General features: G+C 36.6%; 6 protein-coding genes across 6 annotated transcripts; 5 read left to right on the top strand and 1 right to left on the bottom strand.

Annotated features, from left to right (window-relative positions):
- Nucleotides 1–14,510: 14,510 nt before the first annotated feature.
- LOC135117895 (collagen alpha-1(I) chain-like) lies at nucleotides 14,511–19,075 on the top strand. Its single transcript, XM_064038326.1, has 3 exons — nucleotides 14,511–14,561; nucleotides 14,922–15,849; nucleotides 17,052–19,075. Exons 1-3 carry the CDS (start codon nucleotides 14,553–14,555, stop codon nucleotides 18,896–18,898), a joined length of 2,784 nt encoding a protein of 927 aa, XP_063894396.1. The 5' UTR covers nucleotides 14,511–14,552; the 3' UTR covers nucleotides 18,899–19,075.
- A 10,084-nt stretch (nucleotides 19,076–29,159) lies between these two features.
- Nucleotides 29,160–36,929, top strand: LOC135116673 (pupal cuticle protein 36-like). The gene is made up of 8 exons (XM_064038284.1): nucleotides 29,160–29,252; nucleotides 29,458–29,924; nucleotides 30,013–30,143; nucleotides 30,224–30,519; nucleotides 35,887–35,898; nucleotides 35,984–36,384; nucleotides 36,471–36,601; nucleotides 36,693–36,929. The coding sequence occupies exons 1-8, from the start codon at nucleotides 29,244–29,246 to the stop codon at nucleotides 36,893–36,895; spliced, it is 1,650 nt and encodes a 549-aa protein (XP_063894354.1). The 5' UTR covers nucleotides 29,160–29,243; the 3' UTR covers nucleotides 36,896–36,929.
- Nucleotides 32,593–34,308, top strand: LOC126055520 (pupal cuticle protein 27-like). Its single transcript, XM_049844989.2, has 4 exons — nucleotides 32,593–32,660; nucleotides 32,745–33,145; nucleotides 33,232–33,362; nucleotides 33,455–34,308. Exons 1-4 carry the CDS (start codon nucleotides 32,652–32,654, stop codon nucleotides 33,655–33,657), a joined length of 744 nt encoding a protein of 247 aa, XP_049700946.2. The 5' UTR covers nucleotides 32,593–32,651; the 3' UTR covers nucleotides 33,658–34,308.
- Nucleotides 36,930–38,224: 1,295 nt separating the features above from the next.
- LOC110376228 (uncharacterized) lies at nucleotides 38,225–39,488 on the top strand. The gene is made up of 4 exons (XM_021334637.3): nucleotides 38,225–38,338; nucleotides 38,423–38,835; nucleotides 38,913–39,043; nucleotides 39,158–39,488. Exons 1-4 carry the CDS (start codon nucleotides 38,330–38,332, stop codon nucleotides 39,430–39,432), a joined length of 828 nt encoding a protein of 275 aa, XP_021190312.3. The 5' UTR covers nucleotides 38,225–38,329; the 3' UTR covers nucleotides 39,433–39,488.
- A 2,144-nt stretch (nucleotides 39,489–41,632) lies between these two features.
- On the bottom strand, nucleotides 41,633–43,383 carry LOC110376214 (pupal cuticle protein 27). The gene is made up of 4 exons (XM_021334618.3): nucleotides 43,061–43,383; nucleotides 42,432–42,832; nucleotides 42,219–42,349; nucleotides 41,633–42,100 (listed from the first exon to the last, which is right to left on the bottom strand). Exons 1-4 carry the CDS (start codon nucleotides 43,067–43,069, stop codon nucleotides 41,682–41,684), a joined length of 960 nt encoding a protein of 319 aa, XP_021190293.3. The 5' UTR covers nucleotides 43,070–43,383; the 3' UTR covers nucleotides 41,633–41,681.
- Nucleotides 43,384–48,927: 5,544 nt separating this feature from the next.
- On the top strand, nucleotides 48,928–53,667 carry LOC135117877 (uncharacterized). Its single transcript, XM_064038283.1, has 3 exons — nucleotides 48,928–48,942; nucleotides 49,371–50,844; nucleotides 51,077–53,667. Exons 1-3 carry the CDS (start codon nucleotides 48,928–48,930, stop codon nucleotides 53,665–53,667), a joined length of 4,080 nt encoding a protein of 1,359 aa, XP_063894353.1.
- The last annotated feature ends 6,488 nt before the right edge of the window (nucleotides 53,668–60,155 follow it).

Here is a 60,155-nt window from a genome sequence, read left to right as displayed (position 1 = left end):
AATATGAAATAACTGTCTTTATCTACAAGAAAGTAAATAGCTTTTGTTGACATCAAAGCATTAACTGACCTTCCCGGATCTGAATTTCTGTTCATCCAATATAAAAATTATTAATATAAAAATCAAATTATTTAAATGAGTTCTAGGTAAACATCTAAGACAAGTTTTGCGGATCATCCCAGATACATAAATTGGGTTTATTATCGAAACTAAGATTAATTTTATGACAGGTTAGACAATGGTTAACTAGTTAATATTAGCTAAGCTGCATCGTTTATTATTAATACTGATATCTGAGCATAGACATAATATAGTAATATTACATCTATGCATCTGAGTAAACTATGAATAATACTATGACCTTTTTTTTTAACGACGTCAAAAATCATCAAATGACCCCTCCCGCTGTGGGTTACCAGCGGTGAGGGAGTGTCAGACTCTTACTGACTACAAACTGTCGTGTTCCGTCGTAGACCTTTTATGTACCAGGGCCGCTGTATCTCTTTCGAACAACCCACAGATAATACTATGACCTTACATATATTAACTTTTGATCTGGTCTAATAGATCTTGCATAAGGCTGCCCGTCCACGTCAGACGTTTTGAGTGTCCGAAAAAAATGAAAATAAAAAATTGGGCCGATTTTTTCTATTGTTAATGTGATGAGATTTTACTAAAGTTGACTCTTCATAGGCGAACCTCTATGTAAGCATCATCAGCCTTTTTACTCTCTAATTTCACGGTGCAGGCATGTTCTTATACAAAGAAGGAATGAGCGCTAATCACCACGCTTGCTTAGCGCTAATTGGCGAAATCAAACTTTGGAAGTTCAGGTTTGAAATGTTTCCCTTAACCTTCTCAGTAAATGGTATACAAAATACATTAACAAAATATGCACACTTGTAACTGAGAGGCTAGTGCTTCAACGCTTTCAACAAATAGGCTTCTCCGACAATTAAGCTTGCATATGTTGGATATAAGATATTATAATACAATGGCTGACAGAGAGAAATGGATGCGAAGAGAAATTGACGAACCCAAATAACTTTGAAACAGGGCAGGAAAGAAAAAAGAATAAAGCTTACATATAACTAGCCATTATACATAATAGGCTTGCACCTTACACATTACTGTTAGACTTGTTAACCCCTCCAAGAATATTAATATGATTGTATCTGGAGCAGATTCCCGCCAATAGTGCAGTGGGTAAAATCGAACACACGATCTCTGTGTATTAGACTTGCCAGTTAAGTACATCGTTTAGGGCACGGTACCCCAATGCTTACAGTTTAAAAACCCCTAGTGTCGACAAAAACTAGATAAATAATCACAAACAATTAATAATTCAAACACTCGATAATGAAGATCACGGCTACACACATTATAAACAATATTAATAATGTTTGTGGAGGTTAATAACACCATGTCTTCTACATAGAGATGTAATCAGCGGGTGATCGATCACACCCCGGCTGTTCAGACAAATTATTACATTTCTGATAAAATCTTTAGTAACCATAAATATGTCTTGGAATTAACTTATTTTATTTATCTTTGAATGCAGAAAAAATAAATTAGATAATAAATTAAAATAAGGTTTCTCTAGTCATAGTCAGATGGGCTGAAGAGCCTATATCATGAAAAAAGGTAACTAGTGGGGAAAAAATTCTAGGAGTCATCGACCTTTAGTTATGGCTTTTTTGGTGATCAGAGTTCAGTATTTGATTATAAATAAGAGTTTTCAGGTAGTGTACCTATAGGTAGTATAAAATATTCTAAATATACATTCATTTTCATGTTGTATTAAGAAGTCCACCGCCTTCACAGCCGATTGCTAAACGACGGTTCTGTTCACGTCCTTTGATCGTGCCCTTAATTAACTTCTCTAAATCATACCACTTTGTTTCGTAAATATTCATGGACCTTATTATTTAATGAGCATTATTTATTTTATTGGCAATTTATCCCAAATGATAATAAGTGTACTTAAGTTGTGCAAGTGTGTTCTGGTCAAAGCCAACTGTATTCTTATTGGTAGGCTATGACACTAAAATATTTCATTGTTTGATACTCTTTTCTTGTAAAAGTACTGAACCAATCTAGATTAAATTGAGATTAACCTGTTGTGATGTCATCGAGTTTGTATAGGTATAATCAATACACACCTCGAAAGCGCGTGAACCCGTGGAGACAGCTAAAGTAAAGCCTTTTAAACCTATCTTATCTCCGAGAGTATTTGTCAGCATAATATTACAATTTGTAAAAGTTGTAAACTCTAGTACCCTGTCACCAATTACATAGAAAAACCATAATGATTCTATCGATCTTTCGGCTTGCCAACAAGAAATTAACATTATTATCTAATTTCCAACAAATATAAAAAACTAAACAGAACGGATATAAAAAGTAAAAAATAAAGATTATAAATTGAGAAGAGTTGTTTCTTTGTAAATAACAGTTACTTAATTATTATTATAAAACAAACGTGATCTAGTCAGGGTCAAACTATCATCATTTATATTATGTTGATGATAGTGTTATAAAAATCTTCGTGTCTGTATGTATTGCAGGATACTAAATGTTATTTTTCTTTGGGCTATACTTAAAATCATCAAGAAACTTTTTCAATCCTGGGTGAACATTGAACAACCTTTTTTTTAACGACGTCAAAAATCATCAAATGACCCCTCCCGCAGTGTGTTAGCAGCGGTGAGGGAGTGTCAGACTCTTACTGACTAAAAACCGTCGAATTCCGTCGTAGGCCTTTTATGTACCAGGGCCGCGGTATCTCTTTCGAACAACCCGCAGCCCCGCCAGGCCTTGGCCCTACTGGGCCCCAACATTGAACAACCTTAATTATTAAATCTATTTTTTATTCATAACTAAATCCGCTAGCGATTACACCCGCATCCCGTAAGCCTTCCTTTATAAATGGACTAACATGAAATAAAATAATTGTTCAAATCACTTTAGATATTCGCTTGTTCAAATAGGTAAACAAACTCTTTTTAACTATTGCAGTGCTTGCTGCAGTGTTTTAATACTACCTAATAATCTCTTTTCCTTCATTAATATTTTTCAGCGTCACACATACTGACTATACAGATATTTTTTTATCCACGAGCGCGTAATAGTAAGGGGGAGTATCCGGGTACGGGACGCGGGTGAAGCCACGTAATAAACTAGTCTAAGATGCAACTTTTGTAATAATTCTTTATATATCTTAATATTAGTAAAGCACGTTGCGAAACTGGTTCAATAAAACTGATCTAGTTTTTATAAAAATATTCAGATTTGTTTGGTGAATCCGCATTATGACATTTGGGATGTATGTAAAACTCAAATCAACGCTTTTGGACATCATCATCATCATCTCAGCCATAGGACGTCCACTGCTGAACATAGCCCCCCCCCCCTTAGATCTCCACAGATACCTGTTGGAGGCATCCAGCGTCTTCCGGCGACCTTTATAAGATATACCCTTCTGGACAGTCCGTTAAAAATTGTGGAGAGCTATTTCATCCTATAAAACATACTATGTAATTTTTTACGTACAATAACCTGATTTCGATAAGCGTTTTTGAGTTTGCCTACAAAGATTATAATGGGATCAGGTGTCATTAAAATAAAATAGCAATAGAACAAAACCTGCATCAAAATTATAAAAACTTAATAGAAATATCAGTTACTTTATATTTTATGTGTCCATTTGGGCGGTGCCTGGGTGGGGCACTTCGGCCGTTCACTGTCGAGAACTTAATTGTGGAAACGTGCTCCATAATGAACCTTAGCTGGAAATATATTTATCAAAGTACAATATTATTATTCTCATTTAATTAAATAGAGTATTTTTTGGATTTCGCAATAAGTCACTTTGCCTATATACATACATATTATTAGTGACTGTATATTAACATCACGCTTTTGTTCTTGTCTCATTTTATTTAAGTCTCGCCATAGCATACTCTTTCTTTTCGTCAATCTATACTCCTCTGTCTGAGGTAATCTTACACGTACAAAGTAATTAATACGTTTTCTGTCGTTTATTGAACAACGAGTAACGACTACCAAAGTTCAAATGACAGCCGGGACCCACAAATTCACATATATCTTCCGGCATAGATGGTCACCCATCCACGAACCAACAGCACCTAGCGTTGCTTAACCTCATAATCAATCGACTTGTGCAGCTGATACATAGCCATGAACTTCCCAAAAAAGCTGAAATAAAACCAAACATTTATACAAAAATGACATAATATTATTTATAGCTTACAACTCATTAAGTTCGTCGCTATGTTATTTAAAAGTATTTAACGTCAGTTTACGAATTTGTGAATAGTCGCGAAATGCTATTAGAATATATTATTATTTAAAAAAATACAAGTTTCTTTCACGTTTTTTATGTAGCCTTGGACTTGAACTTCAAAAGTACAAAGGCGCTCACTGATGTCTGTGAACTGCACCGACTCCGAACATACAAAAGTAGGTTCTGTATTTGACTTTCATTTTTTAAATTATTTTGTTGACTGTTTGTACGAATTTCTCAATTTTAAATTCATATGATGTTTAATTAGTTGAAATGCACAAATGGACAACAGTTAGTTATAAAAAAAACATTTATTCAAGTAGGCTTTATGTCAGCACTCTTTGACGCCCTACACCACTTCATATGTGTTTTTGTTGGGAAGAAGAAATGGTGGAACAAACTCTTTAGCAACACATGTCTGTCTGTAGGGTCTGAGGAATCATCTGGGTTTTATACAAAATGTTCAAAACAGTATACAAAATTAATATCTACACGAACCATATTTTCTTTTCTACAGTATACGGTTTCCTACGGTTATAGAAAATCATTGGTTATTCATTTATTAACTCAAAGCACAAAATATGAATCACTTACGTTATTAACACATTATGTATGTAAGGTCTGTGTCTAGCAAGTAAAAAGGGTGAGTCAAATAATTGCGCTTGTCGCGCCGTCCATAAGCCTTAGATAGGTAATTAACTTGTAGTGCAATTAAAGCTGTTTAATTACATAAGACGTCATCCTTAAATAGTTAAGTCGAAAATATGTTGAATAGTAAAGTAATGCCTTAATAAAGAACAATGTTATTTCTAAATTTTGTAATTTTATTAAGGTAGGCGATGAAAAAGCCCATTAAAAAAAGTTTTGTGATGTAAGTATAAAAAAACTTTTAAAACGTAAATAAAATAAAAATATTAAACAATGTAAAATAATAAATGAAAGTCGACATCTGAGTGCGCCTTTACAACGACCCTGAACTTGGTTGAACTTTACAATATTGTTGATATTTTTGTTTCAAAATATTTCGCAAGCATTATTAAAAGCTATTTTCTATACAGACTAGACTAAAATTGACTGCTACAATTCCTAGATTTTAGACTAAAGTCAAGGTCAACGCAATTAAGGGTCATAGTCATATTATACTATTTCATCCATGTAAGGTGCTTATATTAGCTGCGGGATTATTCGAAAGAGTTACCGCGGTCCTGGTACATAAAGGACTTAAGAAGGAACTTGATGGGATTTAGTCAGCAAGAGTCAGACACTCCCTCACGCTGTCAACCCACAGCGGAAGGGGTCATTTGATGATTTACCATCAATAAAATTGCATCTGGGTAGACTGGTTGTCTCACCCAAAATAGTTAAGTAAACACTAGACATATATTAGAGATAGATTCATTCAGATAGTCATCTGCCTAGTTTTACAAAAAAATGTAAAGGTAATTACCATTTGACATGCATCATATTCTTTTTGGAAATAAACCCAACTTGCTAGCTCGCTATTTAGCGTCACTCGATTTAAACTTGGGCCCATACGCGGCCCATACACATTTGGAGAGAGGAATCTGAGAATTTTTTAAATGTCAGCTTAATGATTGAATGGTTCTAGAGTAAATTTGCATTAATACCTTTTAAAGTAATGATGAGTTAAGGATTGTTGAATATTCTGTGTCAATGACAGTGCCAATAGTGATTTTGGGAGTGGTTGGTGCTCTGTGTTTTTGATTCAATTCCATGCGTAGCAAGTTGATGAATGCACATATTCGAGTAATTATCTTTTTGAATTAAGTACCTTATTACTAAAACCTTTATATTTTTTTTTGCTTTAAACCTTATACCTAAGTTGTCCGTATCCGGAACTTTGAACTAGATAGACTGCAGACTGCGATCATAGTCCGATACCCATATAAAAACGCCAATACAATGTTAATGCCTTGTCTCTATGCCATTATTTTATATGGAACAAGAATTGTATCCATACAGCGATAGTTACAATAGTAAGAAACCTAGCTAATAACCCAAATAATAATTAAGTTCTGTTTCGAAATTCATTTACAATTATGTAAATTGCTAGCTAGTAATTTTTTATAGTGCTTTAAACTAGGTTATACTACTATTTTTAGTAACATTAGTGTGAAATAGATGATTAGACTAATGATTATTGTCTTGTGATTTGTTATACTGAATCTTGTTAAAATTAACTATCCTTTTCTTGCAGTTATTTGTTTATTGTGAAATTAAGTTTAATTAATAATGATTGTCTTTTTTCTACATATTTAATTTAGCTGAATTGATTAACTTAAGTAACGTCAATGTTGTTTAAAAAATATAGTTTACGAACAAAATAGTCGCCTGGAAAAAAGGGTTACCAGGTCACTATTTGGTCAGGTAATGGTTAAATATGATTTTAAGTAGTTATGATGCATAACAGTTATGATAACACCAAATCCAGTTTAGTATGAATGAAATAATGTATCTACTTCATGACGCAAAACGCTGCGGGATACAAACAATTTTAATGTTTTTTTACAAATTGATTTACGCGTAATCTACATTACCTCAGGGCAAACACGCGTGTATGAAGACCCATATACCACGGTTATGCTACACTACCACTTAAACCTATGATATATTACTTACTTAATCAAACCACTAGCCGTTTTCCCGCGGTTTCACCTGCATCCCGTGGCAACTACGGTCCGTACTGGGATAAAATGTAGCCTATGTTACTCGGGAAGAGTGTAGCTTTCCAACACTGAAAGAATTTTTAAAATCGGTTCAGTACTTAGCATTAGAGACTACAAACTCTTAGTCGCCTGTAGTTGGTTTGGGCTCGTAAATCAGGATGAAGATCGATGGAAGCACAAACGTAGCAATGATCACGTATTTGTCCGGTATCAGACCGACTAAAAACTTTGATTGATTCCACTATTTAAGAAAAAAAACAACTACGGGGCCAACAGTCGGCCGACTGTTTAGCCTCCAGTGTGCACATAGGCTTAGGTTACAAACAAACAAACAAACAAAAAAAATGTTTCCTATTTATTACATTAGTATATAAAACAGCCGTAATGATGATAGATGGCTTTATAATCATATATTTTTGCACTACAAAAATGAGCTCATTATATTTCACACATAGTTTCAAGGATGACACGACTTGTAGTGTATTGCAATTGACGTGTGATTGAAGGCTGAAGTTAATATTAACGTTAAATATTAACTAAGTTTTAAAGTAATTAAGTTTGCGTAGCTTTTACTACGAGGTCAGATGTTGTTTTTAGGGTTCCGTACCCAAAGGGTAAAATGTCCGTCCGTCCGTCTGTCACTAGGCTGTATCTCATGAACCGTGATAGTGAGAGAATAAAATAAATATTTTGGGGCATGCAACAAACGTAATTTTTTTGTCCGTTTAATAAATAATGGTACGGAACCCTTCGAGCGCGAGTCTGACTCGCACTTGGCCGGTTTCTTTTTTAAATATTTTTGATTGATGTGTTTGAATACTGTTGCGAAAGTTACGTTTTATAAAATCTGTCTTGGAACACGATTTTATTCACGTTTTGAGGAAATTACATACTTCCGTATAAGAATTAACAAGATGCCTTCCCTTATATAACGTGTAAACGACATATATGTTAAAAAAAGGTAGATATTGTATGAAGTTTACTTCTTATGCCAATAAATTAGACTACATCATCATAAACAATAAAGTTATAAAAATTAAGTGTTTAGTTTCTGTGAAAACTTAACTGTCGTAACAATAGCGAGTAATAACATAAGTTAACTGTACCAATAACAATTAAGTTAAATACTATATAATTTTGTTCATCATTAACTTATTTCTATAGTAGACGGTCGCTCCTTGTAAAACACTGGTACTCAGCTCATCCGGTTAGACTGGAAGCCGACCCCAACATAATTGGGAAAAGGCTCGGCAGATGATGGTATCAAGCATTCTCTAATTCAAACTAAAGTTTTAGCAAAAAAACTGAAGCTAATTGTTTTGCAATTTGCGATAGTTATTAAAACATCCAATGTTCTTCTATTTATTGGACACGAATTTAATAATACCTAAGTGATCACGATTCTATCGTATCTAAGCCAGGACATTTTATTGTTACATAAAAACTTCAGACACATATGTACAATTTCCTGACCACGCATAACGATCATAAACGAGAATCGATTCATAGAAAAACATCAATTATGAAATATTTAATCGATAAATGTAAATCGATTTAATTTTATTACTTATCGTCTAAAAATAAGTTTATTATTTCAGTCTGACATTTGAAATATTTAGACAAGAAAGAAGCCTTTCTTTTTATTGGTAAAGCCAATTACGAAGAATAAATCATATTTTATGTTTTTAGCAATATTTCCTACAAATAATATTAATCAATTTAATACTTTTCACTATATTTAAGTATTTGAAAGGCTTAACTGGCACATTCATAAGATTGCATCGGAGAGCAAAATGATTAGCGAAGATGTCATAACGCAAAATCTCCTAAGAAAGTAGTGCAGCAAAAAGTCTGGTCTGGTAGTGCAGCTGTCTGGGATATTATTTTCAAAATTTGATTTGACAGGGAACTCGAATGCTCTAGTAACTTATCACGCCTACTTGACCTACAAGAATGCGCTTGACCTACCTTCCTTATAGCATCTTCCCTATCATTCCTTCCTCCGTGTTTCTGCTTGAAAGCATTCTATAAGAAAACAGGTAAATTGACATTACCTACATTACATTAACAGCAAAATCTGGGCCTGCAATATCTTGAAAAATCTCTATATTATGAGAAAGGTCATAGGCCTATCAAAAAGAGTGACGGTGTCTTTGTCAATAATCTTTTGGTATTGTAATTTTATCTTTTTGTGATCATTTAAGCATTTGTTCGTCCAAACGGTTGCACCATCATTAATCACAATAACCTTTCTTTGAATACCTGAATAACTGAATAGTTAAAAACGTGATCATCTTTCTTTTGATTACCATCAGACCAAATGGTGGAACTAGATACTTTGACTGATAGCTCATTTTAAAATGGACATCAAGGTTGGTTATATCAGCAATTTTTGTTTTCATTGATTGATAGGGATCGACCGAGATTTTTTTTCCTCTCCTGTCCCCAATTTTATAGGGTTGACGCAATATATTATGTTTCCCGCTTCCATTTCTGACTAACTTAGACTAGCTGACTAATGACTGCGTATAAATTGTGGCTGACCTCAAAAAAAAAAAAAATTTTTGAGACATTTGACCAGTTAAAATCGTTCATCTAAATATCAAGGTTTTACCTACACTTTCTTCTACAGAACAATTAGATCAAATGCTATTGCAACTTCATCAATATCAAACTCCAATGCACCTAAAAGACAATAAAGTACAATTAAATGGTAACATTGTTCCGATCAGTGTTGCCACACTTATTGAATCCTCTGGACTAAACAATCAGAGCTTTATAATGGCGTGTCAGTCAGATTTGACTGATGGCTTGCATTCAATTTGTCCACGTCTTTTGATGACTGACTAATGGACTTTGAGCTACCTTTTGACAACCTGATGACGTCATGAAGACTGGTTAGTGAGATAATTGTTAAAGCGCATGCGTGTCCGGTTTAATGCGACGCATAGCGGCTTTTTCAGATACAAAGACTTGAAAGTTATGGAGGCAAAGAAATGGTATGACGTGATTTATGTAGATCATCATTTGAGTCCAGAACCCATATTTGCATCTACTGAGAGAGTCGTAAGTTCAACGAAGTAAGATTTTATTTTAAGCACTTAAAAAATTGAAAAAAAAGCATTTTATTCATTTTAATATTTTTTGGCAATAATCATAAAAGTAGAAATGACAGTTTTATTTTACAGTGAATTTTTAGAGTCTACATTCTCATTTTAGGGCTTAATCAATCATCATTCTCCTACCCTTCCAAGGTCAACTTTGGTAAAAACAAAAAGCTGATCTACTTCCACAATAAACAATGAACATAGGTAACCTTACCAATAATTAAACTCGATCATTATCAGGCGACAGGACGGCACAAAATCACGGTTTTGATAATCAAAATATAATAAAAAGAATAGGTACTTATCCGCCGTCACGAAGATGCGTGGTCGTGGCACAAATGACCTGGACTGTTCAGCTCAATGTATTGGTTTTGATAATACGATGGATGATTGAACTGAGGAGTAAGTGGTTCTGTACGTTATATACCTACCTAAAATATGTAAAATCCTCCGAGTCTGCCGTGAAAAACTGTGCTCAGTTTTTCATTTGGTTTCACTAACAGGTAGTGTTTCATGAGAAAATTGAAAGTAGGAACTGAAAGTAGAAAGTTATAATTATTTTATAGGTAATTAGGCATATCAAATCTTCATCGCTCTCTGATATCTACATAAAGAGTGATATAGTCAACTATACATATCACTAGCCTTTGCCCGCGACTTCGTTCGCGTGGAATAGTGACTTGCGGCAGATTTATGGTTTGACCAATAGATGGCGGTATATGTCCGGAATAAATTTTATTTTTATTTTTGTATTTCTTTGTAATAAAAACTATCCTATGTCCTTTCTCAAGTTCCAGACTATGTCTGTACCAAATTTCACACAAATCAGTCCATTAGTTTAGGCGTGAAGAAAAGACAGACAGACAGAAAGACAGACAGACAGAGTTACTTTCACATTTATAATATTAGTTAGGATTTGATAAAAAAATAAAAAAATAATAGTTAGGTTATCGGTAGCTACTCAAACAAATCAAGAATTGTCATTTGAGATGTCAAAGCGATATAAGGCATTTTTTAAAGATTACTGAACCGACTTACTTTGAAATGTTTGAGAAAAGAACCGGCTATCAATATTTTATCCCGTCGAGAAGAAGTTCCCTCGACACATCTAGTCATACATAACATTACCTAATTTCTTGATAGAAAGTCATTTATTTTGATATCGAAGTAATGTACACCTAATAGCCTAATTTACTTTAATGATCCGCGTTATTTTTCACCTATCTTCATATGGTAAAAGGTTTCCGAACGGCTCGCCCGAAGTTTCGTATTAAATTAACTTGTATGTAAAAGCTTTTTTTAAGATAGAGATAAATGGATAGTTTTTATAGGCATTCGTTTTGTAGTAATATATTTGGTAACCGTAATTATTTAATGAGTAGATTACTAGCAAGTTATATTTTTGTAAATGTCTTGTGTTCCGTATATTTTTATCTATTTTATTTCAAAGTGGAAATATCTACAATTTTTACACGTTTTTTTATGAAATAAAATAACTTTTTAACAACTTCCTTTCAACAGTTCAGTTTATTTTTCAGTTTATGTAAATAGGTAAATTCGGTTTTACCAATATGATTCCTAAGTCAGGATTCGCTAGTTTTGAAAATAAAAAAAAGCTTTTAATAGAACTACTTATTAGTGCATTGATGCAGTTGATGCAGTGTTAAGAAATCGGCTGACACTCAAAATGCACGAATAATTTTCGCGACCACTAGCCGTTCAATGTAATTATGCTCTTATGCTAAATAGTGCTTACCACGGCCAAGACATGGGTGGTTCCTATCACACTTTGGAATGTTATAATGATAAATTGTGATGTATCAATTTACACGTCTTAATTTAGGTTGTTGTATTTTTACCTCTTATTCGCGTAAAATTATTTAGTAAACAAAATTGTCAATTACAAATTCTAAATAACAAACTAAGTATGGGTACTTAGTAGGCTGTAAAAATAAAATGGGGTAAAAAAGTACCCATTATTTCCCAAAAAAAAAATATTTTATGATAGCAAAGTATTTGTAAAACGCATTTTCGGACCTAAACATTAGATTTTACTATGTACTTACTGTCTGTTTTATTGGCTATGTGCGCGACGGTGGCGACGCGTAGCGTTTACAACATTTGCGGAAGCTGTCAAATAATAACCATGTAAACATTATAATTTTCTTTGCGAATATAAATAAAACCAAAGATTAAAATAGTGTTGTTGACATTATTTAAGTGCAATTTATTCAATAGTTTTACTGTAAAATGAATATAATGATAAAAACCGGGTTTGAAACATCCGCATTTGTTTCCAATTTCTGCCGTGTTGTGCGCTGCGGTCGTTATTGTCCGCCGCTACTCGCTTTGCACATAGCCAATAGTCCAACACCTGAACATTCAAAACAGATAACACATATTTAGGCTTTTTTTAAGGCTTTAGTAATATTCTCATTTACAAATAACACATTTGCTGTAAGAAGCCAGTAAGTCTGACAACAGTCTTACCAAGGGGTATTGGGTTGCCCGGGTTACTGGGTTGAGGGGGTCAGATAGGGCAGTCGCTCCTTGTACAGCTCAGTACTCAGCTACATCCGGTTAGACTGGAAGCCGACCCCAACATATTTGGGAAAAAGGCTCGGAGATGATGATGACAAATCACACATTTAATATCCACATAAGTTCAGCTGACTCATGGTATACAAGTACAAATTTCTCATGGATTCATCTATTACAAAAACCAGATAAATAGCGGAAATGTCTCAATATGGCAAATTGTCTACAATTTCAAGTAACTATAATAAGATATACCATAATTTGCCTTTCGATAGGCACATGTGCTTTGTAAGTATTTTATAGGTAACGGCTGTAATTTCATGTGATAAGCCGTAGTTGGTTTTGGATTACTTTATTAGACGCATGTTAGTTTCAGTCCTGTTATTGTTGCTAATGAGCTTAAATATATGTAACTGTGAACTGTACATTTTTTTCCAGACCTATACATATGTAAGGACTAAATAGTCTTCAATTAAAAAAGGATCCAAAATAATCACTTCTTAAAGACACAAAAAGTAAATATTCATAACACAATAATAATTAGCATAGTTTTTTAACAACTCTCTACTACACTTTGGTTAGATACAATTTTCATTCGCACACTTTTTCAATTTAGTCTAATAAAGCTTTTTCAGTTGTTAACGCACATAAATAAAGGTCAATTTATAAACTAAGAAATATGACATTAAAACTACACGTCTAGTTATTTATCAAGAAAGAATTCAAATGGGAATCGTGGTTCTCAGTACATTAAACTATTAAACCCGGATGCCAACAGTTCTATATTAATAATAATCTCGCAATTAAAAACAATAATTAAAAAATAAAGGAACCCAACATGTACCGACAAACACACAGAGTGTGCACAGCAATTATAAAAATCAGTATATATGTATGTATGTTAAATGTTATTAAATTGTTTTTTTATTGTTTGTAATTATACTTAATATATACATGTTGTATATAATTTGTATATGCTTGTAGGTTGATGCGTAATGAATATATTTATGTTACGATTTGTCCGTGAAAACAAAACCTTTAGGTAAAATATCATGGAGTTAGATATGACATCATTATGATCAAGTACCTATATACTATGTAGATACAATTAAAAAAGCGCCACGTTCTTTACTTTAAAAATTGTTATTTCAGTTAGTCGTGTAAATAAGTCTATAGATATTTTAGTGGTACAAAATAAATAGAATTAAGCTTTATACTGAAACTGAAAAAAAATAATAATTTTAATACTTAGTACTTACACTAATGCTAATGTTGGTGGCCTTAAGTTATTACAATCAATAATAATTACTTTCTAAACATACATTTATGGGAAATAATTAATTCTCAAATGATAGCAAATTAAATTGAGATTTCATTATCTTATTTTAATGTACTTAAATCAGAAGCTTAACAAACGTAAATCTTACATTAGCATTGCTTTTAATTCCAACCAAAACACTAGCAAAATACTACTGTTTTTGTTACTAGACACAGTGGAGCCCTTCACGTAGATATTTACTACAAAATTTCTTACATAATTTAGTTTATAGAGAAATAAAAAACTGTTCCTAAAAGGCTGGCTATATGTATAAGTGACTTGAAAAAAATCTCCACGGATCCCTAATAATAAAATAAACAAAGTAAATCCCACCATACATGGGTGATCACACACACACACACGTCACGCTCACAGTAATTAGAGTATCAGTAATACTGATCGAGTTATTGAGTAACCACACACACATACAAACATCGTGGAATCTTCACTATTAGTACTGTCAAAGGTTAGCTCCGTGAGCACAATTTTGAGTAACTTAGCATGGTGAACGAATTAACTTCATATAAATAGGATGCAGTTACTGTGATATGCACATTCGGTGATCATCCCGTGGTAGCACAACAGCTTTAGATATGAAGCTGGTAATATATTCTATATTTTTAGTTAAAAATAAATAATAAACACTTTTTAAAATATAGAAATTCAAATAAAAAGTCTTCAAAATTTTTTCAGTGTTAAAAATTCAGAAGTTTTCAAAAATGGATTGCAGTGAAAGTTTCATTACATAAAAGTGCAATTAAAAGTTTGATAAAAATATAATTTAAAAGTAAACATTGACCTATGACATGGCAGGATTATTCCGTAAACTAGATGATTCGTTCAAATCAAGGGCTTGCCTTTCTAACTGTGACTCAATCTATCATGACAAATCTGTGCCTTCAATTTGCCGTGCAATACAAACGTTTATTTAAGTCTAATTTATTGAAATTTTATCTTTTCAGCTTATTATTTTATCAGTGATAGCATGCAGCTATGCTGACAAGTTGGACAGGACGTACTTGCCTCCCGCAAGTGCGGGCTCTGCTGGTGGAAGCCCAGGGTCTCTGACGGCCCCTGGAAGCGAACCTTCCTTTGGGCTGCCTAAAGGCCCTTCATCGTTTGGCCAGCCTGCTTCTCAGTACAACGCTCCTGGAAGTCCTGCGGCCGGACAAGGTCCTAGTGGTTTTGGACAGCCCTCAGCTGCTGGACAGTCTGGATTTGGACAACCTACCTCGCAGTACGGTGCTCCTTCTGGCGCCGGCCCAGCTGGTCAGGGCTCTGCGGGCAGACAGCCTGCTTCCCAATATGGTGCTCCTTCAGGTGCTGGCCCAGCTGGCCAGGGCTCTGCTGGAATCAGACAGCCTACTTCCCAATACGGCGCCCCTGCTGGTGGTGCAAGCCCCGCGCCCGGACAAGGCCCTGCCGGATTTGGCCAACCTTCTCGATACAACGCTCCTAGTGACGCCAGCTCTGCTCCCAGCCAGGGTTCTGCTACCTTTGGCCAGGCACCTTTCGGAAGCCAAGGATCTCAAGACGCGGCTGCCTACGCTAGCCAGCCTCAGCCCGAACGAGAACGCGCTTCCATCGACAAGAACGCTGAAATCCTCAGATACGAAAACCAGAATGACGGTGAAACCTTCTCGTACAGTTTCGAGACTTCGAACGGTATTTCTGCTGAAGAATCTGGTGTAGCTACTAACGGTGTTCAGGCTCAGGGTGCCTTCTCTTACACTGGTGATGATGGCCAGCAGTACAGCGTGACGTACACTGCTGACGAGAACGGCTACCAACCCCAGGGTGAACACCTTCCTACTCCTCCCCCGATCCCTGAAGAGATCTTGAAGTCTCTGGAAGAGAACGCGAGGGCCGCGGCTGCAGGCACACAAGAAGGTTAGTCTATTGTTTCTCAACATTTACTTTTATGCTATTATATTAGTTATTGTCATATTTGTGGGAAGTTCTCTTGATCGTGCAAGTGATTATATGAAGCGATTGAATAACTTTTTTATTGATACAATGTAAAATCACGGGTTATAATCACGCGTGTTTTATATAAATTCGTTATCAGTTCCTCTAGTTGTTCCGTGTGAAACCGCTTGCAAAACTGTGACACACTGCACGAATCGATGAGTTAAATCAGAAAGGAATCTAGAACTCGAAACTCGACTCATCGTTGATTGATGATTGAATTCCTATTTCTAAGGTTCAGTTTTTAAGTTAATACATATTTGGTGGCTGGAAACCTATGCTTATTTAAATACATATGTACGAGGAAATCGAATACATTGAATAAAAAGCCTGTTTGTCCAAAATAAATTGGATACTGTTGGAACATGCAAAGTGCCCCTATGTGAAGCATTAGATAACTAACTTCATTTAGTAACTATAAGTAGAGCTTAAAATACTGAAAATATGAACTTCTAGACTAAGTTTTGATACACGAATGAACTCTGACACGTTAATTTCATGAGACCTTCGATATGATCTCATCACAAATTCACATTATTATAATTACAATTTATTGAGTTACCAATGTTCAAGAAGACATTGACTGACATTGATCTGACATCATTTTTGAACCTTATGTTGGGTAACTTTAATTATAGCTATTAATATTTTAATAGCAGTTAAATCGCCTCTGTACTAATATGTTTTTTGCTAAATTACTATTACTTTTGGTTGGCACGATTTTTATGAGAAAATGATGCGTGATGGCGTAAATGTATGTCCGCAATTATGTGTAGTAGTTACAAGTTCAAAAGTCAAAGTTAAAGTATTGCAATACATACACTACAAGTATGTAACGTGTGTAACTTACTGATTGTGAGGAACTAATTTAATATTTTTTTGTACCAAGCATAGGTTTTTGGTCCACATTGTTTTTGTTAATTTGCTAACAAATTGGCTTGTATTCAATTGTTTTTGTACCATTAAACAATAATTTGTAATGATGTATCTTCACAAAACATAAAATAAATAAATGTTAACGTGTAAATGAAAAAAATATACACATAAAAATCACTATTATTCCATATAAAGAAATCATAATTCATCATATCTATAAATCTAATCAATTGTAAATAACGTTTCAGGCGCCTACAACCCAGAAGAAGACAACAGCCCTGTATCCCAGCAGTACTACGGTGGAGCCTCTCCATCCTACCAGGGTCAAGGCCAGCCCGGCCAGGGTCCTGCCTCACAATACGCAGCCCCCGCTCAATCCGGACCTGCTACCGGTGGATCAGGATTCCCAGCTCAACGCGGTCAATCACCAGCTTCCCAGTACGGCGCCCCTGGTCAGAATGAACCTGCTTCAGCTTCATCAGGACCCCAAGGTTATGCTACCCAGCCTGGTCAAGGACCCACTTCTCAGTATGGTGCTCCTTCTCAAGCTGCAGCTGTAGGCACAAATGGAATCGCTGGTTTCCCTGCTCAGCGTGGTCAGTCTTCCACTCCTCAGTTTGGTGCCCCTGCTTCGTCGGGATCTCAGGGTCCTTCTTCTCAGTTTGGTGCCCCGTCTGCTTCGGGCCCGTCTAAAACTGGAGCCCAGGGTGGAAGGGACTCAGGTTACCAGTACAACGCACCTGGAAGCGCTCCTTCTGGATCACCTGCCCAATCAGGACCTGCCTCTCAATATGGCGCTCCTTCTCAATCTGCTTCATCTGGTTCCAACAGGCCTTCTGGGTCAAGGTTCCCGGGACAGGGTGATCAGTCTCCTGCCTCTCAGTACAATGCTCCTGTCTTTTCTGCATCTCAAGGTCCATCTTCGCAGTTTGGTGCCCCAGCATCCTCATCTTCTGGCCCAGCTAGGCCTTCTGGAGCCCAAGGTGGTCGTGATTCCGGCTATCAATACAATGCTCCTGGTGCGTCCCCATCTGGATCTCAAGGTTTCCAAGGTAATCAGGCTCCCGGTAACCAGTATGGTGCTCCTAAACCCTCTGGATCGCCCAGGCCCTCAGGTGCTCAAGGTTTCGCCCCTCAAGGCAGCCAATCTCCAGCTTCTCAATATAGTGCTCCCTCTGCCACTTCTGGCCCCGCTAGGCCAAGTGGACCTCAAGGTTTTCCCGCTCAGGGCAGTCAAACTCCCTCTTCCCAATATGGTGCTCCTAGTGCCTCTCCTTCTGGTTCAAACAGACCCACTGGAGCTCAAGGGTTCCCATCTCAGCCTTCAGGCATAAACCAAGGTTCTCCATTCGCCCCCGCTGGACCTTCTGGCAACAATGGCCCTGCTCGTTTCGGATCCCAAGGTCAGTCAGGACAAGGTCAGGATGACGGATACCAATACAACAGACCTCAGACCCAATTTGGTGGACCTCAAGGATCAGGAGCTAGGCCCAATGCCCAAGGTTTTGCCCCATCAGGTCAATCTGGCTTTGGTAATGGACCTGCTCAAGGATCAAGGCCTTCATCTGGTCCCGTTTCCAGACCCAGTGCAGGATTCCCCTCTGGTTCTCCTTCTGGCAACGGACCATCTGGTGCAGCTCCCGGTCCCATCGGCCAAGGCTCGCCTTTCTCCAAGCCTAGCTCAGTAGGACAGTACACACCCTCAGGCCCAAGTGGTTCATCTGCTCCCACTGGCTCAGGATTCCCCAGGCCAAGCGGCCCTGCTGGATCAGCTGCCGGACCCGCTCAGGGACCTTTCGGATCTCAACGTCAGCCTTCAATGCCTGGCTCCGGCTACGACTACAGCCGTCCTGGATCTCAGGGCTCTCAGGCAGGACCCGCTCAGGGAGCTCAACCCGGTTTCGGTCCTTCAGGACAGAACAGGCCCGGACAAACTGGTGCTCAGGCTGGTTTTGGACCTTCTGGCCAAAACAGGCCAAGTCAGACCGGCTCACCATCTGGCTTCGGACCAGCTGGACAGAACAGACCCAGCGAAAACTTCGGTGGACCTCGCCAGCCCCCAAGCTTCAGCCCCGAGGAAGGATACAAATACTAAACCAAGGATAGATTAATTAATTTATAATTAAGAGACAAGCAAATAGATAAAATGTAAAAAAAAACTACGTAGTACGCTTATAAAAATATTTTGTACATATTTATACGAAATGTATAGAATATAATGTGGAGTCACTATGTGATTGAAATGTTAATGTAAATTAAATAAATGATGCAAAGCTAACACTAGCTTTTATTACATTTAAGAAACATAGTGTTTCAATGAAGTAATCCTTATTTTAGTCAAACTGCCTCCCAGTACGATTTTTCGTGACATTTTCTGATTATATTTTTCTGTACAATACACAACACTTAAATAAATATCGTTTCGATAGTCATACGTATCCATCAAAATAGTATTATTATTCATTCACTTTTATTTCACAATAACAATAAAACTTTAAAAAGTTCGTCTCATTACAGTTTCGCATGTAAAACCATCGAACTTAAAAATCTTACATAAGTTTTTCAATCTGCTAGACATAATATCTATCCTTATATATTTTTAAAAATATATATGAACTCTTGGGTACCAGTCTAATAGCACTTTCATACTAGCGATTCCGAGCCGCAAATAATTGTATCGGTGTCATCTTTAGCACTTCATCATCCTCCGAGCCTTTTTCCCAACTATGTTGGGGTCGGCTTCCAGTCTAACCGGATTCAGCTGAGTACCAGTGCTTTACAAGAAGCGACTGCCTATGTGACCCCCTCAACCCAGTTACCCGGGCGGCAAACCAATACCCCTTTAGGTTAGACTGGTGTCAGACTTACTGGCTTCTGAGTACCCGTAACGACTGACAAGGATGTTCAATTACAGCCGGGACCTACAGTTTAACACTAGAAAGACCGAAATTTTGAACTACCTACAAAGACCAAGTGGGGTCAAATGACCCATTCATGGGTTGTAATATTTTATTCGTGTATTATGGTTTTAATTTTTATTGATTAACATCTAATAGAAAATAAAAGACCTTAATAGTAATTAAACATCCATTATGTGTTATAAAAATGAAAAAAATGGGCACATTTTTGATGTTTTAGCTCCTTGTTTACATTACAAGAACCACACAAAGGCTTTTTACAACTAATACAAGATTTGTTGTTTTGTCTGCATTTTTGCACGTAACAATGACGTGACACCGTTTTCTCTTTTCGCTACGTTCTTCTTCAGGGTCTGGGGTATGCTATTATCGGGCTGTGAAGTACCTAGATGACGTCATCAGGGAGTGGGAATCTCGGGCGATAAACTCCCTTGCCAAGTCAAGAATGACATTTTTTTCTCGGATTTTTGTACAAATTCCAAGAATTGATTGGTGCCAAATTCATAATATCATGAAACACTTGTCAGGGCCAACGAGCAGAAGGTGCTTTGACACCATATTTCTTGGTCATTTGATCAATAACATCCAGGTACTCCAAATTTCGTAGCATTGTAAAACTTCACCGTGTTCGGCTTCTTTTTTGCTTCTTCTGGATCAACAAATACATATGTAAGAGTGAAGTGAACTAAGAATCATAACTGATTTTGAAGGTTTTCCTTGATAAACTGTAAGTGCGCAGGTTTCAGAGTTGTGAATATGTGTTTCATATAAACTGAGGGTTGCATTTTTTTATAGAAGCTAGAATATCTAATCGTATTTTGTTTACCGTACCAACTATTGATGTACGTTTTTCAATTAGCTTTTTGATAAGCTTACAGTCATAAAAAATATATCAGTTGTTATATTTCGACCACTATTCAAGTATGAGTCCATTAGTCGCAATACAACGCACTCGCCTAAACTTTGATTTTGTGGATGGCCTTCATATGGGAAATGGGATGGCCTTCTCTCCCTAAATATGGGAAACCATTACATAAGCACTTTGAATCAACATCAATGCAAATATTTTAATTTAACTACCCACAATACGAGTATATTCAACGAATTTACAAAGCACGCACGTACTGGTGTCAAATGACCACAGCGGTCTTTCGAGGTAGATGATAATTTTTAATTCGTATTTATCTTGCTTTCGGTATCGACACATCAGAATAGTGTAAAGAATGACGAAATATTAAAAGTCATAAAACCACAGCGATTTCAATGCTTTGGTTTTGAAAATATGATTGATCAAAAACTTCATTGGGGTCATTTGACCACTCTGGTCTTTCTAGTGTTAACTTGCCATCCGAAACACAGTCATTGGTGTCTAAGATATACTTAGAAAGTACATACATCTTTAGCACTTGATAGTTTTATATTGCGCTGAGCGATTTCGCGCGGAAAAACTTTGTGGGAAATCCTCTAGTGTGTAAGAGCTTTTAAACATACATGTCGTCAGAGCATGTAGGTGGGTATTATATCAACATACTGTAATAGATGTGTGATCGTCGAAATCTATGGATTACAGAATAAATGAATAATACATGTACTACCAAGGAGACTATTACAAACTTGGTGGATGTATGGATCTTAGAGAATGTGGCAAACCGGGAACTGGTAGTCTTCACATGACTTTTCAACGCACTATCTTGAAATGTCATTTTTATTTCGAAATCTTTGTAAAAGATACGAATTCACTGAAACTAGTACACGACTTACAACAAAATATCTTGATGGATAGATATATATTTTATTATTTTAACATTTATGAACATAAGAAAGTGCATAAGGAAGTTTATAGATTAGAGAAGAGAAGGGATTACAATATGGGAGTTCATAAGGGGTGTACATAATGGGAGTATATAAGGGGAGTACATAAGGAAGTACATAAGGGGAATACATAATACAGTAAATAAGTAAGTACATAAGAAAGTCCATAAAGTAAGTACATAAGAGGTGTAGATAAGGAGAGTACATAAGGGGAGAACAACACTGAAATAATTTTTCAAATCGGACAGGTGGGTCCTGAGATTAGCGCGTTCAAACAAACTCTTCAGCTTTTTAATATCAATAATATAATATAAATATGATTAGTATAGCTGACTGCACTCGCACAGACGCACAAGGGTGTAACTGCCAACTAACAGTACGACTGCCAATTGGCAAATCGTGTCAAACGCCACCGAGAGCTTTTGAGAAAACTTTATCACTAGGCCTCATTACGTCAGCAAATCTGCAGAGTGCGTGATAAGAAGAAGTGCATTAATTCTTTAATAACATTGAACCTGCAAGTCATAGCGCCTCAGGCATCAATTCAATCTACTAACGTTAATGAAGGCTACCAAAAACTTTACAACGTAAAAACAGCCTCATAAAAATCACTAAGCAAAAATAAAATATGACTTATGAACACTAAAAATCACTTCAAACAGTAAACTACGTCAATAAAGGCCTATAACCAATTGATGGTCTACTAAAAGTTCAATAAACGTTTAAAAAAAACACGTAAAAGTAATAACAAGCCCAATAATGGTTAGTAAACTAATTTAAACTAAATAATGTGTGAACTGAAGTGTTAGGAAACGGTTCAATTGCATCACGAGCACAGTCGTGTGAAGATGGCTCGGTATAGTGAGGACAGCGAGGCGTGGCATCATGATTAATCTATACTCAGTATAATAAAAAGAAAACATTTTTTTTGTTTGTTTATTTGTAAACCACTAAACCGATTTGAAAAATTCTTTCAATGTTAGAAAGCTACACTCTTCCTGAGTAAAATAGGCTAAATTTTATCCCGGTACGGGTAGAAGTTTCACCAGGACGTGGGTAAACCGGCGGGAAGTCGGCTAGTGATTGATATTTTATTTATTGAGTTGAAATATTCGGTGATTTATGAGTACATGTGGGGTGTAATTACATTGATATTTATGAAGGTTTCGATGTATTGAGTGATGTATGGTCTTGATTGTGGCCTGCGGGTTAATGTTGGTTATTTATCACAATTACTTATGCGTGCTCAAACATAATACGAGTGTATTACATGTTTATTTTTTTTACGTTGTCTAGTTGATATAGGTATCTTTTTTATTCATTTTTCCTATTTTTATTCATTTTTTAAATTGTTTTTTTTTTTTTTTATAATAGGTTGTTTTTTTTTTCAAAATTCGATTTTTCTGTAATAATTAACTCTCCTCACTTATGCCAGTATAAATAGTTTAATAGTAAAAGTTTACTAACATATTTTATTTAAGTGAAGCTGTATCTTTAAAGCTAAAATATAAATCAAAAGTAGGGCAATGTGCTTGATCATGACTATATAGTTAAAACTTAAAAGGTAATTGTGCAAAGGCGCACTAATAACAGTGATCACGCTATCGACTGTGACGTTGATTGCACAGATACAGATAAGTGTACACATACACGGTCCAACATTATTTTAACTGCCTTTATTTTATTCTGATTATGGGCTTTTGTCGGGGTTTATATGTATTTTGGTTTACATGAAGGTAATGTTACTATGAATTTAGAATTTCAAAAATAAATAATGTAATATAAAATATAATATAGATTTAGGAATAATACTGAGTTCTTAGTTCTAGAAACGAATAGAGTTTTGAATGCCTCTTCTGCATCAAGACTTATTATTTATTGACTAGCTTCCAAGCGCAGTTTCCCGCTTTTTACGAGAACTACTACATACCTCGATGAATATCTTATTTAATACTGATGAAAGAATGTGAAACCAGTAGGTACCTAAGATAAGTGCGGTCAAGCAAACACACGTAACAAATACAGAATATTGAATTATTTATTTATTCCTAAAACTACTACATCATACATAACAGCTAAGAAAAGTTTCCTACTAAATATTACAACATCAAATAAATTCCCAACCCCACAATGTGGGTTCGTGTATCGACACTCTAATGTTACGACCCTAACATCACACGTTGTTCTCCAAATGACGATAATAATAATAATACAATGATGCGCATAACCTGTGCTTTATGTACCTAACATAATACTTTACAAGCTGTGGCCCGTGGTTTTACTTGCGTCAGTAAGGTAGACTACATGGCCCACGGAGGTAAAATGCACGATTTTTAGTGGGCCACCATTAGATTAGGTTTGGTTACTAAAGAATAAGAAACCAAACCTTGTTAGTAAGTAGTTCCTAAGATTGAAATGTCCAGCTTTATACGTTATCATCATCATCTGCCTAGTCTTTTCCCAACACGACATGCGTGTTGGCAAGCATAGTTTTAGATATACATATTTAGCTTAAAAGATGTCGAGAAAATAAAGGAAACGGAAAGAATTACTTTGTACGAAAAAAATGAATATACCTCTCCCGATAAAACAGATTTATAAGATCGAAAGCATTTCTAAAATGATACCGGTACTTGAAATAACCAAACAAACAGACTCTTCAACCTTATTCTATCATTATAGAGAGTTAGACGTGTGCGTGTGATACTTTCAATTAGACCGTCTTGTAGGGTTAAATGTACTCGTAAATACTACGGTTTGTTCATCGACAATATTAGAAGGTGTTGCCAGGATTTGAGCACAATGAGAACTGAAACTTTGCAACACACGTTGCATAATGTCATCGGCATCTGTTTCCTATATGGACCAATAGTTCGAAGCTTTAGAGTGCATGTAAGACCTTATAAATAATGTAAAACGCATCCCACGATAAATAATTTATATTTCTAGTATGCAGTAAGTTTGTAACAAAAAGTGGTAGACTTTGAAAATGATTTAGGTGTTTCTAAATGTGCCTGTACTAATATTATTAAGCTGCACAGTTTGTTTGTTCGAATGTGGTAATCTGAATAACGGCGAAAATGAATTAAATAGAATCTTTTAGTACGAAACAAAACAATAATAATTATAATTTATTCCTATAAAAGAAATTTTATCGAGGGTTTTCTTAAGGATATGAGGCAGTTTTCAAGAGATACAGGCGCAGCAGAGAGGGATAACTAGTATGTAATAAGTATTTATAAAATCGGTCATTCCTAATGAGTGTACATATTGGCTTGACATAAACATGTGGTACCTTCTGCATTTGGGCCCCGAGATGAGCAATTATTTATTCCTTTTTTACTTTGAATAGGTTTTAGTTCGTTCTATCGTTTTTTCTTTAGCAGCTTATTAATAGTACCTTATATGCACACAAGTAACATAGGTACCTAGCAATATTTGTGTCACATAACTGAGCCTAGCAAGTACCAATGTGCTTTTCATTCTATCTCGCAATCATCTCCCGAGCCCCAACTATGCTTGTGTCGGTTTCGAGTCTAACCGGGTGCAGCTGAATACCAGTGTTTTACAAGGAACGACTGCCTATCTGACCTCCTCAACACAGTAAACCCGGTCAACCCAATACTGACTTCTGACTATCCGTAACGACTGCCATAGATGATCAATGACAGCCGGGAGACAGTTTAACGTGTCCTCCGAAACACAGTCATTGGTGTCTAAGATATACCTACTTAGAAAGTACATACAAACTTAGAAAACTTGCGTTGATACATGCCTGGAACCCTAGTGAACCTAGTAAGTACCAATTTGCTTGTTAATCCTATCTCACAATAACGTATATGTATAACACGTTTCTCAGTGTGATCTCTATTTATTCACTAAGATGAAGACATAAGGCGTTATTAACTAACGTTGCCCCCTGGGCGGCGCGCGCGCGTCACGCCGCTATATGAACCTATCACGTTTAGCTGTGGGTGCTTTGATTTAGTTAGCTTCTAAATTATCCGGGTGTTGGAAATGTAGTTCGAGTATGAAGATGATTTCATGATTGATGTTTGTATTTAGTAGTAATTAAATATTGCTGTAAACGTTTGCGAAAGATGGGTTGTTGGTGATGTGATAGTTACTACGCTATATTATTATATGTTTTTGTTTGGTTGGAAATTATTAAATGACTCGCGCTCTTTTAATGGGCTGCAACCATTGCGGAAGGGAGTATCAGATTCTCTCTGACTAAACGCATCTAAACAATCACGATTCATGAAGTAGTATTTTATCACGGGATAATAAAACTACTACTATTAGCTTCCGTCGCAAGCTTCATCAGCGTCCCGTGGAATTTTTTTCTGCCTTCCCGGAATAAAGTAGCCTTGTAGTCCTTGATTGGGGGGCTATGTATGTACCTGTAAAGCCAGCTGGTGTAGAAAGTAAGCAGAAACAAACGTTTCAGCTTATTAACTTACTATAGATTTTGATTTGGTAAAGAAAATGAAAAATTACCAAAAATGCATGAGTAAAAATCAAATGTTTGTTGTCCGTTTAAACTGCTTAACAAAGGCAGTAGCTTATAATAAATCGCTTTGTAGCTTTATAGACAGGCATTGCATGACTGACTATTGTAGTTTCAACAAAGTTAAATGAGATCGAAAATCCTTACATTGAGTACAACAAAACATGATTTAAACGGTACCTAATATTCACAATACCCATATTTATCTTCAGATTTATGTCACGCTATTCTCCGACCATGATCTCTGAAAACGGATGCTGGGTAACTGTTTATTTAGGTCAACGCGAGATGTCTGATCTGTATCTAAACGTTTTGAGCTAACGATGGATTAGACAATAGAACTTTAAGTTAAACTTGTAGGTATTGTGTAAATTATTGGTTGGCCGAGTCGCATTGTATAGGGTTTACTAGTGACCCCTGAAAGTTTCACACGGGAAGTTTTCCTTGCTAATGCTTTTTACAGTTCTGAAAGACGGTGTGTTCTCTGCCTTGATTTCACGCTAAAATTACTGAACTAGATACACCGATAGTTTGAAGCCTGAGAAAGTACCTACATTCCTTCTATCCATGTTTTTATAACTAGTTCCCTAACTAGGCCAGTGCAACCCCAGAAAATAGCAAGTAAATATAAACGTTTCCTTTAAATCACTGTATCTCTGGAATGTATATGTTTAATTTAATTGATTTTTTTACTATGCTCTATTAATATTCATCGCTTTTTCATGCATATTTTATTCCAAGTCCAAAATAGATTTGCATACTAACAAGATAATTGGCAAAATATATGGCTATACTTAATTAGCAATAGCAAATCAAAACTAAATATATTTGTTATTAGTTACGAATATATTGACGTTTGTGTAATTAAGAGCTTTTGAACGAGATTTTTCTAGATTATTTTTGCTGAAATATTTGGACCCCACACCAGCATAATTATTTGAATCTGAAATTCATTGACGAAGCACTTCTAATCTACAAAGATACAGCCATTTTTTATGATTTTCTATCAGCAAATCAGGAGGGGCCCACTGTGGGTGCAGCGTGAAAGAATTTTGAGACCCTTACTGGCTAAAACCCACCATGTTCCTTCTTAGGCCCTTTATGTACCAGGGTCACAGCAACTCTTTCAATCAATCACGCAGCCCCGGCAGGCATCAATGGTATAGCCTAAGGTGCTACAATTACAACCATTTCGTCATAATTACAAACAACAGCAATTAAAACCCATACAATACAAAATCTAAAGATTCTCTAATTAACTTGATTGAATTCTTTACAAAAGTCGAACCGTATTAACCTTTTAGAACATGATCTAAAAATCTGAATATTACGCAAAAACCCCAATTACTTTGTACTCGCTTATGTGTATTTAAATATTGCTGTAAATCGATACAAGTTTATTATTTGGTCGATATTATTTGGCAAAAGTTAATTAATCACGATTTGGTCTGCTATCACAACGATCTTCGGAAGCCGATCCATATTGTAAGGTCATATTGGTGTGGGGTGACCATGCGTTGTTTATTATAGAGACTTTCTCTAAAGAAAACTTTACAGTATATATATTTTTTTTAGTACGTTCTCTCTGAGTAATTTATAAATCAAGGTAATAAAATTGATGAATGTTGATTGATGTATGATTTGTTAAAATTGACAGATTATTGCAATGAAAAAATTATAATTAATTTCTATTGTTGAATAATTATTTATTTGTTTTGTGGGTATCAACATTACACAGGTACATTCATGCCCTTGAAAATTCAAAATAATAGTTGTGCCTTTAGAAGCCATATAATCGCTTACAATAATTAAACAATGCATCACTTACAATAAAACTCTTAATAAACCTATTATTAAATCATAATTATGACTTCTATAAATGAAGATTTTAATTGCTGATGGATGCTTAAACAATGACAGAGCTTTCCGTCTCAATAGGAACTTGATGTCACGTATAATAAAAGGTATTAATATCTTGAGATTTCAAGGTCTATTTTGAACCCTTCTCACGTCCAAAATGTCAATATATATGTCATGTGAGCATTGTAGCATTATAACAGTACAATGCATGGTTTTTATTCAAAGGATTTATTGATGTGACATTAAAATACCTACATAAGTTCGAAGAACTTTATTATAAACCTTTTGTATATTTTGTAGCTTTGGATTTAATATAGAATTTTATTGATGATGATGGATGTTAATCTGAGAAAGTATATTGTAACCCGAACAAACAAGACCAAAAATCTATTTTGAAAAAAATATTATTTTTTTACACGTACTTCCTTTCTATTAGGAATATAATTATGTCAATACATAATATTATGTCACAATATTAAGTCACTCTAAAATAGACTTACAAGTTTCTGAAATGTGTTTATAGATTTATTTTTATTTTTTCTAAAAAAGCTTTCCGCCAACTCCCAAACGATGGCCACCCTATAAAAGAAGCTCGCAATGGAATTTGTAAGTGGGCAAGGTCGAAAATTGATGCGCGATCGAGACTAAGTGTCCGTATGCACGGTAATACGACCATTCAAATAGGATTTGTGTGTCAAGCGCACTATGTGGGAAGGAACCAAGCTGTAATGTTAATGTTCGTAGCTAATGTGTAATGTTTTGTGGAGTTCAAGTTGAACCAAAACTATTAAACAAGAAAACGATGATTTATAATATGTACAGGTACCAAGATGCCATCATCGTTATCTTGTATCGACTAAAAACTATGTGCAATAATTTAATGATAAGGTTTTCTGACTCTACAGAGGTAACACTGGAAAACTTTCATTTAATTGCACAACATCGTAAGAAAGCTTGAGGAAAATGTTTGGATTTCAGACATATTTCAGCTAGCAAAAAAAAAATGATAGACACTTTTTAATGGACCCTAGAAATATTATTAAAAGATACCATTGTTAAACCAGCTACAATAATCACCCATCCATCAAGATCTGCAGATACACTCAAAGTGCAAAAGATGACCTAACGAGGTATCTTGCATAAAGCCGTCCCCGACAATTATACAAGTCCATCCTCGAAGTCATAATATCGTGATGATGAAACATCGACCACGACTTGAGAAGAAGTAGATCGACCTACAACAAACTATATATACTGTACTGACGTTGTAAGGTTATCAGTTGCAGCCACAGCTTCTGGGTAGCAAGTTCATCTTACCAACAGCAAAACAAATAATAACAATGAAATTGGTGAGATAAAAGTTGCTTTGGATAGTAAAACAAATATTAATTGTATCAAGAAAGAATAACAAATATTTGGGAGATGTCAATAAATAGTTTTATCTTGATCTAATAATTACCAGGATTAAAATGATCATGATTAAATTAGAAACCCACAAACAATACTTAAATAAATACGTTTAATAATCATACTTATCAATTTTTTTTGTTGTAGTTCATCGTGTTAGCCGCCGTCGCATTGGCCCAGGCCGCCAAATTGGACAAGACCTACCTCCCACCCAACGCTCAATCTTCAGCTGGATCTGCCTTCCTCGAAACTCCTCGTCTGTCTAACGGATTCCAAGACCAAACTGGTGCCTTCTCCAATGGATTCTCCAACACTGATGCTTACTCCCAGAATGGTGCTAACTCCCAGAATGATGCCTACTCCCAGAACGGTGCTTACTCCCAGACTGGTGCTTACTCAGGTTTCGAAGCTCGTCCCGAGCGCGCTCAGGCTGCCTTCGAGAGGAACGCTGCTATCCTCCGTCAGGACAACTCCAATGATGGAGAGACTTACGCGTACGCTTATGAAACTGAGAACGGCATCTCCGCCGAGGAGAACGGAGTGGCGACCAATGGAGTCCAGGCTCAGGGCGGTTACTCCTACACTGGTGACGACGGCCAGGTCTACTCTGTGAGGTAAGGATTTATTTATCCAGACTGATAGGTATATTACGAAAAACAAAATTCGAACTTGGACATGTTTAAAAACTGTTGATATTAACAGGTACACCGCTGACGAGAACGGATTCCAGCCCCAGGGTGACCACCTCCCCACTCCCCCTCCTATCCCTGAAGAGATCCTGAAGGCTCTGGAACAGAACGCCCGCGATGAGGCTGCCGGTATCTACGATGACGGTAAGGATCTTAATTAACAATTCAGTTGGTTCCCGGCCTAGCTTTAGCTAATGATTTAAATATTTTTTTTTTGTGCACAGGTTCCTACAGCGAAGGCAAATACGAGGGCACCAACCAACAACAGTACTATAACGATAACGCTCAAGCTATCAACTACAACAACGCTCCGTCTAACAACTACAATGATGCTCAGTCCAACAACTACAACAATGCTGATGCCGTCGTCACCAACAACGCTCTCCTCGGCAACGACGCTACTGGAAGCGGCAGCTCCGTCGCCGGCGTGCAGAAAGCGTACCTCCCTCCCTTCGCTCAGCGCAACAACCAGAGGAGCGGAGCGAGGCAATCCTCCTTCAACGCGAGAGACGGATACCGTTACTAGAGACTGTAGAATTATGATTGTTAAAACGACTTATTAAAATTAAATAATGTATTTATGACTAAACTGATTTAGTTGTTTGATTTATAAATTAATTAATCCTTACATCAGCATAAAAAAAATAGGTACATAGGAGTATAAGCACCAAGAGGCTTCAATGATGGGAATAATGACACACAACCCATGACTGTAATAAATGAATAAATTATTAGCTTCTGCCAGCGGTTTTAGCTCGTCTCGTACGATTCGCAATGGGATATAGTAGCATTTAGCCATTCTCGATTAATGGGCTATCAAGATTAGACTGAAAGAACATTTAAAATAAATGAACAGGATGTTTGCAACTCTGGAATCTGATTCGAGACGATTCCGCGATTTTTCCGCCATTATACAAGGCATATTCAGCCGCTGAAATATTCATGATAAATTCGTAGTCGGCGATGAGTCGAAACATTTCCACTGCTGGATAAATGCCTCCTCCAAGCTGGGTAGATTTGCCTATATATCAATACCGCACTAAGCTGGCGTGCTGGCATACGCACTGTGGAATATTTTAGCTTCGGAGATGCTGCTACCCATCGCCGAGCGATTAGGACATATCAGTGTTAATTTACCCCGAAATACGACTCTTCCAAAGGATGCGAAAAATGAAAGTGTTTTAATGCATTACAAATACAATCATGCATTGACAAAGGTTGAGTATCATACCAAATTAAGTATCACGTCAAAGTTAGTTGTTATTTTGAAATGAGCTAAATAGGTAGGTCTGTAGAACTAAAAAAACACTTCACGCTTTGTATGCAATTTTTAAGATTCATTTCCAAACATTTTCCAAATTCTCTTAATATTAATGTTGAATGCCTCTTTTTCATAAATGAGGCAAAGAGATTATGGGTATTAACTTTGTAAAGAATCTCATTCCAGAAAATAAAAGAATTGATAAAGATTTCATTCAATATAAGCCCTTTCCTCAATCTCAAGACACGCAGCATTCCGAGTTTAACACCATTCCATCAGTCATGATCCATTTCACCCCTGAAATGTACTAAAAACAATAAAATATTCAAAAACCACACAAAAATAGCGTTTTATGTAACTAAGTTTTAGATATTTGCCTACTATGGAAACATGCAAATTAACTACTAATTCTGAAGGATTTTTTGTATATCAATGTTCTGAAAACTTTGACTTTGTTTTTGAAGGTTAGAAGTGAGACGCTGTCTAGCAATGACTTCTCACAGTTTCAATATTTTTATTGTAGGCAATTGTATGCTTGACATTTATTGTATTTATTTGAATCAGGCATCTAAGGCCCATAGAAAAATACAATACACAAATATTATAACATTAAAACATACACTAATAATATTGATTTCAAAGTTTAATCACATCTATCTCAATAGTTTAAGAGTTAGTTATTTCCTAGATTCGATGAAACTGCAGAGGCTGAGGAAACTCAGCTGTCATCCCAATCATCAGAGAAATATTTTTATATACTTTGATGACATCATTTCCGTTTAACTTAATTAATTAACTTAAGGTAATACTAAGCCTAAGAAAAGACCTACATTATTATTTGTGACGTCATATACGTACTGTACATTAAAACATACTGACAGTTAATTGGTCAAGGTGAACTAATGCTTCCGGTAACTGCGTTCCAGTTATTGACCCATCTGCTTTTTGCGCACATCACGATGTTACAGTTAAAATCGGACAAGGTAATATTATTACATTCCAATCAAAATACATCATAGTTAAGAAGCATAAAATTACCGTTCCAGATCTAGAAAAAGCCTTGCCCATTTATAGATTGCTAATTGAAAAAAGATACAAATATTTGATAAATCATACAACGTATATTTGACCCTAACAATATACTCATACCAGTACATTTTGCTTATAATATGTACCGAAACTTTCTTATCGGTGAGCTTCAGTAAAGGTCAACCGCAATAGAACAAGTTCATCCCCGAGCATCGCATCGTCATTAAGAAACATTGCCGCTACTTGCGATGTTACTAATTGATCTGCACCTGACTATATATACTGTGATAACGCGCAGAGGTTATCAGTTGCAGCCACGGCTTCTGGGCAACAAGTTCAACAATAAATAAAAAATATTAAAAATGAAATTGGTAAGCTTACGTAGTGAAAGTGATGTAGTGAGTGCTACTGTGTATCGAATGTTAAGTGTTGTTAAATATTGAATTATTTTTCAGTTTATCATCTTAGCTTCAGTGGCTTTGGCCCAGGCCGCCAAACTGGACAGGACCTACCTCCCACCCAACGCACAAGCTGCCGCAGGATCTGCTTTCCTCGAGACTCCTCGTCAGTCCAACGGATTCCGCGACCAATCCGGTGCTTACTCCAACCCCAACGCGTATGCCCAGACTGGTGCTTACTCAGGCTTCGAAGCTCGTCCCGAGCGCGCTCAAGCTGCCTTCGAGAGGAACGCTGCTATCTTCCGTCAGGACAACTCCAATGATGGAGAGACTTACGCGTACGCTTATGAAACTGAGAACGGCATCTCCGCCGAGGAGAACGGAGTGGCGACCAATGGAGTCCAGGCTCAGGGCGGTTACTCCTACACTGGTGACGACGGCCAGGTCTACTCTGTGAGGTGAGAATTTATACGATCTAAGTACCTAGCATTGCTTTCAAGTTGGCCTATGAAAACCTTACAATAACTTTATTTTTTTTGTTTAGGTACACAGCTGACGAGAACGGATTCCAGCCCCAGGGTGATCACCTTCCCACTCCTCCTCCTATCCCTGAAGAGATCCTGAAGGCCCTGGAACAGAACGCTCGCGATGAGGCAGCTGGTATCTTCGATGATGGTAAGCCTTCTACTTCTGACATTGTTTGTAGAGCCTTCGAGTTTTTGGTATAAGAAATGAACATCTCAATAAATATTGTCTTTGTGTGCCAGGATCTTACAGCGAAGGTAAATACGCTACTGATAGCCAACAACAGTACTACAACAACGCTGCTCTCGGCAACGACGCTACTGGAAGCGGCAGCTCCGTCGCCGGCGTGCAGAAAGCGTACCTCCCTCCCTTCGCTCAGCGCAACAACCAGAGGAGCGGAGCGAGGCAATCCTCCTTCAACGCGAGAGACGGATATCGTTACTAAAGACTGTGAAATGAATTGTTAAAATAAATCATATTATTTATTTCTAAACATATTTGTTTGTATATTGTCATTATGAACCCCTTTAAGACATTTGGTATTTATTAAAATTATATGACAGATAACAAGATCTGAAAATGAAGAATCAATAAAGCAAACAAGTTACTGGGTTTCTGGGTTTAAAACTAGCATTCATAAAAATGAACGAAAGAAATTAGTTACTTCGCGCCTATTTACTTCATTTCTTAGATTACTAGCTTCTGCCTGCGATTTTAACCACGTCTAATAACAAATACGACACTACCCAATATAGCATTCATGAATACAAATCTATCACCTCGTGCCTTGAAAAATTGAGACTTTTCACGTCACTATTCCAGGAACCCCGTGAGCCAGACAGCTTTATTCTCATGCCGTGGTGTTGTTGGGAATTATTTTTGGCTTATGTTTAACTGATCACCAGATATAGTAACAAACAGCAGACAAAAATAGTAAATGATCACCAAAATGAAACTCGCATTTTAATGTAAAACTATCACCAAAGTTTTAACACTTTGCTATCCTATTTAAGTGAAATTACTCCAAAATAAATCATGCGTAAGCCAAAAATAGTAAATGATCACCAAAATTAAACCACCATTTTAAAGTAAGATTATAATTAGATTATTCCCATTATTTTTAGGAGATTTGGCATACAAAGAGCAATTTTGTTTTAAATTATAATACTTAATGTACTCGTGTAAGACCTTTGATGATATTACGTTAACAAAAAAAAACAAATAAAAAAATATTTTAATTTCAAACATCATCATTTGCATTTTACTATAATCCTCTCGTCTGAATGTAAATAAATAACTGTTATTTGCATTTTCCCACTAAAATTCTTCTTGGTTTACTCTGGACGCAAAGTAGTATTCAACCCTAGTAGTAGTAGTAGTAGTAGTAGTAGTAGTAGTAGTATTCGTAAATCAACCCTTACCCTTAACATTTTTATTATTCACTTCATCGTAGCCTTTTCCCAACTATGTTGGAGTCCACATTCAGTCTAACAGGCTTCAGCTGAGTACCTACACATACAAGTGGTTTTCATGGAGCTACTGCCTTTCTGACTTCCTCAACTCAGTTTCTTGGGCAACCCAAAACCCCATGGTAGACACACTCATTGAGATAAAGAAAAGTAAATTTCATGAAAGAATTATGTTCTGTACCCGGAATAAAAGTACCGTTTTCATGCATTTCATCATCGTCATCAATCGGTTCAAGCGTTATAGCGTAAAAGCGTAACAAACATACAAATAAACCAACTCTATAAGTAAGGATTCACGGCCGTATTATTTTTCGATCATGACATTTGATGGTATGCTCTAATTTGCCTTTCAAGGATACCCATACCTGATGACCGTTTAAGATCATGTTCATACATGTAATTACTTGTTACATCTTATAATCAGTTGATCAAGGTGAACTAATGGTTCCGGTAACTGCGATCCAGTTATTGACCCATCTACTTCTGGTGTATATCACGAAGTTACAAAGAGTCATTTTTTAATTATTGTATAACTTATGAAACTGCATGGAATGGCTTATCTTTTGTTGTCAATAAAGGTCTAGAAAGTTACCTGTGAGAAGTTAAAGTTTGTGAGGGTGGGGGAAATACATAATCCATCTATCAACTCAACAGTTGCGTCATTGCGAAAGAAAAGGCACAGCAAAAAGAAATTGCTCCTAAAACGATCGTTACAGTACGTTCTTATGAAATTCACATGGATTTAGGCTATATTTTTAATTCAAAAGCATCTATTTTTTGTAAAAAAACTTAATTTCTATGTAAAAAAATTAAATCACGGGGTACAAAACGTCGTCCTTATGTACCTATTTTCACTAAAAAGCAGTGGTGCAACAATCTCCCCTGATCCCTGTCTGATAGGTTCGAAAAACGTTTTAACAATCTTAGGTCATCTTAATGACTATGCTAAATAACTTCCATGTGTTGTATTGTATTACATATACCTAGTTAAACTTTCTTATCGGTGAGCTTCAGTAAAGGTCAACCGCAATAGAACAAGTTCATCCCCGAGCATCGCATCGTCATTAAGAAACATTGCCGCTACTTGCGATGTTACTAATTGATCTGCACCTGACTATATATACTGTGATAACGCGCAGAGCTTATCAGTTGCATCCACGGCTTCTGGGCAGCAGGTTCAATACAACAATAAATAAAAAATATTAAAAATGAAATTGGTAAGCTGACGTAGTAAAAGTGATCTAGTGAGTGCTACTGTTTATCGAAAGTTAAGTGTTGTTAAATTTTTAAATAATTTTTCAGTTCATCATCTTAGCATCAGTGGCTCTGGCTCAGGCCGCCAAACTGGACCGGACCTACCTCCCACCCAACGCACAAGCTGCCGCAGGATCTGCCTTCCTCCAGACTCCTCGTCAGTCCAACGGATTCCGCGACCAATCCGGTGCTTACTCCAACCCCAACGCGTATGCCCAGACTGGTGCTTACTCAGGCTTCGAAGCTCGTCCCGAGCGCGCTCAGGCTGCCTTCGAGAGGAACGCTGCTATCCTCCGTCAGGACAACTCCAATGATGGAGAGACTTACGCGTACGCTTATGAAACTGAGAACGGCATTTCCGCTGAGGAGAACGGAGTGGCGACCAATGGAGTCCAGGCTCAGGGCGGCTACTCCTACACTGGCGATGACGGCCAGGTCTACTCTGTGAAGTGAGAATTTATACGATCTAGTGACCTAGGTTTGCTATCATGTTGGCCTATGAAAACCTAACAATAACTCAATTTTTTTTGTTTAGGTATACCGCTGACGAGAACGGATTCCAGCCCCAGGGTGACCATCTCCCCACTCCTCCCCCCATCCCTGAAGAGATTCTGAAGGCTCTGGAACAGAACGCTCGCGACGAGGCTGCTGGTATCTTCGATGATGGTAAGCCTTCGGCTTCTAACATTATATATAGAGCCTAGGAGTTTTGGCAACTTAAATGAACATCTCAATAAATATTGTCTTTGTGTGCCAGGATCTTACAGCGAAGGTAAATACGCTACTGATAGCCAACAACAGTACTACAACAACGCTGCTCTCGGCAACGACGCTACTGGAAGCGGCAGCTCCGTCGCCGGCGTGCAGAAAGCGTACCTCCCTCCCTTCGCTCAGCGCAACAACCAGAGGAGCGGAGCGAGGCAATCCTCCTTCAACGCGAGAGACGGATACCGTTACTAGAGACTGTAGAATGACTTTGTTGAAATAAATTATATTTATTACCTACCTTAAATGTGTTACATTTCCTTATCACTAATGAACCCCTTTGAAAGCAGAATGTTTTGAATTTCAGTAGACTAAAACTCTGATTATTTTTTTTATGTCAACCAGCGGTGATTCCAGTAATAAAATGTCTTCCAGCTTAACGTCGGTTAAAAATCGCTGATACAATCCAAAAATACGAAGAATAACCAATGGTCTACGAGAGTAATCTTTTCAACCCATGAAAAGATTACTCTTAAAAATCAATCATCAAAATCAAAACACTAAAAAACTTCATAACTTTATTAGCTTCTGACCACTTCTTCTTCTTCAATTTAAGAGCCCAGCTCTTGTCGGTCCAGCTCCTTCCATTTACGGCTATCTAGCGCCAACTCCTGATCTTCCTTATACGTCACAACATTCACCTTCTCTTTAATTTAAGCTGTATTATTTATTCTGACCACTGATCTGTATTATTTTTAAATCATGAGTTTTTGATGGTATGCTCTAATTTACCTTTCAAGGATACCCATACCTGATGACCGTTTAAGATGATATTCATATAATATTTATTACATCTTACAATCAATTGATCAAAGTTAAACTAATTTTTCCGGTAACTGCGTCCCAGTTATTGACACATTTGTTTTTTCATTCATAAAGAAAATCTATTTTGAAATTATTTCACAAGTTATGGGAAAACATCACAGGATTGCTTGTGAAAAGTTGAATGCAGTCGTATGATTTAATAATATTTGTGTGAACCAAGGAAATACATGATCTTTATAATTGCGTCATTATAATAATAATCATTACTAGAGAACTATGAAATGTTCCAGACAAACCAGCAATTATTATTGTTACTTAAACAACCCTTAGGTACACCACGATCTTATGAAAATTACATGGGTATGGATAAATATATTCAAATTTAAGTTCAAAGGTTTCAAATTCAAAACAACACTTTGCAATGTCAATGAAATAATAAAAAAAAGAACTGATTCCCTGGCGCCTTTTCACTAGTGGTGATTTCATGTCAAAATTTCACTATAATCCTGAAAGGAAGTGGTGCAACAAACTACCTAGTAACATAAGTCTGTCTGGTAGGTTTCAAGAACGTTGTTCTATATTAGTTCATCTTAATTACTGTGCAAAATTACATCCAGGTATTGCATATACATACATACGTAGTTAAACTTTCTTATCGATGAGCGTAGGTACTATATTTGTAAAGGTCAACCGCAGCATCCCCGAGAGTGGTATTGTCATTAAGAAACATAGGCCGCTACTTGCGATGTTATTAATTGATCTGCACCTGAATATATATACTGTGATAACTCGCAGAGGTTATCAGTTGCATACAGACCTTCTGGTCAGAAGGGCCAATACAAAAATACATTAAAAATAATAAAAATGAAATTGGTAAGCTGACGTAGTGGAAGTGATCTAGTGAGTGATACTGTGTATCGAATGTAAAGTGTTGTAAAATATCAATTTATTTTTCAGTTCGTAATTTTAGCTTCAGTGGCTCTGGCCCAGGCCGCCAAATTGGTCAGGTCTTACCTAACTCCCTACGCACGAGCAGCCGCTGGATCTGACTTCCTCGGCACTCCTCGAGAGTCCACCAGATTCCTGGACGAAAGTGGTTCGTTATCCAATGTTTTTGCCGAAACCGATGTTTACGCCCAGACTGATGCTTTCTCAAGCTTGGAAAGTCGTCCCGACCGCGGTCAGGCTGCCTTCGAGAGGAACGCTGCTATCCTCAATCAGGAGATCCAAAATGCTGAAGAGACTTACGCGTACGCTTATGAAACTGAGAACGGCATCTCCGCCGAGGAGCACGGAGTGGCGTCCAATGGAGTCAAGGCTCAGGGCAGTTACTCTTACATTGGCGTTGACGGCCAGATCTACTCTGTGAGGTAAGAAAAAGTAACTTAACTTTGAATTGACACCTAAATGTGATAATTGCCCTGTATCTCAAAAATTTCTTTATCAGGTACACAGCTGACGAGAACGGCTTCCAGCCCAAGGGTGACCACCTCCCGACTTCCCCTCCCATCCCTGAAGAGATCCTGAAGGCTCTGGAACAGAACGCTCGCGATGAGGCCGCCGGTATTTACGATGATGGTAAGCTTTCAACTATTATATTTCCCATGCCATTAGACATTGAAAGCATTCCTTATTGCCTCTCGTATTTAGATGTTAATTAATGTCCTTATTTACTCCTTTATCTTTTCCCAGGTTCTTACAGAGAAGGCAAATACGCCAATGAATACCAACAACAGTACTACAATGCTGATGCCATCGTCACCAACAACGCTCTCCTCGTGCCGAAAGCGTACCTCCCTCCCTTCGCTCAGCACCACAACCACAGGAGCGGAGCGAGGCAATTCTCCTTCAACAACGCTGTTCCCCGCTATGAAGCTTCCGAAAGTGCTGGCTCCATTTATGGAGTCCAGAAGGCGTATCTTCCACCTGTAGCTCGAAGACATTCTTTCATCGCGAGAGACGGCTAGCGTTATTGAGACCGAGACTGATGTTTGTAACTGTAAAATAAATATTGGACATCAAACGTTTTCTGTTTACAATTCTATCACGGTTAGTTAGTTTTTCATAGTTTAATTTTCATTGCACCTAAAAAAAACAAAACCTATAGATAAATAATATTTATATGGTACATATACAACATGTTACAGCCTTTTTATCATCCCACTGCCGGGCACAGGCCTCCTCTCACACGGAGAAGGATTTAGCACTAATCACCACGCTTGCTGAATGTGGGTTGGTGATTTCCGACTTTATAGTCCAGGATTTGTCAAGATGTTTTTCTTCACCTTTGTTTCAGGCATTGGTGTCCAAGATATACTTAGAAAGTACATATAAAACTTGAAGTTGCATTGGTACTTGCTTAACCTGGAATCGAACCCACACCCTCAAACTGGAGAGGTTGGTTCTGTACCCACTAGGCCACCAGATATAATACAATAAAAGTGGCTTATACTTTAAAGCATAAATTAAAAATAAAGAATCGTATGTCCAACTACAAATAAATGATTTTACAATACTGCATAAACGGCATAGTCTAGTACTTTACTTCATTAAAACAAAAAGCAAAGCACAGAACTACGTGAAGTTATCAATGCCCTTGAAATTAATGTTCCAGTTCAACTATCTTGAGCGAACTGTTTCACAAGGATCTTCATCATTAGACTACCAGTACACTGACAACTGTTAGTCGGCCGATAGTTTGTTTGGGCTCTTAAATCTGTATGAAGATGAATGGTAGTAAGCACATGACAACGATCAGGTATTGGGTATATCACACCGACTAAAAATTTTGATTTTACGATTTTCTTAAAAAAATATATTTTCTTCGTAAGTTGCGTTGTAAGGAGAAAAATATTTTTGAATATATTTCGTGAATTCAAATAAAAAAAATGATCAGTTTAGTACCAAATAAATGCCTGATTGTAGTTACATGTGTACTTCCATTCATCTTCATACTGATTTAAGACCCCAAATCAACTATCGGGCGACTAAAATTTTGTAGTGTGCGCGTACTCTTGCTATATAATACTACAAATTATTTAAAGATAACGTGTCGTGATGTGTAGCAATTGAAGTTACGTGTATTAAGATTAAATTGAATTTTAAGACAGCATTGCACAAATGGATGAGTAGGCTGCTGTCTAGATCTGTTTGTATCGGATTGCCTTGAGCAATGATCTGATTTGATGTATTTGTAGCTCATGAAGTTTGTGCAATTCAAGCTCTTTCTTTGGAACTTCTTGCCCACAAATGAAATCAAATAGAAATTGGATGTTAAATGAGTTGATACATTAGGCATTGTTATTGTACTGTGACCGAATTATTAGCCTTTGTTCATTTAAAGGGACCAAATGTTGATTTAGGTTTTCAGCCCTACAAATTAATCCAGATTCAACAACCTAAAAGACAAATCTTAGTTCTGACTTAAAAACCACAAAGGAAGATGTGGACCACAAAGGGAGGTGTTTTATTTTTAGAATGTTTGTGCGATTACAATAAAAACTGAGAACAGTCCTCCCTCAAATGACTCAATATTGAAAAATCGAACAGCAATTTGTTTTACTAATCCCACGATAAGCGTGGGATGGGAAAGACTATTTACTTTATCTCGACAACTTTCAGATTTTAACTAAGAATTTAATGCCTGATAAGGATTTTATAATGATTCGTTTTATTTTGTTCTTGTTAGCACATTTATCAGTCTTGGTAATCATTTATCTTGACCTGTTGTAATTTTTAAGATTCAGATGTTTTTAGGTGATGTCAGTCACAATAATTATTCTCGTATCGGCTTGTAGTTGTGAGGCAAACGTCATAATGTTGTGATAAAGGGTATGTACTTGTAAGAATAAAGAAAATAATATTAAATCTAAAGAGGCGATACACTTTACAGGTAGGTATCTATTTAAGTTATGCAAGTTGTAATGTACTAAATACAAAACAGTTTCAAAGCTCTTTAAATATGTATACTGAACCTGATCAGTATTTGTTTTTCCAAATAAGTTTTCTAAGGCTGTGAAAATAATGATTATTTTATATGCACGAGAAATGAAAATTGGTGTTGTTTCCTTATACTTATGGAAGCCTAGTGTAACATTAATACTGACGGGTATATTTGGAACTGTTCAACTTCAAGAACAATCAAACCATACAAAATGTCGTAAAAAATATGTATAATTTATTTTCAGATCATTTAACAATCATAATTCAACAGTCTCTAGTAACGGTATCCGTCTCTCGCGTTGAAGGAGGATTGCCTCGCTCCGCTCCTCTGGTTGTTGCGCTGAGCGAAGGGAGGGAGGTACGCTTTCTGGACGCCAGCGACGGAGCTGCCGCTTCCAGTAGCGTCGTTGCGGGCAAAAGCGTTCCTGTTGAAGGCAGGTTGCTGGGCTCTGATTCCCTGGTTGTTGCGTTGAGCGAAAGGCGGGAGGTACGCCTTTTGGACTCCATTGATAGCGCTGCCGCTTCCAGCGTTGTTGCGGGCGAAAGCGTTGTTGTTGAAGGCGGGTTGTTGGTTGTTGCGCTGAGCGAAGGGAGGAAGGTATGCCTTCTGGACTCCAGCGATAGGGGCTTGAGCGTTTTGGCTGTGGTACTGTTGTTGGTTGTTGCTGGCGTATGAAGCATCACGATATGATCCTGGAAAAATAGAGAGGATTAGATATCAATGTTGTAGTTTTGAACCCAGTGTTGATATAACAAATTAGATGCAATAAAAAAATTGTAAACAAATAGTGCATTCAAATGTTTTGCTCACCATCGTCAGATTTGCCGGCAGCAGCAGCACGGGCATTCAATTCCAGAGACTTCAAGATTTCTTCAGGGATGGGGGGAGGAGTGGGGAGGTGGTCACCCTGGGGTTGGAAACCGTTCTCGTCAGCGGTGTACCTGAACAAAATACATAAGGTTAAAGTAAAATTATTGTAGCTCAACTGAATACCAATGATTATTAGATTGTATTTTTTTTTACCTCACGGAGTAGACCTGGCCGTCGTCACCAGTGTAGGAGTAACCGCCCTGAGCCTGGACTCCATTGGTCGCCACTCCGTTCTCCTCGGCGGAGATGCCGTTCTCAGTTTCATAAGCGTACGCGTAAGTCTCTCCATCATTGGAGTTGTCCTGACGAAGGATAGCAGCGTTCCTCTCGAAGGCAGCCTGAGCGCGCTCGGGACGAGCTTCGAAGCCTGAGTAAGCACCATTCTGGGCATAGGCGTTGGGGTTGGAGTAAGCACCGGATTGGTCGCGGAATCCGTTGGACTGACGAGGAGTCTGGAGGAAGGCAGATCCTGCAGCAGCTTGTGCGTTGGGCGGGAGGTAGGTCCTGTCCAATTTGGCGGCCTGAGCCAATGTGACGGCGGCTAATACGATGAACTAGAAAATACAACATAGTGAACTTTAATTGCAGATACCATTTTACTTTTGAAAGTTGATCTTCAAGTGACTAGAGAAATGAGTTGTAATTTTTTATAATTTTACTCTTCTGATTTGAATTTTTTTAATTTTTTTTTCACTCGTTGTACATGAAATTGTTATATTTGTTTTATTATAAATCTGTTTAACTGTAAACTTTTTTTGCTCCAAATATTGTTACTAGCTCACCAATTTCATTTTTGCTGTTTGTAAGATGAACTTGCTACCCAGAAGCTGTGGATGCAACTGATAACTCTTCAATGTCAGCTCACTATATATAGTTGTGTGTAAGTCGATCTACTTCTTATTTACCAGCACATAATATTTCATAATCAAGATTCTTGTTCGAGGATGGTTCAGTCTAATTGTAGATGGCCTTAGCCAACTGATTGAGATAGCTCTGATATTAAAAGGTGTAATCATGCTATTGAACTAGATAATGATCTGGTTTTCTATTAGGTTTGGGAGGTCAAAAGTCAGACGCTATAAATCAAATATATTCAATCCAAATTCTAATGGAGTAATGAGGTAAAAGTAAGGTCTGTATGTTATGTGGATAGCCGTCTTGTATCATATTATGGGTGTTTATTACCATAATAAGCCGAAGATGTGTAACTTTACTAAATGGGTGCGAAAATTTCTTAAAAGAAGAAGGTTTGTTTTTCTTACCACTACAAGTATCATCATCATCTTGCCCTTATTACATTTTATACCGAGACTGGTTCAGGATTTACTCACAAGTCATATTATATTATTTCTTTGTTTTTGCTATAACTACTCAAAATAAAACACTAACGATACAACAATAAATAAGACATCAATGTTAAAGTCATCGTTAAACAAACTCCTGAACAAATCTTTTTCTGCAAATCTAAATTACTTTTGTGGTTTATGCATAAAGTCGTAAAATAAAGTAGTACCAGTGATCAATTATATCATTATCTCGACAGTCTCGTTAGCCTAGTGGTCTAAAAGAACTGACTTATTTTGAAAGGAGCTTTGGGTTCAATTTAAATATAACAATGGTCGGCAATGTTTATAAGCTTACAGGACTCTATAAATTGCTGAAATTGAATCGCTTTTTGCGATATCGATGAAGAAGTTTGAAACTCTAATTGTCTAAACATGTTTCCTAATGTATTGTTATATTCCTCTACGTCAGGGACAAACGTTAGCCTCATTCAAAGATATACTATTTGTATGTCAAAACCTTTAAGATGCACCTATCAAAAACATCCTGAGTCATTCTTGACTGACAGATAAACAAAACATTTAGACGCACATCAATTTAGTATCAATAATTCTACATACAAATATGCATATCTAAACCTAACATCAAACAGCCATCATTCACATTTTACAACAGTAATAACATCTGAGGGCACGGCAGTGCCCCAGCCAAGACTCGAGCAAAGCGGGCACGGCCGTACCATCTTTTCTCGAAGCGTTTCGCGGCTATTTCAGCCCCCTGTATCTTCCATGTGAACAAAGCTAGGAGTTTAGGTTTTCGATGACCATGAGTAAGTATTAGAACAAGCTCAGTCCCAAAATTACAAGAAATTTAAATAAATAGTTTACGAGTTATGAGCGATCAAAGTTACACCATTTTGTCACTGACTCACTCACTGACCGATCATCAAAAGTCTAAGGTACTTCTAGCAAACTTAGAACCTTCAAATTTGGTACCAAGATAGGTTATTGGCTACATATAAAGGGAAAATTATAAAAACCTTAAAACTTTATAAAAAAATAGGAAACAAATTTATATTTGCGGTTTTTCAAGAACATTGTGTATGAATTTTGACTGCATTGATAACTTTGTTATTTATTTATGTACAAAATGTTACCATTTGTTTTATTGTTACGTAGTGTGGTATATTGTTATTATGTATTAAATATACATACATATGAATAAAAAAGCTAGGTTAAAATAAAATGAATAATGATAAAATCTTTCATATTAATGCAGTGCGATAAATACTGCATGCTCGCTCGATAGATGGCGTTGTCCTGGTCTAAATCGCGCTACGGTTTTTAGTTAAAAAAAAAACAAATAATTTCATGTGATGGCGCCAAAAATTCGACAATTTCGAAATTGTTTAATTTATTTTTAAAAAATGTTGTTTACGTGCTACTTTAGGTCTACATATTTAGTTTGTTATATATTTAGTTAGTTGCATGTAAGTTAATTTACTTTGTTATATACTTAGAGAAGAAGGAGACCACAAAAATAAATTAGATCCCACAAAAACATTAAATGTAAAAAAAGCCAATCCTCTACGCAATTCCTCCACCGTAAAAAGTTTTGAGATCGCATAGAAGCCAAGTCCTGTTCAACTTTATTTGTAATAATAAATCAATATTTTGTGACTATATCAATAGTTTTGTTCACATTACAATAATATTGTCTTGGCCATGAGCACAAGTTAATAGTCGCTCCCTGAAATAATGTGTAAATACCATTGAATTGATACATTCTATATGGACATGATTTTACGATTGGACTGATTGGAATTTGAGATCACCATGGACCAAACATGCGCCATAGTAAATGTGCAAGTCATGATTTTGGATGATACTGACTGTCGGTCATTTAGTAACAATTGAAAAAACTAAAAGTATTTAATTCTGTGATATTAAACTTCATGATTGACTTTCACCTCTCCAAGATATGCTGTATTATATTTGTAGTTTATTGTGCTCATGGCCAAGTCAATATTATTGTAAAGTGAACGAAACTATTGATATGGTCACAAAATATTGATTTATTATTACAAATAAAGTTGAACAGGACTTGGCTTCTATGCGATCTCAAAACTTTTTACGGTGGAGGAATTGCGTAGAGGATTGGCTTTTTTTACATTTAATGTTTTTGGTGGGATTACTTTTACTGAAACTATTGAACATTGCTACATAGAGCTTTTGATAGCATTCGGAACATGGAGGAAAAAATTACTAACGGAGATGTCATAACGCCAAATCTCTTCACGTTCGTTCCCAATATTTTATCTTTCTTCTATTATGTGATGTTAGTAATTTCTCATTACTTGTATGGAGCTAGTGTCAAAATTATATATCTACTAAGTGAAAGAACAGAAAGATAGAATATTAGGAACGGCCGGCGTAGCGCGCCAAAATGCTGGTGTTGGGGAGACGAGGAACGTTACTATCTCCGCCTTTATACGCCTTCTTAGGACCCGCCCATTTTTTATAATACCAAAAATTGATGACAAACAGTCGTAACTGATCGTTTTGATCATGCTCGCCGCACGTCTTTGACCTAGAAGAAGGCGCCTGACCTACCAGCATTATAGCATCTCCGCTCATCTTTCCTTTCTCCGTAATTCGAAGCTATTTATTTTAGTGCTGTATCATCGCGAGTATTGAGTTTAGGAGAGTAAGATATCGAGGTGAAGGTCGGACATTATTGTAGCGTTAGTTCTGAATTGGATATGTAGGTGGCGCTTGATATCGATGTGTCTTAAATCTTTTGTAGTTTTTTAGTTGGGGGTAGGACTGTTTTGTAGTGATTCTTTGTATTTCCCCTCTTTTTGTTTTGTGCTTTTGTGATTATGTGTTTCCTAAAGTTAAATATAATTAAACATTTTGCAATTTAATAATTTGTCTTAATAAAATTTCTATGTTCGTTTGTCTCATTAAATGTCCGTATAAAAGTATAATTTTTAATACTACGGACTACCTTTGATTCATATCGTTGATCTGAAACTATAAAAAAAATATCTTTATTTGGGCATCACACACAGTTACCGCTAACCCACGAGTAAAAAAAAAAACTTGGTATTATAGCACCTAAAGCAAGGATCGTGATATCATCCTAAATCGATATAGTTCTCGCAGCATTATGACATGGATCGGTATTATAATCGAATGATTCGTTTCATCACTGACCGCACAATTTTATAATGGCCGCCCATTCATAGCGTTAAGGTGAAGCCGCATTCAAAATAAAAAAATGGAAGAAAATTTGGATCACATATAAAAAAACATTTAACTTGAGAAGCATGACTTACAATGGATGAATAATCATCAAATAATTCCTGACATTATGACAAAAGGTCCCACTAAAACAATATATTGGTAGGTAGACTAATATTATAGAACCTTAGAGTTAGTTTGCTTGATCTTTAGAATTTCTGCTTCGATTCGAAATATTCTTTCAGTTATCGATACTTGGACGACTGGACGTGTGCGAAACCTCGAACGGACGGTTTAATTAAATGCAAAAAAAAACTTTTTTTTTCCTTCCCTTAGTCCGTGGCTGCCCTAGTAACTGTTTCTAAAATCCAAAAAACCTTAATTTCATATGGTAAAAAGAATGTTGTAAATCTTTAGGTATTGGCAAAAAGCTTTTAAAAGCACACAATATACCCCTTAACCAGCAGTGCAGAGTTCACGGTCGACAAAGTAATTATTTAGACAATAATGACCATTATCTTACAGATGAGGTCCGATCGTGTGCGCGACGACCTTTCACTGTATTTGTATTGTACGTTCAATGGGAGAGAAATGACTGAGCAAATTGACTTAGATTTTGAAGAATAAATTGAAATGTAATGTGATATGAATAATAAGGTGATGATTTAAAATTCACATTTACAAACATACCAAGAATCTGAACTGCAATAAGCAAAAAAACCTGCGTTCAGAAAGTACGGGAAATTACAAAAAAATTGCAATAACTATAATGGCATCCAGACCTACTTTATCAATCACGGCAGATATTCCCTCTAAGGAGACATTACCTGTTTGTTAAGCACGTGCATTTACGCAGACACAGGTGCGCTGACTATTTCCTCCCTCTCATAGTTTGATAGGACAGCAATCCAACAGGACCTGAGAGAGCATAGCCGCAGAACCAAGCTTTACCATCCTTCTCTCTGACACACCAACAACAACAACTTTTAAAGTTTTCACAGCCCTTTGTGTTTGATAAGTTTGATAACTGTAAGCTATACCGTCATTTATTTTATTGAGGGAATTATAAGTTAAAGATGAACCCATACCCTAGTTTTAGATATATTTAAATACTTTGAAAAATAAGTATTCCCGTGATGTTTTGTTCTTAATATACTCATACCATATACCACAAAGCCAGTTAAATTAAACAATGATTTATGACTATTTACATTTGTAACCTTTAAACAATGTCTAATTACAATGATACACATAATTAATCTCAGGTGTTATGAGGCCGCTAATGACTCATTGTCTAATAATCATCATCATTATGAATTCCTATCAGATATCCTCTTATTATGTCAGTGTTTCATGAAATGCTACAATGATAAATAGGTTTAGTCATGGCGAGAATGGTCTAGATACTGAAATTAATAAGAAAGGAGACCACAGTAAGATCTGGATAAACGAAAACTTCGTATTAGACTAGCTTCCGCCACAGGTTTTACCCGCATCTCGGGGGAACTACTCCGTGCAACCGAATGAAAAGAATAGCCTTTTAGATAAATGGGCTATCTAAAATTGATTTTTTTATCGGTTTAGTAGTTCCTGAGTTGATCGCAATCTAGCAAACAAAGAAACAAAAGTTTTTCAACTTCTGAACGTGAAATATCTGGAAAGCTTCAGATTGAGTATCCATTTTGTTTTAATGTCGGGGTAGGAAATTACAGCACTATCTCATGAATCTATTAGTATCAGTTAAAATGTTAAAGGACCAATAAGACAGTTGCTCTAATTTCCTAAATGAAAACAAAAGGATCCCCAATCGAAAGCTTTAACAAACTCATTATGTCACTTTCAAAACGTGGGCAAACATTTGTCACCAACAAATTACACTACAAGCCAAAATGCCAAGGCCCTATAATTTTACCACGTGATGAAATAATAATAAAAAAATACGCCTAATAATTTTGTGTTTAGTGACAGCAACAATTAGAGGATTGTCACGCTGTCTGTCTGTCACGTACCCACGAACATCTAAATGGTCATTATGGGTTTGTGGGTGGTATAAATATCATTTGTTTTTTTGGGATTGTCACACATCTCAATTGAGTCCTGGTGAGGATACAACGATAGAGATGAAGTGGCTTTTGGTAGGTGTCTAACAAAAATTTCACTTGAAATCCATTTCAATAAAGAAAACGTTTTTATCAATAAAGTAAAAAATGGAAAGTAATGATACCTTTTAATTAAATCATGAACACTACATTTTGTTTTAAAGTGCAAATAAATTCTGGTGTATGTTTTTGTGTCATGCAGTGTATAGTATAATGAGATCGAAATAAACGAAAGTGCTTAAACCCCGTCAGTGACAATATGGAGCGACAATAATCTGTCATTAAGGATTGATACAGTAATGTATCTTCATTGTGTCTTCAACTCATACAATAGGATACATTTATTAGTATAGAATAGTGTCACAGACTGTTATTGAGGCCGGGTGATTTCTTAGACTAGTTATGTGGTACAACTAGATCATCCATATAATTTTCTTAATGTTCTTTCTTTTTGTATTTTTCAGATAACCCTGGCCATCGGCCTAGCAGTCTCTGATAAACTGGACCGGACCTACCTACCACCACCTGGTGCTCAATTTTCTGGAGGCATCCTGGGAAGTCACGATGCTCCATTGGAACCACCTCATCATTTACAACCAGGATTAGAAACTGCCGTAACTGAAGGGCCGCTAGGACCTCAAACCAATATTGGAATAAACGGAGGACCTGTAAACTTTGGGGATAAGATTCCTAAAGTGCCATTTAACTACAGTCCAGATAAGTTCCCGACAACAACAACTTCTTACGCATTCTCGCAGACAACAACCTACCCTCCTGCAGAAGGTTTTGAAACTACACCTTTGCCGATAAATCCTGTTACTGGATTACCAATTCAATTGGAACAGGGTAATATCCCGTTTGGACCTCAAGGACAGCAGAATATTCAAACCCAACCAGGCTACGTTACCAATCAAGTACCAATCTTTGGGACAACTGTTCAGCCTGCAATCATTCCTGGCACAAACAACCAGTTTGCTAACCAGCCAATAAGTCAATATCCGGGACAAAATATAATCACACCGGGAGGTGTCGCTCAAATACCTGGAAAAGGGTATCAGACGTATGATGTTAACCAGGGTCAGGTACAATATCCCGGACAGGGTATAGCAGAACAGCAAGGAACTCAATACACTGGTGCTCCTGATATCAGTCAAGGCCTTAATCAGTACCCAGGGCAAAACGTTGCTTATGGCCTTGAGAATATTCCTGGAGCCACTCAAGGGTTGGTTCAATATCCTACCCAACAGACTTTTACTGGTCAGCCTGGATTCACATCAACAACTGCCGCTCCTACAAACTTACAGCCTAGTGGCAATCAATACGGCACAGTTATTAATCCTGATGGCTCTCAAGGAACTTATTCGGGGCAGCCGATAAATGTTCAAAACTTAGCGGAAGTACAAACTACCCAATCTCCTTTCCGAAACCAAGAATTCCTCAATATTGGCAGTAACCCAGCGCAGTATCCTGCTAACAATCAAAATTATGACGTATCTGGATCAACACCTTCGACCATCCCATCTAATTACTACAACGGTGTCTCTAGCACAACTGCTCTGCCAGAAGTAACATCATCTGCTTCAGCCTATCCTATTCGAGTGTATCGCCCAGAAAGACCACAAGCTGCTGCTGATAGAAACGCTGTGATCCTTAACTATGAGAATATACGTACTCCAAATGGCTACTCGTACAGTTTTGATACTTCAAATGTAATACATGCTGATGAAAGCGGCATCGTAGATAACGGAACTAAAGCTCAAGGATCGTATTCCTACATTGGTGATGATGGAAAAGAATACAGTGTTATTTACACTGCTGATGAGAACGGTTTCCAGCCTCGCGGTGATCATCTACCTACCCCTCCTCCTATTCCTGAAGCCATTCAGAAGGTCATTGAACAGGCTACCAAAGATAAACTCGCTGGAATATTTGACGATGGTAAGTCAATAAACTTCACTTCAAACCTTTTTTCTCATGAGAAATAATATGTACAACTGCTAGTGAAGTAAAATCAAATCCATATAATTAATCAATCATACATACTAATGCATTGTTACAACTTGTACAACCATACTTTAGATTATGATCGCTGGTAATGCAAAAAGTGCAATATAGGCCATTGTTGAGAAATTCAGTAGTATGTGTTCTAATAAATTTATTTTTGTTTCAGGATCGTATGATGAAGCTAAATACGGTGACAATAAATATCAAGGACCTGCAAACCGTCGCCGACCACAAAATCAAAAACACAAGGGCAGATTTGATAACAAACATCCCAAAGTTGGGCAAAAAGATCTCGCAGTAATAAAACCCATAGTAGGGATAGTGGACGACGAATATGATGAAATTATTCCTCAAGATCAATTGAACAGCAACGGTCTGATCACTGATAGCAGAAAAAGCTCAAACGGAAAGTTACCGGCAGGTATGATAAATGATGGCTCTTCAAACAGAGGTACTAACAAAAATAATATCCAGGTTACTGAGCCCACCAAAACTATTTTGGGGAACGGTGATGTATTATTAGGAAGTGTTGATGAATATGGAAGGCCAGGAAACAAACAACTTGGCAGCTATGTGAAACCAGAATCTACCGGACGTCCTCCTTCATCAAATGGGATTATCTCGCCCGTAGATGCGAATGGAAATACCGTTCAAAGTAATGTTTCTGGAATGAAAAATCGTGAAGATGTAACTAAGTACCCCGGAGCTCACGTAGATATCAGTGGAGAGTCGATACCTAGTGGTTTTGGTGAAAATGAAAGACAGGCCAATAATCCTAACAAACCTGGATTTTCTGATGGGCAGAATAAGCAGTCTAAGTACACCAGTAGTACTGCCACTACACCGATAGTCACCGATACTAACCAAATAGGGACACAAAAGATAAAAGACGATAAAACACCTGGTTCTGAAAGAACTGAATATAGTCAAAATCGCAATAACATACCTCAGACGGATACAACATCTCAAGGAAACAACGAAACTCCTTCGATCTCTGATTATATTAACAATGCTGATAACGGACCAGTAAGAAACCAACAACTAACTCAACAAGATGACAATGGGTATTATTACCAGCAACCAAACACCAAATTCGAACAGAACACGTTCCCGACACGATTTAATCCTCAAGAAATATCTTCAACTAGGAAACCAGATCAGGGTAGAAATGAATACGTTAAAGGAACCACTCGCCGGCCATTTATAACTCCTAATGTTTACGATAAAAATGAGAATATCATTAATGAGTCTCCCCAGTCTACTACACAATCTACGAGCCGAAGACCATTCATGACTATAAGAGTCACCTCACCAGCAGGTATTTCTTACACTGATTACGATGATAGTCAAGATTATGTAACCGATCAAGACATTGGTGATGACAGAATTTATTCTGATAAAACACTTCCTCAAAAGAGTGGAACTACTGCCAGACCTTCGATTTATCAATCAACTCAAACATCCAGGCCTCAATTAACTCCAAGTGATCAAAGCAAACGTATCAATCAAAAAGGTTATGTAACTCCAGGACAAAGGACTGAATATTCAGAAACTGTCACGCCAGGTTATTCCTACGAGTCGACCACACCAATGTTTGCTCAAAATTCTCGGTTTGGAACCACTCAAACTCCCCGAAGAATGAATCCTCAACAAAATGGTTCATTGGCTAAAGTTATTGAATCTACTTTTGGTGTCATGAGGCCTGTTAGTACTCAATCTCCTTCAGAAAGAAAGCCATTGGACTACCAATATAAGACTTCAAATGTGGGATCTGGCTACCCAACATCTCCCTCAACTCCTGGTTATAATTTGGTATCTACAACTCCTGGAGTAACCTCGCCTCAGAACTACTACTCTTCTACATTTAGGCCTTCTCAAGAATACTCTACAACATCAGTTCTACCACCAACGTCTGAATTCACAAGGTACAATAACAACCAAGGTTATGGCCCGTCTTCTCGTACGTCATTGAAACCTACGCAAAATGATGGTAGCTTCAACACTGGCTATCAATATGGACCTCCTAAATCTGACCATTCTACTGATTTATTAAATCGTAATCGATCTCAAATTCCTGGAGCGACGCAGTCAAACGGTAATTACCAAACCTCTTACCAACAAGGTCCCGGAGGTTTTCCGAGTACAACTACATCATTTCCAACAACTGGAAGTCAAGGCACTTTTATTCCATCTCAACCTGGAACTACTGCAACTACATCTTTACCATATGGTCCTTACCAAGGACAGTACCAAAATGGTCCTTCAACGCCAGGTTATTCTACTAATATAATATCTTCCACACCAAGCAAAACTCCTGTTTTCCAATATCCTGGATCTGGAGTATCTAACCCTCAAGGAACTGGTCCTAAATATGGACCTTCAACACAGTCTTACCCTTCTTCTGAATCACCCTCAACTACAGGCACTACTCCAGGTGCCTTCGTGCCATCAAGAACGTCTGCCCCAGTTCAAGATTACTCAACTACCTATCGCCCTGGTTTCCAGACTACTAAAGACTCATTTGTAGGCGGTCCTACAGTTGATGGCTTCGGCAGACCAATTACAACTGACCAAGGTGGTTCTTACCCTGGATTCTCACAGACTACACAAGGACCAAGTACAATAAGACCTAACTATGGAGGCACTGGGTCGACCTCATATCCAGAAACTTATGTTAAGACTAAGGTTATTGGAGAAGACTTCAGCGGACCGAAACAACAGCAAAGGTTCGATCCAAAGACAGGTTATCATTATTAATGATTGATGTTAATTGAAGATATTTATTTTTGTTATATTTGAGCAATGTTGAAAGGAATAAAGAGTTTTGAACTAAAATTAATGAGGTTTTATTTTCAAAAAAATAATAATAAGAGGGCTATTGAAACTTTGGTACTGCTAACCAAGCGCTAGTAACAATACCCGTTTAAGAGTTTTTAAATCAAAAAGTTTGTTCTTAATTATAATATAATCGGTGATTGACCGTCTTCCTTCAACTTTACTGCCTATACTTGACACACCTGTTTTGGTCTAAATTATGATAAATGTGTGTTACAAAATTACACATAAACACCATCATTAGCGATGATACACAAAAATCAAATCAAGGAAAGATTCATTCAATTTCCTATATCATTACCGCTTCACACACATGCAGGTAATTACTTCACAGTAAATGTCAAGATCAATATGAAATCTAGATCATTTAATACCCACGTAGACTGATTAAACTGCATGCATTTAAAATCAATTTAATTTGCATAAAAATACAGTTACAATTGCACAATTTTTGTTTTTTTAATCAAACAAGTCACGTTTAAAGGATGCCGCGGTGTAGCTCTATAAACACACAAATGTACTAAATAAGTGGATTCATGAATAAGAAAATATTTCAGAACTATGAGAAAATTTTTACCTTGAAAAAGCTCTGTCTAAGAAAATACAAATGTATGATTACACAAACAGGCAAAGCTCCATCTACACATTAGCTTTGAAAGTCAATGATTCATAATGCGAGGCTGCGTACGAGTCGCACTCACACATGCAAATCAGCTATGTGTTGTGCCTCGTCACGAATAGATGGCGCGTTCGTAAGTGGTGCTCAAAAAAAAGTCGTCGAAACAAGAACAGACTAGCTTTTGGCTGATCTGAAAGAAAAATTACGAAGTATTACAAATTAATATTACGAATTAAGTGTAGCAAAAGTTGAGAATCTTATAACTAGGTACGTTCTTAGAACTTGGTTAGAATGTTTTTCAGTTTATCCGACCTGATATTTTAAAGATAGTTCTAATTACTTCTGCTCTTGCTGTGGTGGACTTCTAGTTAAACTGAATTTTCAGTGGAGTTCTAGAGTTTTGAATCTTACAACCTACGACCCGACCCGAGGAAAGGTTACTGTAACTCTGTGCAAGAAACGTTCTCAAAAATTCTAGCTTCTCGATATTTGTCACGACTGCCATTCTAACTGAAATGGTGTAACACATATCATTAAAGCATAATTGCAGTAAATGATACACTTGATAATTTAGCAACAAATCTATTGTTCTAAATAATCTAGTGAATAAATTGATCATCACGGACATATCTGATGTGGTATCGTGAGAAAACCTACACGTTTACAAACTTATAGCAGTCGTGTGTGATTATGACGAAAGCACTAATGTGGGCCTAGATTCAAGTAATGAATGTAATCATATATCACGTTAGCAATTGTTGAATTAAATCCAAAATAACAAAAAAGAAGTGAAGAGTTGATAAGTGCTTTAATCTCGTTACTTTTGGTAAAAATACACTCTTCCCAAACAATATTGATTTCTGCAGAGTGTTTTTGACTTAATTCTTTTCTAAACCCTCTCAAATATCAAATAGATTTTCAACGTTACAATTACAATAGTCCGTTTGTCTTAGGTATCTTGTCTGTCTGAGTGTGGTTTAGTGACGCCTGCGCACCGATGAACTGTTTATTCAAACAAGGCTCTCTCACGTCTGGCTAGGCTTTCACTGATATCTTCTATTTCATTGTTACTTTATGTTGAAACTTATTTTTGTTCAATGATGGACGCAACGCAGCTGGTCCAATGATTTGTTTTATGAAAATGCTGATACAACGCTCAGTGACTTAGTGAACTTATTGACTCCTGAACGCATTTCTTCTTCCATTGAAAAAGGATAATAATTCAGATTTGGCAAATCAAAAACTTAGTCTTCGATAAAGGAATATATGTTCGGATTCCTATTCAAGTCTCACAATGCAGTTAATAGGCATGTAAATTTCAAGAGAAATGTTAATATCGAATACTGCATACGTCTTACCTGAAACATTGCATTATTGTTTAATGATCTAACATTGAAAGCCAGCATTCAAAACCAATAAATCAATCTTTCAATACAAATACTGAAAGCTTCAATAAAATCATGAACATTAATGTCTTACCGGATAACGATAGAGAGGATTCTAAGAACAGAGATTATAACAATTATCCTATTCCTAGAATTGATGAAGTAATAAAAGCCTATTAAAATAACGATTGCCTAATAACTTATAACGTTCAAATAATGTTGTTTAATGAACTCGCATCTTTTAATCCTACTGATGATATTAATGCGAAAGTTTGTATGTATAGATGGATGTTTGTTCCTACATCACGCAAAAACTACATAAAGGATTTTGTTGAAACTTGACAGCAATGTAGCTTATATATCAGAATAATATTTAAGCTACTTTTTATCCGTGTGCAGGGGAGAATGTTCCTTTGGGAAGCGAGTGAAACCGTAGGCAGAAGTTAGTTTAATATAATGGTAGTTACTGTATGCTATAGTTTTTTATTCGTCTTCGTTTTTGTTGGTCGATAATGGCTTCGGGTCATTTTGGATCCGGTTGCTTTTATTTTGATCTCAAGGTTAAAGATGGGTTGTGTTTTTGTTGAAGGGTCTTCTTAAAGATTTTTATTGAAAGCAAAGTTGTCTTTTGTTAACGTATTAATCTGTGTTTTTGCTTTTATTTCTTCATGCCTTAGACTTCTTATTGTTCTTATTAATTTTGTGACGTTTAATTCAGTTTTATTTATATTGAAGGATATATTGTATGCAATCAACTGAATATAAATATTATACGACTGGTTTTATCTTTGAGGACTTTTCAGTTAACAAATGATAATTACTGGTTTGGTAATTTATTATTCAATTAATATTTTCGTATACGTGCTAAAACATGAGAAATGATCTATCCTCCCTTGTCATTAAATAAAACAAACATACGTGTTCGCACGTTTCACACAGACACTACCTACAAACTCAAACCTACATTAATTAATCAAAAGGCTGCAAACAATATTCTAGATGCAGACGCTACTAATCCTGATCGCATTAGTCACAAATAAATCAACGGACATAATAATTTCAAGCAGAAAGGTCACAAAGTCACTATACACACTGACAGGTTGGCAGCTGAACGCCCACAAAGTCAATTAAGGCACAATCCACCATCGCGTGGGTTAGGCAAAGGATATGACAAATAAATAATAGACTACTGAATAATTTTAGTCTTTATGTACTGAATATCGGTGTTTAAAATGATGATGATGATAATGAAGACTTTATTGTGAATGTTTGTAATAATATTAGAATGTAGTAACAGTTGGATGACAAAACTTTAGTGAGTGATGTGATATTTGAAACTCAACTAGGTGTAGCTAATTTTGATACGATCACCACGATAAGTAGATGAGTATCATTATATTTTATTGAAGCATATATATATTTTATATTTTATTGAAGCTCGATACTTGATAATTACCATAACTTTGTCACAGACAGAAAGCCATTCTTCTCCAAAACATAAACAGAAGGTTTGTTATTATTCTAATAGGCCCTAGTGATACTTGCTATAATGCTACCCAAGTAGTACCTGAGAATATTAGCGAAACGTGTCCTCCCTGACAAGGGCGTGTGACAAAAAGCAAATGCTTTGCGAAAACCCAGAATTCGTTCAAAGCAGTCGTGAGACCAAAACTATAACATAACATACACTGTAGTCGAATTAAAATTTAATGTTCAATAACTGCACTTAGGTTGCCAGGAGGATGATGAGTATCTGCACTGATTACTAAGCAACAAAGTGAATGTAGACCAATCCCAACAAATTCTTAGAAAACGAACACTTTTAATCTTGAACTAACATTAAAACTTGAATTCTATGCATCAAGACCTACTGGCGATCCTTTCATTTCATCTGATGTAAGTCACGTCGGATCGTGTTGTACAATATCAATTCCGTATCGTGTAGCCGCACCCTATACTGAGTTCTCTTCACATTGACATGCCTATTATTTCTCGGATATAAATATATGTTGGAGCATTTGGATTGACACATCGTGATGTGGATGAAGCTTCTTTACTGAGGATTTCTTTAATCTATCTATCGATTGTTTTGCGACTAGAAAAATTATGTCTTACCTTTTCTACTGATATGATGAAGATGGATCACGCAATGACGATTGTCGTGACTCAGTGAATGGAAAATTAGAGCAAGAAGCTTTGGAAAAGCCTTAAATAAGAAGTTAGGAGACGAGGTTTATAGAAGCAAGTTTCAATTGTATTTGCATATCTGAAATAAGTAATATCATTTCAGACTTCGTTTTTCATTCCATTTTTTGCGTAATGTGAATACTTCTTTAGTTATCTGATGAATAATCCTAAGCTAACCGTGGGTAAAACCAGGGGAAGCAACCATAAAATTATAGGATCTATGGAAAGAATGGGATGACCTACTCTACCGATTACAATACGGAGGCATAACATAAATTATGATCGTGAATGCTCCTCTTACTGATATTAATATTATGAACTTTATTACGTACTGTCGGTAACTAAAGTATTCACGGATCATAATATTAACGCTGATTTATTTTCTAATAGCAAATATCTGACATTCAATGATCATGCCTGCGAATTTTTGAATTTGCTGTCCAGCTAATTCCTAAGTGTTGCCAAATTGTATCAGCTACTGTAGAGCCCTTTAAATGGTTTTTGTTAATTACTGAGAAAAGTGCGAATTAATCGTGGGAAGCACTCCTATCTCTAGGACCGTAATCATCTATAGACGATAAGACATAATTAAGCAATAAAACAGCGTAGATTTTAATAGTATCATTAAAACGAACATCTAACCAAACACTAAACAGTTGGCCACGATTGGACAACAGATTATAGTCCACAAATATTTGTAATAACGTGACCAATTCAAAGAAGGATAGGAGCGGCAAAATGGCGCCGGAATCTAGTTCTTTGCAAACCGTACATCTTAGGCCTAAACACACCCACAACACAAACGTCCAGTTTTCTTAAACTGCTGTTTACTTTGAAACTTTATTTAAGTCACTTATTTCTTGAGGCTTCAGCGCTGTTGCGCTATATCAGCCTCGTTAGGATTGACCATCCCATCTCCCGAGCCTTTTCCCAAATATGTTGAGGTCGTATTCCAGTCTTACCGAATGCAGCTGAGTACCAGTGTTTTACAAGCGACTGTCCTATCTGACCTCCTCAACCCAGTTACCTGGGCAACACAATACCCTGCTTAGGTTTGACAAAGTTAAAGTAAAAATATTTGAATCTACATATTATATACTTTAAACTTGTATGAGAAAAATGGTAAACACTGGTTTTAAGAAAACTGTCGTTTATGTAGTTGGTGAGTTCGGGCCTCAGACGTGCATTGCATAAGTGTAGATCTGCAGACGAAAGGGCCGCCAAGGTGAGGGTACGTCCTAAAATAGAGTGCAATAATTATAATTGATTGAGATGTATTTTGTGTCTCGATTAGACATTTATGTATCTCTTTTATAGCAGTATTTGTCCAACACTTCTACTGGTGTTATATTCTTTTATGATTTTCCGTTCACCACAAATATTGATTGTCCTCCTCGGTGGCACCTATTTGTCGATGTGAGTTCGCGACCGATATTTTTTCATACATCATCATCTTTTTATTTCAAGTTCATAACAAATTGAACTTACTTTTAACACGATACTGACATAACTTAGATGATTCACAGCTAGGTAGATATGACATTAGTTACAACCTATGTCAAGAGGTTTCTTTCATACACGTGAGAACAACCAATGACTCATCGAAAACCGTGAATCAAACCAAAAATTCAGACCTGCCAATATCTGTCAAAATATCATACGTATCTACTTATAAAATATCAAGGTTGGCTTAACAAAAGCTTTCGCAATCATACCACATTGTGGCGAGTACATTTTGTTAGGACTTGACCTGACAACCTTAGTTGAATGAATGGATATAGATCGAATGCCAACTGATGATTTCGATGGCCATATTGGTAACGAACCACGATTTGTAGTGAATTGTTTTTTCTTGGAACAATGGATGTGGTTTTATTTTTAGGTACTTTGGTTGCTATTTATAGAAATGTCTGTTAAGGTATATTAGATTAAAAAGTTGGATAAAAAAATGCGTCATATTTTACGTGATACCAAAAGGACTGATAACCAGACTGTATCACTAATTGCGTGTTACATTATCATGATGAAACAACGAGGTTGCGATTCCCTTGGTTTTGCGGATATCCATGAGCTTCGATAATCCGTCACTTGATGGCGATACATTTATAGTTTTCCCCTATATTACATTAAAAACCTGTTGAACCCATTAAGGTAAAACAAAATGAGAACATAAATGAAGTCCTGAAGAAGGATACAGGAGTACCTTAATGCTATGAGTG

This window comes from Helicoverpa armigera, chromosome 15 (assembly GCF_030705265.1).
Source record: "Helicoverpa armigera isolate CAAS_96S chromosome 15, ASM3070526v1, whole genome shotgun sequence".
NCBI classification, from domain to species: Eukaryota; Metazoa; Arthropoda; class Insecta; order Lepidoptera; family Noctuidae; genus Helicoverpa; species Helicoverpa armigera.
This window is presented reverse-complemented; position numbering and strand designations above follow the sequence as displayed.

Bases quoted from the DNA above. Each gene is read 5' to 3' on its own strand.
- LOC135117895 (XM_064038326.1), top strand. The intron at 15,850-17,051 runs GTTAGTCTATTG...ATAACGTTTCAG, and splicing joins GGCTGCAGGCACACAAGAAG to GCGCCTACAACCCAGAAGAA.
- LOC135116673 (XM_064038284.1), top strand. The intron at 36,385-36,470 runs GTGAGAATTTAT...TTTTTTGTTTAG, and splicing joins GGCCAGGTCTACTCTGTGAA to GTATACCGCTGACGAGAACG. The intron at 36,602-36,692 runs GTAAGCCTTCGG...TTTGTGTGCCAG, and splicing joins TGCTGGTATCTTCGATGATG to GATCTTACAGCGAAGGTAAA.
- LOC126055520 (XM_049844989.2), top strand. The intron at 33,146-33,231 runs GTGAGAATTTAT...TTTTTTGTTTAG, and splicing joins GGCCAGGTCTACTCTGTGAG to GTACACAGCTGACGAGAACG. The intron at 33,363-33,454 runs GTAAGCCTTCTA...TTTGTGTGCCAG, and splicing joins AGCTGGTATCTTCGATGATG to GATCTTACAGCGAAGGTAAA.
- LOC110376228 (XM_021334637.3), top strand. The intron at 38,836-38,912 runs GTAAGAAAAAGT...TTTCTTTATCAG, and splicing joins GGCCAGATCTACTCTGTGAG to GTACACAGCTGACGAGAACG. The intron at 39,044-39,157 runs GTAAGCTTTCAA...ATCTTTTCCCAG, and splicing joins CGCCGGTATTTACGATGATG to GTTCTTACAGAGAAGGCAAA.
- LOC110376214 (XM_021334618.3), bottom strand. The intron at 42,350-42,431 runs GTAAAAAAAAAT...TATTTTGTTCAG, and splicing joins GGCCAGGTCTACTCCGTGAG to GTACACCGCTGACGAGAACG. The intron at 42,101-42,218 runs GTGAGCAAAACA...CTATTTTTCCAG, and splicing joins TGCCGGCAAATCTGACGATG to GATCATATCGTGATGCTTCA.
- LOC135117877 (XM_064038283.1), top strand. The intron at 50,845-51,076 runs GTAAGTCAATAA...TTTTTGTTTCAG, and splicing joins CGCTGGAATATTTGACGATG to GATCGTATGATGAAGCTAAA.